The 72,089-nt window shown below is 42.5% G+C and overlaps 2 protein-coding genes and 1 pseudogene across 2 annotated transcripts; all 3 read left to right on the top strand.

Annotated features, from left to right (window-relative positions):
- Positions 1 to 13,323: 13,323 nt before the first annotated feature.
- Positions 13,324 to 19,295, top strand: LOC142265455 (putative serine/threonine-protein kinase SBK3; annotated as a pseudogene).
- Positions 19,296 to 25,511: 6,216 nt separating this feature from the next.
- LOC142265290 (serine/threonine-protein kinase SBK1-like) lies at positions 25,512 to 30,017 on the top strand. The gene is made up of 5 exons (XM_075332278.1): positions 25,512 to 25,752; positions 27,945 to 28,074; positions 28,303 to 28,478; positions 28,851 to 29,053; positions 29,457 to 30,017. The coding sequence occupies exons 1-5, from the start codon at positions 25,512 to 25,514 to the stop codon at positions 30,015 to 30,017; spliced, it is 1,311 nt and encodes a 436-aa protein (XP_075188393.1).
- Positions 30,018 to 45,389: 15,372 nt separating this feature from the next.
- LOC142265126 (serine/threonine-protein kinase SBK1-like) lies at positions 45,390 to 47,745 on the top strand. The gene is made up of 5 exons (XM_075332271.1): positions 45,390 to 45,501; positions 45,602 to 45,731; positions 45,960 to 46,135; positions 46,635 to 46,837; positions 47,185 to 47,745. The coding sequence occupies exons 1-5, from the start codon at positions 45,390 to 45,392 to the stop codon at positions 47,743 to 47,745; spliced, it is 1,182 nt and encodes a 393-aa protein (XP_075188386.1).
- Positions 47,746 to 72,089: the final 24,344 nt, after the last annotated feature.

The raw sequence follows: 72,089 nt of genomic DNA, 5'->3' as shown, positions 1-72,089 counted from the left end.
CTCCGAGAGATGCCTGACATGATTAATCTAGGACTTATTGGCAGCTATTGGCTGCCAATAACTCCTTATTACCCCGATTTGCCAACGCACCAGGGCAAATCGTGAAGAGCCGGGTACTGTCCCAGAACAGTCGCATCTAATGTATGCGGCCATTCTGGGCGGCTGCTGACTGATATTGTTAGGCTGGGGGGCTCCCCATAATGTGCAGCTCCCCATCCTGAGAATACCAGTCTTCAGCCGTATGGCATTATCTGGCTGGTATTAAGTTTGGGGGGAACCGCACGCCGTTTTTTTTAATTATTTATTTATTTCTATACTCCATAGTGACACGCCCACCGGCTGCTGTGATTGGGTGCAGTGAGACACTTGTCACTCAGCGTGGGGGCGTGTCTCACTGCAACCAATCATAGGCGCCGGTGGGCGGGGAAAACAGGGAATACGAGATTGTTTAATGAGCGGCCGGCTTTTTCAAATTAGAAAAAGCCGCCGGAGCAGTGTGAATGCCGTGCAGCGCCAGTGATCGGGGATCGGTGAGTATGAGAGAGGGGGGGACACTTCAGTCACTCGGGGGATTAGAGGTCACCGGTGAATCCTTCACAGGTGACCGCTAATCAGTACACGGCACACAAACAGAGCCGCGGCATGACAATGAAGTCGGGTGAAGTTCACCCGAGTTCATTCTCATCGCGCTACTCTGTGTTCCAACATGTAGTAACGACATTTTGCATCACACACGGACATTTCTCGGAAGATCAAATAACACGCACGTGTGCCTTAAAACATAAAAAAACATATGTGCACGTTTGGTCGTATCTCCGGTAGGTACGGAAACGGACCAAACACGCACGTTTTAAACGGATGTGTGTTGTAGGCATAAAGCAGCTGTTTGAAAGGGAAGTCACTAACGAAGTCATTGTAAAGTCCCCTTTACACACTGAGACTTTGCTGCACAGCAGGAAACAAAGGACCAAAGAATGGTCCTGAACGATTTGTAGCGATCAGCAACTTCACAGCAGGGGCCAGGTCGCTGATATGTTTCACACATTGCAATGTCGCTGGGGAGGTCGATATTACGTCACAAAACCGGTGACGTTACAGCGATGTCGTTTGCGATGTTGCAGTGTGTAAAGCCACCTTAACAGGAGCAAAATAATCATTCATCAGATAAGATTGTTCCTTAATAGTCTTATAATCATTGTTCTTGCCATTATATTGCCCTGTATCAATAGAGCTGAGTCTATGGAGAACAATTGCAGCCTATGCGTACTAGACGATCCATTACAAATAGTTTAGTGTGCATAATTTAAAGCTGTCTGCCAGTGTAAATAGTCTAATAAATGACCACCTATCAGTAAATATTGATAGAATAACATGTGATAATAAATGCATAGCCTGAGTCTGTGAAAGTATTGGCTGCTTTACATTTTGCCAGTCTACACGCTTCAGTGAGAGCTTTCAGCTCCGCTTCCTGTGCTGACATGTGAGGAGGTAATGAATCATCTTACATTACTTCATAGGAAGATAGAAAATAAGATAGTCAAATAAGGTTTGAAGATAGTGCAGAAAATCCCATACAGGTGGTATCTTGAGCCACTTACAGAAAGCTGAAAACCTGCATTAGGAATAGATTTTTTGTGTACATGCAAATAAAAACCTGCCATCTCTTGTGGCTGATCAGCTTTATGCTGTCATGTTTGTGCATAATAACAAAATATTACTGCTCATTTGCAAAAACTGTCACCAATCCTAATGTGGAGCAGATTGGATGAGACACTAAAACTAAAAATTTAAACGGCCATGGCGGACACAGGAATGAACTGTGCACAGAACTTGTCTCTTGCACTATTTTCAGTTTGGACACTGCAAAAAGAAACACAGGCTTGTGTCCATTACAATGTTTTATGTCTATTGCTCTAAAGACCGGTCTGTACTTCCTGCAGGTGTTACACATGCAACATGGTATTATGCCAGCCTGTGTCCTGTAGCCTATTTCTCTCATAAATGGGATGGGAGAAGAAAAAAGCCACATGACTTTTAGATCTGCTAACGAAGTCCAATATCTTCTAGGACTCTGTCATATTTAACAGACAAAAACCTAAGCTAGAAAAAAATAAACAAAATAAGCATATGCCCGGCTGTAAGTAAACGCTAAAAGAAAACATAAACAGCATAGGTCCTTAGTAAACACTGCTTTTGATAAAAAAAAAAAGCATAAAAGCCATCCCATGGTGACAAGTTGTATGGGAAATGGAATGGTCCTAGCTTCTAATATTTTCCTTGTCTGCTATATTGTCCTAAGGAAGGGGGCTGTGACCCCTGAAACGCATTGACTTGTATTAGCACATGAAATAAAGACTTGGATTACTAATTCCTGTCTTGAATTGGTGATAAGCGCAGCGGTGATACACGTTTTATCTTCTGAGAATTTCATCCTATTTCTTCGGGGCTGCAGCTGTCACCATCCATGACTATGCAGTTATAGATGTGATCTTTTCACAACCCTTATAGGTGAGTGCACCTTACTTTAATACCTATGTTCTTTATCTGGTAAGACCCTATGCGCCTTTATGTTTCACAGCTTTTGATTCCTCATCTGGAGGTCGTATAATAGCAGGACCGGATCCAGTTACTGAACCTCTGCCCCCCAATATGAACTGGATGTTACATGGATTGGTGGAGAAAAGTCCCTTGTATGTACAGAAAACAGAAGATTCTTTACAAATGCTTGACCAGCTGGTAAGGCAAGAAGTAGTCCAGCTGACGATTGATATTGAGAGCCTGTACACTGGCATCCTACAGGAGGGAAGTGCACCGGCTGTAAGACGACCAATGGAGAATTATTATACTGAGTGTGAACTATTAACATTTCCATGTAAATTCTTAGACTTTATTTTGTAACTTAAATCATTTCAATTTCAGAGGCACTGGTATATCCCGGCAGCTAGTGCCACAATGGGTACGCCGGTCAATCCAACTTATGCAAATATATTTTTAGGTGTTTTAAAACTGGAAAAAAAAATTATGTGACAAATTCTTTTTTTATGACATATGAAATTGCTTTTACAATCTACAGACAATATTTCCATAGCATGAGATGGTAAACCACAGGAATTTACTGATTTGTCAGCTTCTTACACCATAATCAAGTTAATATGATATTTTTAAGCAAAATTGTTGGGAACCTCAAAATAATACTGGATGGTGAAATCAAAATAGGGAAGAGTTAGATATTTAGATACATACATATCAATATCAGAAACCAGTGGCATTGTACTCACTCATGCATTTTGATAGTTATCATCCATATCATATTAAAAATCGATACCATGTGGTAAATTTTTGTAATAATCGGATCAAGAGTGGTGAGAAATACATTTTTAAAACAATCTTAGGAATCACATAAACAGTTGCAGGATCATTCATGTTTATCCAAAAGCAATTGTTAAAAATAGATTTGACAGCCCAATCACAGGAAAGGTCATTGGTACTACAAAGAACAAGCATGAGAAATTTGTCTTCTTATGTCAATGTAATCCTATGAGTGAAATTATAAAAAAGTAATTAGAAAAAATTAGTATATGATTGAAAGTGATTCTATACTGGCTCCAAAAGCAGCAAATTAACCAATGTCTGTTTAAGACATAAAGAAACTATATAAGATGTGCCTGTTACAGGACAAATCACACTAGAATTGCTTTCATAAAAAAAACTGGATTGAAGAGATATTACTTTGAGTTAATATTAAATGCAGACATTGCAGCTATTGCAGATATATGAATTGTAGCAATTTTCTTTAATTAGGTGAATTTAAGGTAAATAATAATTGTTTCACACATAAAGCTAAATATGAAATATATGGGATCATCTGTGAATATTATCAATTTTATATTGTAAAAACGATTTGCTCAGTTGCTAAATGCTTCAATTAACATATTGGTTCAATACAATCTGGAAAGTCCTCCCAGGCACAGGACACATATGAGGGAGCAACATAAAATTACTCCAAACTGCAAGTGTTTTATGTGTTTATATTTGAGACAAGTATCATGAGAAAGAGGGAAATATCACACAAAAACTCTTACAAAAGGATGTACAGTCAATTATTAAAATGGAGGCTTCAAGCGTCCTATGTCTGAATGATAGTAATAAACTCAGTATTTTTCATAAAAGATATCAGGACACTTACAAGCTTTGTGAAAATACTTACTATGAAACAAAAGAAAGGACAACATAAAATCTGTAGTAGCTTCATATACTGGCCTGTTGAATAAAGTATTTCAATATGTAAAGGACATTACTGGAGAAATGAAAAGGAGGGCATAGAGTTGTGATGTCAGAGACAAATGAAGAGTAATTCAGCCCAGTATGTGTCTCTTTATTCTATATTCCCATATGACTTTGGAATAAAAAAGCACAAAATAATGCGCCAGTGGTGAGGGACACTTATTTTTATTCTCTTCTTGTAATTTTTGAAAATACACTCATTATATTAAAATTAAATGTGCACAAACAAGTGTCCAGTCCGTACCCATAGCGGTGCCTTTTTACTTGTTGGAAAACATTTGTATTCAAATACAAATCATTTTGAGTCAAAACAAGTTATAATAATTATAAAAAGTGTTATGAGATCAAAATATTTTTCTTTTGTGTTCAAAAATCTTTTACTGCCTTGATTCCCAAATCATGTTACATTCTGTTATATATTTTATCATTGTATAGACTCACAAACATTGCTGTAGATGGCCAAGACTGCTCATTTCTTGTCAGAATATGGCTGGAAGAGGGTGGCAGTGACACAAAAGTATTGTATTTAGATGTATATGCATTGTTGTATGATATACACAGGTTTTATATTTGATCTCATCCTAATAAATATAAATGTTTTTCTCTCAATTAAAATAAAATCTACTTTTTTACATTTCATCACTTCATTTTTTAATGTATCCATTACAGAAACAGGTTTTGTATTGGATCTGTTACTAATATATGTAAAGTTTCTCTCAATTAAAAAATCTATTTTCCAACATTTCTAGTGAGATGTTAATGCATTTATCCATTGCAGAAACTTCTTGATTCTGTCTTCTGGTCAGAGTCCTTCACTTTTAAATAAATGTCCTTATCTAGTGTTTGCTCTTTCACCAGTCTCAGTATAAAGGCTATAGACACTTCTGTCACCACATATGAATGGAATATGGGTGTAAATAATAAAAGGTTAATTACATTAGGTATCAGACTGGTGCTACCAGCTATGGAGATGCTAACATACAGTAAGGCCCGTTTCACACGTCAGTGAAAAACACAGACGTTTTTCACTGGCGTGTAAAACACGCACATGTCCCTGCGTGTGCCGAAAATCACGGCACACGTGGGTTGTCTAAGTGCAATCCGGGCTCCGTTCTCCGTGGCCCGTGATTGCACTTAGAGATTCACTCACCTGTGCCCGCTCCCGCTGTCCGTGGTGCTGAATCCTCCCGCGACGCAGCATCCGGCCGGCGGTGACCCCTGCAGCAGCTGCTTCCGGGTCGGCTGTGTCGCGCATAATGAATATGCGTGACAGTAATCAGCCGGCACAGAAGGAGCAGGGAGAACGGGCTGCAGAGGACATCACTGGACGCCGGGTGAGTTAAAATGTTTATTATTTTAAAAGCACGTTTTTTTCTGGCACGTGTCCATGGACCACACCACTGCGTGGTCCGTGGAACATCAGTGATGCCAGAAAAAAATGGACATGTCTCCGTGCAGCAATCACGCACATGCGGGTACGCTGCACGGAGACACGTGCAGTGACAAATCACTGAAGTGTGAGCAGACCCATTCATTATAATGGGTCTGCGTATGTCAGTGATTCTGGTACGTTTAAAAAAAAGCACAAATGTACCAGAATCACTGACGTGTCAAAGGGGCCTAATTGTGAGGATTGTGGTCACTTGTCTTTAGTTATTTCTGAATTATTTCTTTATTATCTACATTAATCTATGTTGATATGAAGGTAACATGGCAGATTCATTTCTGCTAGATGTAGAAACTATAAATTATTGAAAATCAAAAAGTAAACAATCATCAGTTAGAAAAAGCTAACAAATTTAATACATATTTCAATATTATATAATTTAAGATGGGAAGGCAATGGGGGTGACATTCACCCCAGAAAAGGAAACTTGTATTTAGATCTACATTACAGTATGAATGTATAAACTGTTTTTTTTCTCTTTTTTTAAAAACCTATGTGTGCAAAGCAAAGCGGTAGTACCACCATTTATCTCTGCACACATAGGTTTTTTACCCCTGAAGTTCGTACCAATCCCTGCTGCTGCAGGTTGATACCATTTTTTCTCCCCTGAGGAACTCTCCTTATTAAGAGGGAAAGGCATCGGGAGGGCGTTTTTCTCTTTAATGAGGTTGTGGAGCAGACACTTACTAGGGTGCTGCCCTTGTCAGGGCGGACGTCCATTTACGGGGCACGACAGGGGCTGATTCATGTTAACCCGACTGCTGACCCTGGTTTTTCCAGCCTGTGATTCCTCATATCTGGATTGGGGTTTATTCTTACCTGTGGAGAAAGATCGGGTGAGATCTATCTGTTTTCTTGCCATCTGGTAAATTTTGTATAATGCACTTTATGTTATGTGATTTTATTGTTAGATTAAAAGTTAAGTTTTAGTCCCTGCTATTATACTTCTGATTTAGGACAATTGGACGTCATTTCTCTGCTTTGCAGATTTTGCTCTTGTTTTCCATAGACAATGCCAAAGTGTCCAATGCCTGAGCCCCACCCACTGGACCCATTCATATGTAATCACCCAGCTCCCTCCCTCCAGAGACTTATCAATGTCTGTTCTTATGTAAATGGGGACATTAAGTCCTGGCCAATGACAATGTCCCACTTATTTACAACCTCCCTGCTCTTCCCCAATATAACCTCATTCTCTCAGAGACATCTACTCCATCCAGTGGATGATCTCCAGTCAGTGTCGGCCTCTGAGGAGCAGCGTGTTGTAGGCTTGTTGCTTTACAGGAGGAGTTCATCTTTGACCATCGTCTCTTCCAGTAGCAGCGGACATCTTCAATCTTCATCTGTAAGGTGAATATGTGATAAGTACATAGCGTATAATATAGGAGATGATATGACTGCAGATCTCTGGGGAATGATACAATGCTGGGCATCCACACACTGACCAAAGAATATTATAAAATTGTGTGTTTATAGCCACAGTTTACATGTGCAGAATGTAATATGTTTTTATGGGTCTGTAAGAGGTTTTATGCAATATTCAGAAAAATATTCATGTTATAATTAATGTTATATGTCATCTAATTTTCTTTCAGCATGGCCACCCACATCAATGAGGTGAACAAGAACACGGCTAAACACCTTCTGCATCTGGTATCAGAGACTTCCAAGAACCTGAAGATGATGGAAGTGACCGACCGCTTTGAACTTTTGCTAGAACTTGGAACAGGATCTTATGGAAAGGTTTACATGGGAAAAGACAAAGCTTCAGGTGAGATGATGATGGATGATGACCATCATGATGTTTGTGCCATCAGGCTGGTTTTATCAATTGGTGATCATATAGACCATACAATTTGAAAGTCCTCTTTTGGATATCCATTTCTCTCATTTCATCTTCTAATGGTAAGATGAAAGTGTAGTCTCCCTTTACCCTAACATACTGCATTTGTCAGCCCTCTTTAAGTATGACCTTAGGTTTATCTTAGCTACATCACCTCATTAGTATTCAGTACCGCTATCGTCTAATATTGGGTATGCTCCTGTATAAGGTTACAGAGATGTTCAGCCTCACAAGTAATGCCCCTTTATGTCCCTATATATACAGACTCATATAACATCTCTGTACATAGGGCAACATACAAATGCTGTGTGGCCACTTCTCTTCCATAGTCTCATGCACATTAAATCAGGTTTGTTTGTTTGGTTTTAAAAGTGTCATGGAATATAATGGTTGTGCAAATTAACAGTTATAATGTCTTGTCAACAGGACAGATTAGGGCTATGAAAATTATGGCAAAGAAGAAGACTCCGGCAGACATTTTCCTCCTGGAATATTGCATTTCTCAAACCCTCAGCTGCCACCAGAACATCATCTTTACTTATGACGTCTTCTTCCAGACCAGTAGGGATTTTGTATTTGTTCAAGAAGTGGCACCGGCGGGAAATCTTCAGTCTATCCTTCAACCTAAAGTAAGATCTTATACATGTTGTTTTCCACTTTTATACTTACTAAGCATTTTTTACATTTTACTTGAAATGTTTGTGGTTCGAATGCAGATGTGATAGGAAACATCATTGTGTTCTCCCAAAGTTAATAAACTCATATCCCAGTATGCAGAAGCTTGGGACACTCCATAATTAGGTAGGTTTAGCATCCAGGAGAATGGGTGAGCTGGGTAATGTCCTCTATGAAAGCCATATTTATTTATTAGTTAAACTAACAAAATTGAATAAAACTGATGAAGAGCAGACTGGAACTGATGACTCCAGGAATTGTACCTGTTAGTAGTCGTTATCTACAAGTCTTCTCTCTGAGAATAATTCTCCTGTCTGCTTTCAGCTGTGTGATCTCCGGTGTTGTCTCTTTCTTAGGTCGGCATGCAGGAAGACATGGTGAAGCGTTGCATTTTTCAGATCACCAGCGCTCTGGACTTCATGCACCGCAGAGAAATGGTTCACCGAGATATTAAACCAAACAATATTCTTCTGATGGATGCTGACTGTCACTGGGTAAAACTGGCAGACTTTGGAGTCACCAGGCTCCAGGGCACATATGTTTCTTCTGTGTCCTGGTATAACCCCTTCATTGCTCCAGAGCTCTGCCGCTTAAGACCAGGAGACCAGCTTTTACTACTTCCAAGTCTTGATGTCTGGGCTTTTGGAGTTCTGATATATTTTATGTTATCAGGATTCCTTCCTTGGTATGGGGCAGTGCGCCATGATCACGAATACAAAGAGTTTGCCTGGTGGCAGATGAAAAAAGATATATGCAAAGCTCCAGAGAAGTGGAACAAAATATCAGTAGAGGGAAGAAAAATGTTTTGGGAACTGCTGGCAATAAACGCATGTAAGAGACGCTCTGCCATTGATGTTCTGAAGTATATGGACCTGCCGTGGAAAGCCGAGATATTTTTAGAGCCCATAATAACCTGATATTTAAAATCTATGATATCTAAACTGCAATATCAATTTATTTGTAATTTTTAAATATAATGTCTACTAAAAAAAATCTTTGAAATATTGTGAAGAATAAAACAAACTTATTGGAAACTGTGAATTTGTTGGGTCACTTTGTTTCAATGTAAATGCACCATATTATAAATGAACATTTGTAACAGGAGCAAAATAATCATTCATCAGATAAGATTGTTTCTTAATAGTCTTAAAAATCATTGTTCCTGGCACTAAATTGCCCTGTATCAATAGAGCTCAGTCTATGGAGAACAATTGCAGCCTACGCGTACTAGACAATTCATTACAAATAGTTCAGTGTGCATAATTTAGAGATGTCTGCCAGTGTAAATAGTGCAATAAATGACCACCTATCAGTAAATATTTATAGAATCACTTGATCCTAAATGCATAGCATGAGTCTGTGAAAGTATTGTCTGCTTTACATTTTGCCAGTCTACATGCTTCAGTGAGGGCTTTCAGCTCCGCTTCCTGTGCTGACATGTGAGGAGTTAATGGTTCATTTTACATTACCTCATTGGAAGATAGAAAATAAGATAGTCAAATAAGATTTGAAGATAGTGTAGAAAATCCCATACAGGTGGTATCTTGAGCCATTTACAGAAAGCTGAAATCTGCATTAGGAATAAAATTTTTGTGTACATGCAAAAAACCTGATGTCTCTTGTGGCTGATCAGCTTTATGCTGTTATGTTTGTGCATCATAACAAAATACTACTGCTAATTTGCTAAAACTGTCACCAATCCTAATGTGGAGCAGATTGGATGAGACACAAACTAAAAATTGAAATGGCCATGGCGGACACAGGAATGAACTGTGTACAGAACTTTTCCTACAATTTTTCTCCTTGTTTTTTTTCTAGTCTTGAGGCTGCAATTCACATGCTTGTAATGTTGCATGTTTATTGAACAATTGTTGCATCTCAGTTTTTTGGTGTTTTTTTGTCTGTTATCTTGCTTTAATGCAAGTTGGGGGTGCAGCCCTCCTGATATTGAGGCTGAACAATTACCTGCTTCTCACTTTTTGCTGTGTATTTAATCTGGGACCCAGCTAACCACTTTACCATCCATATTGAAGTTTTGACATGACACAAGTCAGGTACAGAATATGTTTTTAACTTTAGTAGGTTAGGGACTGTCTCAGATGGGTACACCATAACGAGGTGAGACAGCTTCTTACCTTTTTGCAAAAATGTATATACTAAGTACTCTGTTATTAAGCACTTGCAATTTATTTATTTATAGTCAGGGTATTTTTCCTACAATTTTTCTCCTTGGTTTTTTTCTAGTCTTGAGGCTGCAATTCACATGCTTGTAATGTTGCATGTTTATTGAACATTTGTTACAGCTCAGTTTTTTGGTGTTTTTTTGTGTACAGAACTTGTCACTTGCACTATTTTCAGTTTGGACACACCAAAAAGAAAAACAGGCTTGTGTCCATTACAACTTTTTATTTATATTGCCCTAAAGACAGTTCTGTACTTCCTGCAGGTGTTACACATGCAACATGGTATTATGCCAGCCTATGTCCTATAGCCTATTTGTCTCATAAATAGGATGGGAGAAGAAAAAAATGCACATGACTTTTGGATCTGCCCACGAAGTCCAATATCTTCTAGGACTCTGTCATATTTGACAAAAACCTAAGCTAGAAAAAAATAAACAAAATAAGCATATGCCCGGCTGTAAGTAAACACTAGAATAAAACATAAACAACATAGGTCCTTAGTAAACACTGTTTTTGATAAAAAATAAAAGCATAAAAGCCATCCCATGGTGACAAGTTATATGGGAAAGGGAATGGTCCTAGCTTCTAATACTTTCCTTGTCTGCTATATTGTCCTCAGGAAGGGGGCTGTGACCCCTGAAAAGCATTGACTTGTATTAGCACATGAAATAATGACTTGGATTTACTAATTCCTGGCTTGAATTTGTGATAAGCGCAGCGGTGATACCCGTTTTATCTTTTGAGAATTTCATCCTATTTCTTCGCAGATGCAGCTGTCTCCATCCATGATTATGCGGTTATAGGTGTTGTGATCTTTTCACAACCCCTATAGGTGAGTGCACCTTACTTTAATACCCATGTTCTTTATCTGGTAAGATCCTATGCGCCTTTTTGTTCCACAGCTTATGATTCCTCATCTGGAGGTCGTATAATAGCAAGACAGGATCCAGTTACTGAACCTCTGCCCCCCAATATGAACTGGATGTTACATGGATTGGTGGAGAAAAGTCCCTTGTATGTAAAGAAAACAGAAGATTCTTTACAAATGCTGGACCAGTTGGTAAGGCAAGAAGGAGTCCAGCTGACGATTGATGTCGAGGGCCTGAACACTGGCATCCTACAGGAGGGAAGTGCACCGGCTGTAAGACGACCAATGGAGAATTATTATACTGAGTGTGAACTATTAACATTTCCATGTAAATTCTTAGACTTTATTTTGGGATTTAAATCCTTTTAATTTCAGAGGCATTGGTATATCCCGACAGCTGGTGCCACAATGGGTACGCCGGTCACTCCAACATTTTTAAATATATTTTTAGGGTGTTTTAAACTGAAAATAAATTTTATGTAACAAATTCTTTTTTATCACATATCAAATTGCTTTTACAATTTATAGACAATATTTTCATAGCATGAGATAGAGGAATTTACTGAATTTGTTAGCTTCTTACACTATAATCAAGTTAATATGATATTTTTAAGCAAAATTGTTGGAAACCTCAAAATAATACTGGATGTTGAAATCATAATAGTGGAGAGTTAGATACTTAGATACATACATATCAATATCAGAAACAAACGGTGTGACAGGGTCCTGGTCCCATATCACACAATCAACAGAGCGAGAGATGGCTGTACAATCCAAAGAGTATTTATTCCAAGCAAATCAAATGGTCCATAACATAATCCACAAAACAGAGGGCAAAATTAGTCCAGAAATATGAATATAATCCAATAAGCGATAAATTGTCCTGGTCTCCCTGAGAAGTCCCAGCTTCTCTCAGAGGTTCAATCCTTCCTTTAAGTTCTCCAACAGACTGCCTGAATCAGGTAAACAGAGAGTTTACAGTAGGTGGTCTCTAGGCCCACCTCCCCCCACACCCCGGGACGGAAGCACCTCAAGAGGCTATAACCTTGCACTATAAGGGGTGATTACTTACAAACAGTACAATGTACACATAAGCAGTACAAATAATGGACAGTGAGCCAAGCTTAAAATAGGAATTTGTACAGCAAGATTCACCTCCCCCCATATCCCACCATCACAAACGGCATTGTACTCACTCATGCATTTTGATAATTATCATCCATATCACATTCAAAATCGTTACCATGTGGTAAATTTTTGTAATAATGTTGGATCAACAGTAGTGAGAAATCATTTTAAAACAATCTTAGGAATCACATAAACAGTTGCAGGATCATTCATGTTTATCCAAAAGCAATTGTTAAAAATAGTTTTGACAGCCCAATCACAGGAAAGGTCATTGGTACTACGGCATAAAAAGAACAAGGACAAGAAATTTGTCTTCTTATGCCAATGTAATCCTATAAGTGAAATTATAAAAAAGTAATTAGAAAAAATTGTATATAATTGAAAGTGATTCTATACTGGCTCCAAAAGCAGCAAATCAAACAATTGTTTATTTTAGACATAAATAAACTATATAAGATGTGCTAGTTATAGGACAAATCACACTAGAATTGCTTTAATAAAAAAAAAACAGATTGAAGAGATATTACTTTGAGTTAATAATAAATGCAGACATTGCAGCTATTGCAGATATAGGAATTGTAGCAATTTTCTTTAATTAGGTGACTTTAAGGTAAATAATAATTGTTTCACACATCAAGCTAAATAAGAAATATGAGATAATTTGTGAATATTATAATTTTTATATTGTAAAAACGATTTGCTCAGTTCCTAAATGCTTCACTTCACATATTGGTTCAATACAATCTGGAAAGTCCTCCCGGGCACAGGAAACATATGAGGGAGGAACATAGAAATACTCCAAACTGCAAGTGTTTATATTTGCAACAAGTATCATGAGAAATAGGGAACTATAGCACAAAAACTCTTACAAAAGGATGTACAGTCAATTATTAAAATGGAGACTTCAAGCGTCCTATGTCGGAATGATAGTAATAAACTCAGTATTTTTCATAAAAGATATCAGGACACTTACAAGCTTTGTGAAAATACTTACTATGAAACAAAAAGTAAAGACAACATAAAATCTGTAGTAGCTTCATATACTGGCTTGCTGAATAAAGTAATTCAATATGTAAAGGACATTTACTGGTGAAATTAAAAGGAGGGCATAGAGTTGTGATGTCAGAGACAAATGAAGAGTAATTCAGCCCAGTATGTGTCTCCTTATTCTATATTCCCATATGACTTTGGAATAAAAAAGCACAAAATAATGCGCCAGTGGTGGTGAGTGCCCAGTCCGTACCCATAGCGGTGCCTTTGTATTTGTTGGAAAACATTTGTATTCAAATTAAAATCATTTTGAGTCAACACAAGTTGTAATAATTATAAAAAGTGTTATGAGATCAAAATCTGTTTCTTTTGTGTTCAAAAATCTTTTACTGCCTTGATTCCCAAATCATATTACATTCTGTTATATAGTTTCTCAATGTATAGAGTCACAAACATTGCTGTAGATGGCCAGGACTGCTCATTTCTTGTCAGAATATGGCTAGGAGAGGGTGACTGACACAAAAGGAATGTATTTAGATGTATATGCATTGTTGTATGATATACACAGGTTTTATATTTGATCTCATCCTAATATATGTAAAGTTTCTCTCAATTAATAAAATCTACTTTCCAAAATGTCATCACTTCATTTTACCAACTAGTCAGATGTTAATGCATTTATCCATTACAGTAACTTCTTGATTATGTCTTCTGGTGAGAGTCTGACACTTTTAAATAAATGTCCTTATCTAGTTTTTGTTTTTTCAAAAGTCTCAGTATAAAGGCTATATAATATTGCTGTAACTATGTATGAATAGACTATGGGTGTAAAGAATAAAAGGTTAATTACATTAGGTATCAGACTGGTGCTACCAGCTATGGAGATGCTAACATACAGTAATTGTGAGGATTGTGGTTACTTGTCTTTAGTTATTTCTGAATTATTTCTTTATTATCTACATTAATATATGTTGATATGAAGGAAACATGGCAGATTCATTTCTGCTAGATGTAGAAACTATAAATTACTGAAAATCAAAAAGTAAACAATCATCAATCAGTTAGAAAAAGCTAACAGATTTAATACATATTTCAATATCATTTAATTTAAGATGGGAAGCCAATGGGGGTGACATTCACCCCAGAAAAAGAAAATTGTCTTTAGACCTTACCTTATAGTATGAATGTATAAACTGTTTTTTTTTCTCTTTTTTTAAAAAACCTATGTGTGCAGAGATAAACAGTAGTACCACCATTTATCTCTGCACACATAGGTTTTTTACCCCTAAAATTCGTACCAATCCCTGCCACTGCACGTTGTTACCATTTTTCTCCCCTGAGAAATGCTTCTTATTAAGAGGGAAAGGCGTCGGGAGGGCGTTTTTGTCAATAATGAGGTTGCGGAGCAGACACTTACTAGGGTGCTGCCCTTGTCAGGGCAGAAGTCCATTTACGGGGCACGACAGGGGCTGATTCATGTTAACCGCTGACCCTGGTGTTTCCAGCCTGTGATTCCTCATATCTGGATTGGTGTTTATTCTTACCGGTGGAGAAAGATCGGGTGAGATCTATCTATTTTCTTGACATCTGGCAAATTTTGTATAATGCACTGCACTTTATGTTATGTGATTTTATTGTTAGAGTAAAAGTTAGGTTTTAGTCCCTGCTATTATACTTATGATTTAGGACTATTGGATGTCATTTCTCTGCTTTGCAGATTTTGCTCTTGTTTTCCATAGACAATGCCAAAGTGTCCAATGCCTGAGCCCCACCCACTGGACCCATTCATATGTAATCACCCAGCTCCCTCCCTCCAGAGACTTATCAATGTCTGTTCTTATGTAAATGGGGACAGTAAATCTTGGCCAATGCCAATGTCCCACTTATTTACAACCTCCCTGCTCTTCCCCAATATAACCTCATTCTCTCAGTGACATCTACTCCATCCAGTGGATGATCTCCGGTCAGTGTCGGCCTCTGAGGAGCAGCGTGTTGTAGGCTTGTTAGTTTACAGGAGGAGATCATCTTTGACCATCGTCTCCTCCAGTAGCAGCGGACATCTTCAATCTTCATCTGTAAGGTAAATATGTGATAAGTACATAGCGTATGATATAGGAGATGATATGACTGCAGATCTCTGGGGAATGATACAATGCTGGGGATCCTCACACTGACCACAGACTATTATAAAATTGTGTGTTTATAGCCACAATTAACATGTGGAGAATGTAATATATTTTTATGGGTCTGTAAAATGTTTTATGCAATATTCAGAAAAATGTTCATGTTTTATTTAATGCCATATCTCATCTAATTTTGTTTTCAGCATGGCCACCCACATCAATGAGGTGAACAAGAACATGGCTAAACACCTTCTGCATCTGGTATCAGAGACTTCCAAGAACCTGAAGATGATGGAAGTGACCGACCACTTTGAACTTTTGCTAGAACTTGGAACAGGATCTTATGGAAAGGTTTACATGGGAAAACACAAAGCTTCAGGTGAGATGATGATGGATGATGACTATCATGATGTTTGTGCCATCAGGCTGGTTTTATCAATTGGTGATCATATAGACCATATATTTTGAAAGTCCTCTTTTGGATTTTCATTTCTCTCATTTCATCTTCGCTTCTAATGGTAAGATGAAAGTGTAGTCTCCCTTTACCCTAACATACTGCACTTGTCAGCCCTCTTTAAGTATGACCCTAGGTTTATCTTAGCTACATCACATCAATAGGATTCTGTACCTCTATCATCTAATGCTTCTGTACATAGTTATTAATCAGGTTTGTTTGTATTGTTTTGAAAGTGTCATGGAATATCATGGTTGTGCAAATTAAGAATTATAATGTCTTGTCAACAGGACAGATTAGTGCTATAAAAATGATGGCAAAGAAGAAGACTCCGGCTGACATCTTCCTCCTGGAATATTGCGTTTCTTAAACCCTCAGCTGCCACCAGAACATCATCTTTACTCATGATGTCTACTTCCAGACCAGTAGGGATTTTGTATTTGTTCAAGAAGTGGCACCGGCGGGAAATCTTCAGTCCATCCTTCAACCTAAAGTAAGATCTTATGCATGTTGTTTCCACTTTTATACATACTAAGCATTTTTTACATTTTACTTGAAAAGTTTATGATTTCTATTGCAGATGTGATAGGAAACATCATTGTGTTCTCCCAAAGTTAATAAACTCATATTCCAGTATGCAGAAGCTTGGGACACTCGATAATTGGGTAGGTTTAGCATCCAGGAGAATGGGTGAGCTGGGTAATCACCCCTATGAAAGCCATATTTATTTATTAGTTAAAGTAACAAAGTTGAATAAAACTAATGAAAAGCAGACTAGAACTGATGACTCCAGGAATTGTATATGTTCGTAGACGTTATCTACAAGTCTTCTCTCTGAGAATAATTCTCCTGTCTGCTTTCAGCTGTGTGATCTTCTATGTTGTCTCTTTCTTAGGTCGGCATGCAGGAAGATATGGTGAAGCGTTGCATTCTTCAGATCGCCAGCGCTCTGGACTTCATGCACCACAGAGGAATGGTTCACCGAGATATTAAACCAAACAATATTCTTCTGATGGATGCCGAGTGTCACTGGGTAAAACTGGCAGACTTTGGACTCACCAGGCTCCAGGGCACATACATTTCTTGTGTGTCTTGGTATAACCCCTTCATTGCTCCAGAGATCTGCAGCTTAAGACCAGGAGACCAGCTTTTACTTCTTCCTAGTCTTTATGTCTGGGCTTTTGGAGTTCTGATACATTTTATGTTATCAGGATTACTTCCTTGGTATGGGGCAGAGCGCCGTGATCACGAATTCAAAGAGTTTGCCTGGTGGCAGGTGAAGAAAGATATATACAAAGCTCCAGAGAAGTGGAAAAAAATATCAGAAAAATGTTTTGGGAACTGCTGGCAATAAACGCCTGTGAGAGACGCTCTGCCATTGACGTTCTGAAGTATATGGACCTGCCGTGGAAAGCCGAGATATTTTCAGAGCCCATAACAACCTGATATTTGGAATCTATGATATCTAAACTGTAATATCAATTTATTTGTAATTTTTAAATATAATGTCTACTAAAAAATCTTTGAAATATTGCTAAGAATAAAACAAACTTATTGGAAACTGAATTTGTTGGGTCACTTTGTTTCAATGTAAATGCACCATCTCATGAATGAACATTTGTAACAGGAGCAAAATAATCATTCATCAGATAAGATTGTTTCTTAATAGCCTTAAAATAATTGTTCCTGGCATTATATCGCCCTGTATCAATAGAGCTCAGTCTATGGAGAACAATTGCAGCCTATGCATACTAGACGATGCATTACAAATAGTTTAGTGCGCATAATTTAGAGCTGTCTGCCAGTGTAAATAGTCTAATAAATGACCACCTATCAGTAAATATTTATATGATCATGTCTGATCCTAAATGCATAGCATGAGTCTGTGAAAGTATTGACTGCTTTACATTTTGCCAGTCTACACGCTTCAGTGAGAGCTTTCAGCTCCGCTTCCTGTGCTGACGTGTGAGGAGGTAATGAATCATCTTACATTACTTCATAGGAAGATAGAAAATAATATAGTCAAATAAGGTTTGAAGATAGTGTAGAAAATCCCATACAGGTGGTATCTTGAGCCACTTACAGAAAGCTGAAAACCTGCATTAGGAATAGATTTTTTGTGTACATGCAAATAAAAACCTGCCGTCTCTTGTGGCTGATCAGCTTTATGCTGTCATGTTTGTGCATCATAACAAAATACTACTGCTCATTTGCTAAAACAGTCACCAAGCCTAATGTGGAGCAGATTGGATGAGACACTAAAACTAAAAACTGAAACGGCCACGGCGGACACAGGAATGAACTGTGCACAGAACTTGTCTCTTGCACTATTTTCAGTTTGGACACTGCAAAAAGAAACACAGGCTTGTGTCCATTACAATGTTTTATGTCTATTGCTCTAAAGACAGGTCTGTACTTCCTGCAGGTGTTACACATGCAACATGGTATTATGACAGCCTGTGTCCTGTAGCCTATTTCTCTCATAAATGGGATGGGAGAAGAAAAAAGCCACATGACTTTTGGTTCTGCCAACGAAGTTCAATATCTTCTAGGACTCTGTCATATTTTACAGCGAAAAACCTAAGCTAGAAAAAATAAACAAAATAAGCATATGCCCGGCTGTAAGTAAACGCTAAAATAAAACAAACAACATAGGTCCTTAGTAAACACTGTTTTTGATACAACTTGTCACCATGGGATGGCTTTTTTTTATGGGAAATGGAATGGTCCTAGCTTCTAATATTTTCCTTGTCTGCGATATTGTCCTGAGGAGGTGGGCTGTGACCCCTGAAACGCATTGACTTGTATTAGCACGTGAAATAAAGACTTGGATTACTAATTCCTGGCTTGAATTGGTAATAAGCGCAGCGGTGATACCCGTTTTATCTTCTGAGAATTTCATCCTATTTCTTCGGGGCTGCAGCTGTCTCCATCCACGATTATGCAGTTATAGTTGTGATCTTTTCACAACCCCTATAGGTGAGTGCACCTTACTTTAATACCCATGTTCTTTATCTGGTAAGATCCTATGCGCCTTTATGTTTCACAGCCTCTGATTCTTCATCTGGAGGTCGTATAATAGCAGGACAGGATTCAGTTACTGAACCTCTGCCCCCCAATATGAACTGGATGTTACATGGATTGGTGGAGAAAAGTCCCTTGTATGTACAGAAAACAGAAGATTCTTTACAAATGCTGCACCAGTTGGTAAGGCAAGAAGGAGTCCAGCTGACGATTGATGTAGAGAGCCTGAACACTGGCATCCTACAGGAGGGAAGTGCACCGGCTGTAAGACGTTGAATGGAGAATTATTATACTAAGTGTGAACTATTAAAATTTACATGAAAATTCTTAGACTTTATTTTGGGATTTAAATCCTTTTAATTTCAGAAGCACTGGTATATCCCGGCAGCTGGTGCCACAATGGGTACGCCGGTCACTCCAACTTTTCTAAATATATTTTTAGGGTGTTTTAAACTGAAAATAACTTTTATGTAACAAATTCTTTATCACATATCAAATTGCTATTACAATTTATAGACTATATTTTCATAGCATGAGATACAGGAATTTACTGAATTTGTTAGCTTCTTACACCACAATCAAGTTAATATGATATTTATAAGCAAAATTGTTGGAAACCACAAAGAAATATTGAATGGTGAAATCATAATAGTGGAGAGTTAGATACTTAGATACATACATATCAATATCAGAAACAAACGGTGTGACGGGGTCCTGGTCCCATATCACACAATCAACAGAGTGAGAGATGGCTGTACAATCCAAAGAGTATTTATTCCAAGCAAATCAAATGGTCCATAACATAATCCACAAAACAGATGGCAAAATTAGTCCAGAAATATGAATATAATCCAATAAGTGATAAATTGTCCTGGTCTCCCTGAGAAGTCCCAGCTTCTCTCAGAGGTTCAATCCTCCCTTCAAGTTCTCCAACAGACTGCCTGAATCTCTCAGGTAAACAGAGTTTACAGTAGGTGGACTCTAGGCACACCTCCCCCGACACCCCGGGACGGAAGCGCCTCAAGAGGCTATAACCTTGCACTATAGGGGTTGATTACTTACAAACAATACAATGTACACACAAGCAGTACAAATAATCGACAGTGAGCAAAGCTTAAAATAGGAATTTGTACAGCAAGATTCACCTCCCCCCATATCCCACCATCACAAACGGCATTGTATTCACAAATGCATTTTGATACTTATCATCCATATCACATTGAAAATCGTTACCATGTGGTAAATTTTTGTTAATAATGTTGGATCAACAGTAGTGAGAAATCATTTTTAAAGCAATCTTAGAAATCAAATAAACAGTTGCAAGATCATGTTTATCCAAAAGCAATTGTTAAAAATAGTTTTGATAGGCCAATCCCAGGAAAGGCCATTGGTACTACGGCATAAAAAGAACAAGGACAAGAAATTTGTCTTATTATGTCAATGTAATCCTATGAGTGAAATCATAAAAAAAAGTAATTAGAAAAAATTGTATATAATTGAAAGTGATTCTATACTGGCTCCAAAAGCAGCAAATCAGCCAATTGTCTGTTTAAGACGTAAATAAACTATATAAGATGTGCTAGTTATAGGACAAATCATACTAGAATTGCTTTAATAAAAAAATTGGATTGAAGAGATATTACTTTGAGTTAATATTAAATGCAGCTATTGCAGATATATGAATTGTAGCAATTATCTTTAATTAGGTGAATTTAAAGTAAATATTAATTGTTTCACACATAAAGCTAAATATGAAATATATGGGATCATTTGTGAATATTATCAATTTTATATTGTAAAAACCATTTGCTCAGTTCCTAAATGCTTCAATTAACTTACTGGTTCAATACAATCTGGAAAGTACTCCCGGGCACAGGAAACATATGAGGGAGGAACATAAAATTACTCCAAACTGTAAGTGTTTTATGTGTTTATATTTGAGACAAATACCACAAAGACTCTTACAAAAGGATGTACAGTCAATTACTAAAATGGAGGCTAAGTCTGAATGATCGTTATAAACTCAGCATTTTTTATAAAACATGTTAGGACACTTACAAGCTTTGTGAAAATACTTTCTATTTCGTCTTTTCTTTTTGTTTCATACTATCTGTAGTAGCTTCATATACTGGCCTGTTGAATAAAGTAATTCAATATGTAAAGGACATTACTGGAGAAATGAAAAGAGGGCATAAAGTTGTGATGTCAGAGACAAATGAAGAGTAATTCAGCCCAGTATGTGTCTCTTTATTCTATATTCCCATATGACCTTGGAATAAAAAAGCACAAAATAAAGTGCCAGTGGTGGTGAGTGCCCAGTCCGTACCCATAGCGGTGCCTTTTACTTGGTGAAAAACATGTGTATTCAAATAAAAATCATTTTAAGCAATACAAATTCTAATAATTAAAAAAAAGTGTTATGAGATTGAAATTGATTGTCCTTTGTGTTAAAAAAATATTTTACTTCATTGATTCCCAAATCATATTACATTCTGTTATATAGTTTCTCAATGTATAGAGTCACAAACATTGCTGTAGATGGCCAGGACTGCTCATTTCTTGTCAGAATATGGCTAGGAGAGGGTGACAGTGACACAAAGGGAATGTATTTAGATGTATATGCATTGTATGATATACACAGGTTTTGTATTGGATCTCATCCTAATATATATAAATGTTTTTCTCTCAATTAAAATAAAATCTACTTTTTTACATTTCATCACTTCATTTTACCAATTTATCCATTACAGAAACGTCTTGATTTTGGATTTTGTCTTCTGGTGAAAGTCAGACACTTACATACATACAAACATACAGTAATTTTGAGGATTGTGGACACTTGTTTCCATGCAAGGGTATTTAGTTATTTTTGAATTATATCTTTATTATCTAAATTTCAGGCTTATTATCATGCTTATTACTATGCTGACATGAAGGTAACATGGCAGATTCATTTCTACTAGATGTAGAATCTAGAATTACTGAAAATCACAAAGTAAACAATAATCAATCAGTTAGAAACAAAGCTAACAAATGTAATACTTATTTAAATATTTTATAGACTTAAATGGGATGGCAATGGGGGTGACATTCACCCCAGAAAAGGATTCAACACAATATTCCAGTGCATTTTTTTTATACATCCACTATTTTTGCTAAATGTAAAGAAGAAGAAATTGTATTTAGGCCTACATCACAGTATAAATGTATGAACTATTTATTTTTTTCTCCTTTTTTTTATAAATCTAAAGTTAAAAAAATACACAGATATAATAGCATTGTAAAGTAAATATTAGTGATGAGCGAGTATGCTTGTTACTACTCGGTACTCGCACGAGTATCACTGTACTCGGGCTACTCGGCGGGTACCGAGTAATTTCGTGATACTCGTGCTGTACTCGTGGTCTTCATCTTTGCATGTTGGCGCTCTTTTGAGAGCCAGCCCTCATGCAGAGATTGGCTGGCAGACCACTGCAATGCCACAGCCCTGTTAGTTGTGGAATTGCAGTGATTGGCCGGCCTGCACAGCGTGACCGAGCCTTTATACCGGCGGGCGCGCGTTGGTTGCAGTGAGACACGCCCCCACACTGAGTGACAGGTGTCTTACTGCACCCAATCACAGCAGCTGGTGGGCGTGTCTATATTGTGCAGTAAAATAAATAAATAATTAAAAAAACCAGCATGCGGTCCCCCAAATTTTAATACCAGCCAGATAAAGCCATACGGCTGAAGGCTGGTATTCTCAGGATGGGGAGCCCCACATTATGGGGAGCCCCCCACCCTAACAATATCAGTCAGCAGCCGCCCAGAATTGCCGCATACATTAGATGCGACAGTTCTGGGACTGTACCCGGCTCTTCCCGATTTACCCTAGTGCGTTGGCAAATCGGGGTAATAAGGAGTTAATGGCAGCCCATAGCTGCCACTAAATCCTAGATTAATCATGTCAGGCGTCTCCCCGAGATTCCTTCCATGATTAATCTGTAAATTACAGTTAAAAAACACACACACCCGAAAAAATCCTTTATTAGAAATAAAAAACAATAACTAAGTCCCTCATCACCAATTTATTAACCCCGACAAACCCTCCATGTCCGGCGTACTCCACAGTCCTCCAGCGTCACGTCCAGCTCTGCTACATTCAGGTGACAGGAGCTGCAGAATACACCGCCGCTTCTGTCAGCTTCACACAGCAACTGAGGTGAGTAGCGCGATCAGCTGCTGTCAGTCAGGTAACTCACGGCCACCGCTGGATCCAGCGGTGCCGCGATTAACCTCAGTGACAGCAGCTGATCGCTATACTCACCTCAGTTGCTGCATGGAGCTGACCGGAGCGGCGGTGAGTAGCGCGATCAGCTGAGCTGTCACTGAGGTTACCCGCGGCCACCGCTGGATCCAGGTAACCTCAGTGACAGCTCAGCTGATCGCGCTACTCACCTCAGTTGCTGTGTGAAGCTGACCGAAGCGGCGGTGTATTCTGCAGCTCCTGTCACCTTCATGCAGCACAGCTGGACGCGACGCTGGAGGTCCGTGGATTACGCCGGACATGGAGGGTTTGTCGGGGTTAATAAATTGGTGATGAGGGACTTTGCTAGCGTTTTTTATTTCTAATAAAGGATTTTTCGGGTGTGTGTGTTTTTTAACTGTAATTTACAGATTAATCATGGAAGGAATCTCGGGGAGACGCCTGACATGATTAATCTAGGATTTAGTGGCAGCTATGGGCTGCCATTAACTCCTTATTACCCCGATTTGCCAACGCACTAGGGTAAATCGGGAAGAGCCGGGTACAGTCCCAGAACTGTCGCATATAATGTATGCGGCAATTCTGGGCGGCTGCTGACTGATATTGTTAGGCTGGGGGGCTCCCCATAACGTGGAGCTCCCCATCCTGAGAATACCAGCCTTCAGCCGTATGGCTTTATCTGGCTGGTATTAAAATTGGGGGGACCGCACGCCGGTTTTTTTAATTATTTAATTATTTATTTCACTGCACAGTATACACACACCCACCGGCTGCTGTGTTTGGGTGCAGTGAGACACCCGTCACTCAGCGTGGGGGCGTGTCTCACTGTAACCAATCATAGGTGCCAGTGGGCGGGGAAAGCAGGGAATACAAGATTGTTTAATGAGCGGCCGGCTTTTTCAAAAGAGGAAAAGCCGCCGGAGTTTAGTGAACAGCTGTGCAGCGCCGCGACAGTGATCGGGGAACGGTAAGTAAGAGAGAGGGGGGAGACTGACCGACAGACTGTGAGAGGGGGACAGACAAGACAGAGACCGACAGAGCGAGACCGACCGACGGGAGATAGAATGGAAAAAAAAAAAAAAATGACCGACATCGCTAGTAAAAAGCACAAAACGTGCGTTTTGGACATCGGAGTGCCACACAATGTTTTACGTAAAATCTTTCATGTATTAATCTCAAAAAGTAACATACACCAGCTCTATCTCACTATTAGGTATGTGCCCTTAACATTTCCGCCATGAAAATTCATTTTGGTGTCATTTTGGAAGGTTTTCTGGTGAGTCCGTAAAAATGGCGTAAAACGCGGACAAAATTGTTCACAGCTGTAACTTTTGAGTGATAAATGCTTCAAGGGGTCTTCCCCATGCTGTTGCCATGTCATTTGAGCACTCTTCTGAGACTTTTGTGACATTTTTAGGGTTTCTACATGCTGCCGGGGGTCATTTCACAAAAATACTCGGGTCTCCCATAGGATAACATTGGGCTCGGTGCTCGGGCCGAGTACACGAGTATCTTGGGAGGCTCGGCCCGAGCCTCGAGCACCCGAGCTTTTTAGTACTCGCTCATCACTAGTAAATATTTCAACAAAATATGTGAATAATATGGATAACTTCACTGATTAGAGTGGATTGTGCTGTGTGCAATTTTTCATGGTTTCCCAGTTAAACCTATTCAATTCATTTAAATATTATTGTGAAATCTTTGTAGTAAAAAAAATCCTTCTTTAGTTGTTAAGTAGCAATGGAGCATTCATACAAGTGATGGCATCTTTATCATAAGGGTGGACACGGAATCCACCTAAATAAGAGCTTCAAAAGTGTCCCGTGAAATATAATACAGAGCAATGTTAACTCCAGAATTTTTTCTAAATGTGTCAATGAAAAATTCTGCTGGATTTTAAGATCTCGGGTGTCACTTATTAACATTAAACTCAGCAGCCGGAAACCAGAGCTATGATCATTTCAGATTTAATATTGGGATTCTTGTACAATTTAGAGGATTTGTCTTCTGACATCAGAAATCTTTCATGAAACTAAAGATGTAAGTAAAACATTTCTGACTTCAGTTTACCTTGTTACCAGCACATTGGTGGATATCACAGGGGGCAGCAGCACAATGGCGGATGATATCACAGAGGGCAGCAGCACAATGGCGGATGGTATCACAGGGGGCAGCAGCACAATGGCGGATGGTATCATATGGGGTGGAAGCGTAATGGCGGATGATATCACAGGGGCAGCATCACAATGGTGGATGATATCACAGGAAGCGGCAGCACAATGGTGGATGATATCACAGGGGGCAGCAGCAGAATGGCGGATGATATCACAGGGGGCGGCAGCATAATGGTGGATGATATCCCAGGGGGTGGAAGCAGAATGGCGGATAGTATCACAGGGGGCGGCAGTACAATGGTGGATGATATCACAGGGGGAAGCAACACAATGGTGGATGGTATCACAGGGGGCGGCAGCACAATGGCGGATGGTATCATAGGGGGCGGCAGCACAATGGCGGATGGTATCACAGGCGGCGGCAGCACAAAGGCGGATGGTATCACAGGGGGTGGCAGCACAATGGCGGATGGTATCACAGGGGGTGGCAGCACAAAGGCGGATGGTATCACAGGGGGTGGCAGCACAATGGCGGATGGTATCACAGGGGGTGGCAGCACAATGGCGGATGGTATCACAGGGGGCGGCAGCACAATGGCGGATGGTATCACAGGGGGTGGTGGGAAGTTTCCCTCCTTAATATGTCTTATTAACTTTATAAATCTCCAGTGCTGTTTCCATTGTCTCCAAGCCCAGCTTTACAAAGAGGCCTCTATTTATCTCATTGAGCTGCCATATACAGCTGAGTAGAAAACTCAACTGTACAAATAACCTTATATCAGACAGTTCTCTCATATATTGTGGATTAAAAAAACACTAAATTTGCAAACGTCATTGACAGATCAGTCCAGGTCCATTACAATTCTCCGCGCTGTGATACTCCAGTGTTGTGCTATCTGCACGCTTTTACCATGGCTACATCTATATATGTTCACAATGTTCATTTTGACATGCATCAGAGCTGAATGTGTTATATCATACTGTCACGCTCCCGGTCTGACCGCGCCGCCCACCACCCGTCGCTCCAACTACTGGGGTCCCCGCTCCACACAGAGCCCGTTCTCCTACTACCCCGTTTATACCTTTTCCCCACGGTTCCTGCTCCACGCCTCACACTCACTGCAGCCACCTGCGCTCCAGCGTCCTGCCTCTCCTCCTGTGGTCTCAGCTGTGACTTCTGGGTTGCGGTCCTCACACATGCACTCTAGAGGCCATGCACGTGCACTCACCTAGACTTAAAGGGCCAGCAGAGCTGTCCGGGATTTGACTACTCATTAACCTTGGGTACTTCCTATTCCCCATGGCCAGTGCTTGTTCAAAGCGTCCCTGTAGCTTGTCTCTTGTACCAATTGTTCAGGTCCTCTATGCCTGTGCTTTGTGTAACAATGTCTCTGCTTGCAGATCCTGAGTACCGTTCTGAGCACACACTTCAGCCTGATCCCATTAACCTGCACCAGTCTCAGCTCCTGGACTACAGCCTAATCCCTGTGACCTGCACCAGTCTTCGGTTCTGGACTTCTGCCTGATCCCGTTAACCTGTACCTGGTTCAGATTGGATCCTGTATCTATAAGACTCTATCCAGTGACTCCTGCTGATCCCGGCTTCTGTGCATCTAGGCCCTCTGTGGTTACGCCCGACAGTCCCTGTATAGGGTTTCGCTCGAAGCGGCATCGCAGGGGAGTCCGGTGCACAGTCCAGTGAGTCCACTCCCAGGACTATCTTTACACATAGTTTATTATGTGCACCATGATAACTCAGTGATAATTCTGTGTATTTACCAGAAGTCATATGTGACCACTGAGCACATATTGTGATATCACAGAGTCTAGTTATAAGAGAACCGGCAAAGGTTGCAAATACCCGAGGACCTCCACGATCGTATCTGCATTATCCACAAACTGTACACAAGATAATAATAAACTTTGTGAAGCACCTACAAATTCTATACAAGCTGCTTTCTTCTATCAAAACTATTATGTATCAGCCTAAAGATATTTCTCACACCCGGTCACACCTCCTATATGACTGATTCAAGAATTAGCTCTTATCTCTTTGATATTAATACAAGTCTGATGAAATTGTGATCTTCTTGTTATGACTTAATGTACATGACTATGGCAGAGAATTTGCCACACAACCTTTGGATGTTGTCCTGTGTACAGAGATGTTCAGCCTTACAAGCATTGCCCCTTTATACCTCTATATATACAGACTCATATAACATTTATTCTGTATCACTGATGTAAGAAAACCCCCCATAATCCTCTGTATGAGATCAGAGACAATTCCCATACAGAGGGTACATCTTTCATTCTGTTCTAGGATCTGGTGCAGATTTTCCAGAGTTCTCCATAGACAATGCCAGTGTCCAATGCCTGAGCCCCACCCACTGGACCCATTCATATGTAATCACCCAGCTCCCTCCCTCCAGAGACTTATCAATGTCTGTTCTTATGTAAATGGAGACAGTAAGTCTCGGCCAATGCCAATGTCCCATTTATTGACAACCTCCCTGCTCTTCCCCAATATAACCTCATTCTCTCAGAGACATCTACTCCATCCAGTGGATGATCTCCGGTCAGTGTCGGCCTCTGAGGAGCAGTGTGTTGTAGGCTTGTTGGTTTACAGGAGGAGTTCATCTTTGACCATCGTCTCCTCCAGTAGCAGCGGACATCTTCAATCTTCATCTGTAAGGTAAATGTGATAGATACATAGCGTATGATATAGGAGATGATATGACTGCAGATCTCTGGGGAATGATACAATGCTGGGGATCCTCACACTGACCACAGACTATTATAAAATTGAGAAGACATGTGGAGAATGTAATATGTTTTTATAGGAATGTAAGATGTTTTATGCAATATTCAGATAAATGTTCATGGCATATTTAATGTCATTTCTCATCTATTTTTTTTTCAGCATGGCCACCCACATCAATGAGGTGAACAAGAACATGGCTAAACACCTTCTGCATCTGGTATCAGAGACTTCCAAGAACCTGAAGATGATGGAAGTGACCGACCACTTTGAACTTTTGCTAGAGCTTGGAACAGGATCTTATGGAAAGGTTTACATGGGAAAACACAAACCTTCAGGTGAGATGATGATGGATGATGGCTATCATGATGTTTGTGCCATCAGGCTGGTTTTATCAATTGGTGATCATATAGACCATATGTTTTCAAACTCCTCTTTTGGATCTTAATTTTTCTCATTTCATCTCAGCTTCTAATGGTAAGATGAAAGTGTAGCCTCCCTTTACCCTAACATACTGCACTTGTCAGCCCTCTAAGTATGACCCTAGGTTTATCTTAGCCACATGACGTCAATAGTATTCTGTACCTCTATCATCTAATATTGGGTGTGCTCCTGTATATAGTTATTAATCAGGTTTGTTTGTATGGTTTTGAAAGTGTCACGGAATATGATGGTTGTGCAAATCAACAGTTATAATGTCTTGTCAACAGGACAGATTAGGGCTGCAAAAATTATGGCGAAGAAGACGACTCCGGCAGACATCTTCCTCCTGGAATATTGCATTTCTCAAACCCTCAGCTGCCACCAGAACATCATCTTTACTCATGACGTCTTCTTCCAGACCAGTAGGGATTTTGTATTTGTTCAAGAAGTGGCACCGGCGGGAAATCTTCAGTCCATCCTTCAACCTAAAGTAAGATCTTATGCATGTTGTTTTCCACTTTTATACATACTAAGCATTTTTTACATTTTACTTGAAAAGTTTATGATTTCTATTGCAGATGTGATAGGAAACATCATTGTGTTCTCCCAAAGTTAATAAACTCATATTCCAGTATGCAGAAGCTTGGGACACTCCATAATTAGGTAGGTTTAGCATCCAGGAGAATGGGTGAGCTGGGTAACGTCCTCTATGAAAGCCATATTTATTTATTAGTTAAACTAACAAAGTTGAATAAAACTGATGAAGAGCAGACTAGAACTGATGACTCCAGGAATTGTATATGTTAGTAGAAGGCATCTACAAGTCTTCTCCCTGAGAATAATTCTCCTGTCTGCTTTCAGCTGTGTGATCTCCGGTGTTGTCTCTTTCTTAGGTCGGCATGCAGGAAGACATGGTGAAGCGTTGCATTCTTCAGATCGCCAGCGCTCTGGACTTCATGCACAACAGAGGAATGGTTCACCGAGATATTAAACCAAATAATATTCTTCTGATGGATGCCGAGTGTCACTGGGTAAAACTGGCAGACTTTGGACTCACCAGGCTCCAGGGCACATCTGTTTCTTCTGTGTCCTGGTATAAACCCTACACCGCTCCAGAGCTCTGCTGCTTAAGACCAGGAGATCAGCTTTTACTTCTTCCTAGTCTTGATGTCTGGGCTTTCGGAGTTCTGATATATTTCATGTTATCTGGATTCTTCCCTTGGCATGGGGCAGTGCGCCGTGATCACGAATACAAAGAGTTTGCCTGGTGGCAGGTGAAAAAAGATATATACAAAGCTCCAGAGAAGTGGAACAAAATATCGGTAGAGGCAAGAAAAATGTTTTGGGAACTGCTGACAATAAACGCCTGTGAGAGACGCTCTGCCATGGACGTTCTGAAATATATGGACCTGCCGTGGAAAGCCGAGATATTTTCAGAGCCCATAATAACCTGATATTTAGAATCTATGATATCTAAACTGCAATATCAATTTATTTGTGATTTTTAAATTAATTTATACTTGAAAAATCTTTTAAATATTGTTAAGAATAAAGTAAACTTATTGGAACCTGTGAATTTGTTGGGTCACTTTGTTTCAATGTAAATGCACCATATCATGAATGAATATTTGTAACAGGAGCAAAATAATCATTCATCAGATAAGATTGTTTCTTAATAGTCTTAAAATCATTGTTCCTGGCATTATATTGCCCTGTATCAATAGAGCTCAGTCTATCGAGAACAATTGCAGCCTATGCGTACTAGACGATGCATTACAAATCGTTTAGTGCACATAATTTAGAGCTGTCTGCCAGTGTAAATAGGATAATAAATGACCACCTAACAGTAAATATTTATAGAATCACTTGATCCTAAATGAATAGCATGAGTTTGTGAAAGTATTGACTGCTTTACATTTTGCCAGTCTACACGCTTCAGTGAGCGCTTTCAGCTCCGCTTCCTGTGCGGACATGTGAGGAGGGAATGAATCATCTTTCATTACCTCATTTGAAGATAGTACCACATATCGAGTGTAGAAAATCCCATACAGGTAGGATCTGGAGCCATGTATTATAGCCTATTTCTCTCATAAATGGGATGGGAGAAGAAAAAGCCTCATGACTTTTGGATCTGCCCTCAATGTCCAATATCTTCTAGGACTCTGTCATATTTAACAGACAAAAACGTAAGCTAGAAAATAAAAACAAAATCAACATATGCCCGGCTGTAAGTAAACACTAAAAGTACATATAAATAACATAGGGTCCTTAGTAAACACCGTTTTTGATAAAAAAAAAAAAAATGTATAAAACCCATACCATGGTGATAAGTTGTATGGCAAACGGAACGGCCCTATCTTCTAATATTAAAACCTCATCTTGTGTCAGATTACCTTAATGTAGATTGGGGCAGAGGCCGGAATGTAAGAAACACCCATCCATGGTAGGCTATAAATCAGTTGCCTAACTCAAAACAGAGGCCATGCCCCAGATTGTACAAAGTACCAGAAACTAAAGCAAAATCAAAGAAACTAGCTGGAATATAGTTTGGTATACATTCAACTTATAGGATCATGTTCACATTATTTCCATTTAACTGACTAAATGTTAGATGTAAATATAATGAGCATACACCATGCTGTAAGAAAATTAAAAGTAATAGTACATATAGATTACAAAGTACTGAGAAAACACTATGTTTTATCAAAAAAGCGTAAAGCCATCCCATTGTAACAAGGGAGATTTCTTTGATTTTGCTTTAGTTTCTCACACTTTCTACAAACACGAGCGTGGCCCCCATTGTTATCAGCTAGGCATCTCATTTATATAATATTTTAGCGCTGAATGTCTATAAAATCGGACAGTGGCCCTGCTCTACCCCAGGCTGTACATTGAGGTCGTCTGGCAAAAGGTGAAGTTTTCATATTAGAAGGTAGGACTGGACCAATTGAAGGGCACATTGTATATCACATTTTTTGAAAAAAATATAGATAGCATATCTTAAAAACCATACTGGTACTTTGTTCCAAAATCTATAAATATACAGACAGTCCATGTAGATGTCCTATAATAGCAGGACAGGATTCAGTTACTGAACCTCTGCCCCCCAATATGAACTGGATGATACATGGATTGGTAGAGAAAAGTCCCTTGTATGTACAGAAAACAGAAGATTCTTTACAAATGCTGGACCAGTTGGTAAAGCAAAAAGGAGTCCAGCTGACGATTGATATTGAGAGCCTGTACACTGGCATCCTACAGGAGGGAAGTGCAGCGGCTGTAAGACGCTGGAGAATTATTATACTGAGTAATAACTAATCAAATTTACATGTAAATTCTTAGACTTTATTTTGGAACTTAAATCCTTTCGATTTCAGAGGCACTGGTATATCCCGGCAGCTGGTGCCACAATGGGTACGCCGGTCACTCCAACTTTTCAAAAAATATTTTCTGGTGTTTTAAAACTGAAAATAAATGTTATGTGACAAATTATTTTTGTCACTTATCAAATTGTTTTTACAATCTACAGACAATATTTCCATAGCATGAGATGGTAAACCACAGGAATTTACTGACTCTTTCAGCTTCTTACACCATAATCAAGTTAATATCACAGTTACAAGCAAAATTGTTGGGAACCAAAAAGAAATATTGGATGTGAAATGAAAATAGTGGAGGGTTAGATACATACATATCGATATCATAAACCAACAGCATTGAATTCACACATACATTTTGATAGTTATCATCCATATCACATTAAAGATCATTACCATATAGTCAATTATTGTGATAACGTCGTATCAAGAGTAGTGAGAAATCATTTTTATAAAACAATATTAGGTATTAAACAGTTGCAGGATCATGCTTATCCAAAAGCAATTGTTAAAACTAGTTTTGATAGCCCAATCACAGGAAAGGTCATTGATACTACGGCATAAAAAGAACAAGCACGAGAAATGTGTCTAGTTGTGATGTCGATGTAATCCTATGAGGGAAATTATAAAAAAAGTAATTGGAAAAAATTGGTATATGATTGAAAGTGATTCTATACTGGCTCCAAAAGAATCAAATATGACATGTCCTTTACTATTATAAGTTCCCATGACATACATGCACCTTTTTAGGTGCACCAAATCCAAATACACATCAAGATTGATTGATTACTCTCAGTGAGATAACCAAAATTAAAATGTTGTAGCTGTGATACCTTTTAATGGCTAACTAAAATAAAATATAATGATGTTACAAAGCAAGCTTTCCAGACTTCTCAGGTCTCTTCATCAGGCATGGTATGACAAAATATCTGAAGAAACACAAATATATGCACAGAGCAGACGGATGCATTATAAAAGGACATTTAAATAAACAAACACTGAGCTTAGAGAGGGAATCCTTAATTAGCTTTGATTAGTGGTGTGAGAGTTTTATTGTCCCAATATCCATGTAGGATCAGAGGCCTGGTGCCCTCAGTCTCTGGAGCAGACTCCTCAGATTTTGTAGTGGGGCATAAATGCTCCTGACAGGATGAATCCTGTGTGAACACAGTTAAACAAAATCTGAGGAGTCTGCTGTTTAAGTCTGTTCACACAGGAATTACTATTGCACCACAGGTCTTACTATTGCACCAACAGTTGTCTACTTCTCACCCAGCGTCTTACTTATGGTTTTGTATCCCATTGCAGCCTTGTGCAGGTCTATGATCTTTTCCCTGACATCCTTAGAAAGCTCCTTGGTCGCCCATGTTGTAGAGGTTAGAGTCTGACTGATTAATGGAGTCTTAAACAAAACAAAGAATTTGTCCGGCTCACCTTCTCATCAAGGAAACTGCTCATCCAGGACCATGCAAGGAAACTAAGGTGGCAAGGCTTGGTATAACAAAAAATCCAGCAGTCCAGTCCACGGAAAATTTCTTTCTTAAAATGTCAAAATTTTATTCATAAATTCATATTAAAAAAGTCCTTGACAGGGTCAAACATGCCCAAAAAATAGGACGCGTTTAGAACGTACAAGTTCTTAATCTGTCTCTAACCCTTCTGAGAAAATGGACTCATTAAAAAAGGGCTGAGACCCGGACATGAGATCACAAACCAGAGAGAGGGGAAAAAAAAAAAAAAAAGTGCAGCAAAAAACCTCCATTGACCCCATATAATCAGCACATTGAAACACACTTAATTTTTATAACAAGAAAAAAACATCTTATCATAGCAAAAAAGCTATATGAAACCCAACATTTCAATTTCAAATTTCCCAATAAACTACAAAAAACATTAATGCATATAATTAAATCAATAAGCATATAACACATCATTTTTTCTATTTAGACCCATAGGAGACCTAGTTCCCATTAAAAAATGATTAATGGAGTCTGTGGACAGGAGTCTTTATACAGGGGACAATGTAAGAGCCGTCTGTAATGTAGGGAACGAGGGGATTAGGAGCATCTAAGTGTCTGTAGGAGCCAGAACTCAATGTTTGGGATGGGATCAAATACTTATTTCTCTGTGAAAAATGCAAATAAAATTATATAATATGATTTTCTGGATTTTTTTTGGATATTCTATCTTTCAGTGTTAATATTTACCTACCCTTAAAATTATAGACTGTTCATGTGTTTGTCACTGGCAAACTTACAAAATTATCAAGGGATCAAATAAATATCTCCTTCACTGTAAACTTTTAACAAAATATATAAAATTTAATTATATTAAAATACAGAAAGGTGCCTCACAAAGGAGGGACCTGGACAGCAGTTATATAAATAAGTTAAGTTGCCAGGCATAGCATTATATATACAGATCAATAGGTATCCACCTCACACAAAGTGCAAGGTGCAAGTAGAGGAGCAAACTAATAACATATAGCAATTAACTAATTGCAATTGGGTTGTTAGTAAACAGCTGCTACAATTAAAACAATTAGAATGTGGAATCCAACAAATGAACAGGTTTTAAGCTGGGTTTACACACTGCAACATCGCAAAGGACATCGCTGTAACGTCACCGGTTTGGTGACGCAATAGCGACCTCCCTAAGTCTCTGCTAAGTCTCTGGTGAGCGTTCAACCCGGCAAACCTGGCCAACAACTTACCAGCGATCCGGACCTGCAGAGCGACCTAGCTGGTTGTTGGGGACGTTGATAAGCAGCCTTTTGAAAGGGAAGTTGCTAACAAAGTCGCTGAAAAGGATTCACACACTGAAACTTCATGCTGCACAGCGGGAAACAAAGGACCTAGGAATGGTCCTGAACGACGTGTAGTGATCAGCAACTTCCAGCAACTTCACAGCAGGGGCCAGGTCGCTGATAGGTTTCACACACTGCAACATCGCAAACAACATCGCTATTGCGTCACAAAACCGGTGACGTTACAGCGATGTCGTTTGAGATGTTGCAGTGTGTAAACCCAGCTTTACAGGATTGCCTTCATCTTACAGACTGGGATGTGTTGCTTGGGACAATGGACGAGTATGCAAATGTTAATGAAGTGGTTGGTAGAGTGACTGACTACATCAACTCCTGCACTGATATGTTGGTGCCTGTTAAAAAGATTAGGTGTTTTGCAAATAACAAGACAAGGATAACAAAAGAATTGAAGCATTTGCTCAACAGGAAAAAAAAAGGCATTTAAATTAGGTGACAAAGAGGAAATTATAATGATACAGCATGAATTGAAGTATAAAATAAAGGAGGCCCAGGAAGTCTTCAGAATTAAATTTGAAAAGAAACTGTCCCACAATAAATCCAGGGAGGTTTGGTCAGGAATGAAATTACTGACTGGGCTTAAGGTGAGGTCTGAGCATGGGGGAGGAAAACTGGACAAGGCTAATGAGATGAATGAGTATTTCAATAGATTTAGCAATACATGTGTAACACCAACTGACAGAGGATGTGAATCTGGTGCAAATTCTGCAACATTGATATTGGAGGATGAGCAGACTAATTTCAGAGTCTCCGAAAATGATGTGAGGAGGCAGTTTAAGTCACTTAACATTGGTGAAGCTGCAGGGCCAGATGGACTCAGTCCACGTGTCCTTAAAGTGTGTGCAGACCAGCTGTGTACGGTCTTTACACACCTATTTAATGCAAGTCTACAAACACAGAGGGTACCAGTGTTATGGAAAACTTCCTGTCTGGTTCAGGTACCCAAGACTACTTCTCCTGCAACCCTAAATGACTATCGTCCTGTAGCCTTAACATCTCATGCTATGAAGGCCTTGGAAAGATTAGTGCTTGCTCACTTGAGTCCGAGGGTGAGGGCTTTTATTCATCCCCTACAGTTTGCTTACCGGCATAGATTGGGGGTGGACGATGCTATTCTCTGTTACATACTGTACATTCATTTTTGGAGAAGGATGAAACCACTGTGCGAGCGATGTTCTTTGATTTCTCAAGCGCATCTAACACCCTGCAGTCACTCTTACTACACAAAAAGATGACTGATATGAAGGTGGAGGAGGGGATGAGAAATTGGATAACTGACTACCTATCAGATCGGCCACAGTGTGTACAGATGGGAGCAGTTGTGTCTAGCAGATTATTGAGCGGTGTAGGTGCCCCTCAGGGAAAGGTGCTAGCGCCCTTCCTATTCACACTGTATACATCAGACTTTCAGTATAAATCTGATTTTTACCACCTTCAAAAATTCTCGCATGACTCCGTGGTTGTTTGATGTATTAGGGGGGACCAGGGGGATGAGGAATAAAGAAGGGTGGTGTCGAATTTTGTGGATTGGTGCCATGGTAACTATCTACAACTAAATGTTAAGAAAACTAAAGAGTTGGTGGCCAACTATAGCAGGAGAAAGATGGAATGTACCCATCACTATTGCTGGTCAGGAGGGGAGCAGGTGGAGAGTTACAAATATTTGGGGGTCCACCTGGATAGCAAACTGGACTGGAGATGCCACTCAGAGAGGGTCTACAAGAAGGGGATGAGCAGATTGTATTTCCTAAGGAAACTGAGGTCTTCTAATGTGTGCAGCAAAATGTTAGAAATGTTCTACCAGTCTGTAGTGGCCAGTGCCATCTTTTTTGTACTCATATGCTGGGGTGGTAGTGTGCGGGTCTCTGATGCTGGGGTGGTAGTGTGCGGGTCTCTGATGCTGGGGTGGTAGTGTGCGGGTCTCTGATGCTGGGGTGGTAGTGTGCGGGTCTCTGATGCTGGGGTGGTAGTGTGCGGGTCTCTGATGCTGGGGTGGTAGTGTGCGGGTCTCTGATGCTGGGGTGGTAGTGTGTGGGTCTCTGATGCTGGGGTAGTAGTGTGCGGGTCTCTGATGCTGGGGTAGTAGTGTGCGGGTCTCTGATGCTGGGGTAGTAGTGTGCGGGTCTCTGATGCTGGGGTAGTAGTGTGCGGGTCTCTGATGCTGGGGTAGTAGTGTGCGGGTCTCTGATGCTGGGGTAGTAGTGTGCGGGTCTCTGATGCTGGGGTAGTAGTGTGCGGGTCTCTGGTGCTGGGGTAGTAGTGTGCGGGTCTCTGGTGCTGGGGTAGTAGTGTGCGGGTCTCTGATGCTGGGGTAGTAGTGTGCGGGGGTCTGATGCTGGGGTGGTAGTGTGCGGGTCTCTGATGCTGGGGTAGTAGTGTGCGGGTCTCTGATGCTGGGGTGGTAGTGTGCGGGTCTCTGATGCTGGGGTGGTAGTGTGCGGGTCTCTGATGCTGGGGTGGTAGTGTGCGGGTCTCTGATGCTGGGGTGGTAGTGTGCGGGTCTCTGATGCTGGGGTGGTAGTGTGCGGGTCTCTGATGCTGGGGTGGTAGTGTGCGGGTCTCTGATGCTGGGGTGGTAGTGTGCGGGTCTCTGATGCTGGGGTAGTAGTGTGCGGGTCTCTGATGCTGGGGTAGTAGTGTGCGGGTCTCTGATGCTGGGGTAGTAGTGTGCGGGTCTCTGATGCTGGGGTAGTAGTGTGCGGGTCTCTGATGCTGGGGTAGTAGTGTGCGGGTCTCTGATGCTGGGGGAGTAGTGTGCGGGTCTCTGATGCTGGGGGAGTAGTGGGCGGGTCTCTGATGCTGGGGTAGTAGTGGGCGGGTCTCTGATGCTGGGGTAGTAGTGTGCGGGTCTCTGATGCTGGGGTAGTAGTGTGCGGGTCTGATGCTGGGGTAGTAGTGTGCGGGTCTGATGCTGGGGTAGTAGTGTGCGGGTCTCTGATGCTGGGGTAGTAGTGTGCGGGTCTCTGATGCTGGGGTAGTAGTGTGCGGGTCTCTGATGCTGGGGTAGTAGTGTGCGGGTCTCTGATGCTGGGGTAGTAGTGTGCGGGTCTCTGATGCTGGGGTAGTAGTGTGCGGGTCTCTGATGCTGGGGTAGTAGTGTGCGGGTCTCTGATGCTGGGGTAGTAGTGTGCGGGTCTCTGATGCTGGGGTAGTAGTGTGCGGGTCTCTGATGCTGGGGTAGTAGTGTGCGGGTCTCTGATGCTGGGGTAGTAGTGTGCGGGTCTCTGATGCTGGGGTAGTAGTGTGCGGGTGTCTGATGCTGGGGTAGTAGTGGTCGGGTGTCTGATGCTGGGGTAGTAGTGTGCCGGTGTCTGATGCTGGGGTAGTAGTGTGCGGGTCTCTGATGCTGGGGTGGTAGCTCCGCTGTTGGCTGTAATCTGGACTCTGGAGGAGGTCGTGGAGAGAAGAACTCTGAAAAAGTGTACGGCGATTCTGAATAATAATGCACATCCATTATATGAGCTTCTCATGAGACAGAAGAGACCTTCAGTAACCGGCGAATCCTTATGAGGTGTAAGAAGGAAACATATAGGAAATCATTTGTGCCAACTGCTCTGGGAATGTACAACAATAACATTAGTGTTACATCATCAGGGGAATGTCTACTTTATTTCTTCTACTTTCAGTTCCCCGCTGTGTATGTCCTAATCTAATGTATAATGTTCTTCTGTCACCTCCACTGTCTTGTCAATTATGCAATTCATGTTATGATGTAAGTTGTGCTGCTGACACCAGAATTTCCCATGGAATCAATAAAGTGTATCGTATCGTAATTACCTGTAGTTGTATTGGTGTCCAGCATGCCGTCACCCCAACGCATGTTTTGTAAAACTTCCTCAGTGAGTATGTCAGGGAGGGGGGAACATGTCCTAAAACATGTGCCACTGACCAATAGTAAGCTTGTAAGTTTGAGAGCATGTCATGTGGTAATGATGTTGATTACTGTGTGTCCTGGGTGTATGACACGTGCTAATTAAATTCTATTGTGTAGCACTTGCTAATTTACTATTTACAGTATAAACACATGCTAGTGTATTGTGTGCTGATAGTCTCTAGTGCGAGGTGGATACCTATTGATCTGAATATATAATGCTATACTGGCAACTTAACTTATTTATATATCTTCCTGCTTTCCAGGTCCCTCTTTTGCAGGCTCCTTTCTGTATTTTATTCTCATCTTATTAAATTTTAGATATTTTGTTAATAAAAATATTACATTACTATTTATTGTTTGTGTTCACCTGCTGTTTCCAATCTTGGTGTATTTGGATTTGGTGCACCCTTTTTGATTTTCACAGCTCCAAAAGCAGTAAATTCACCAGTCGTCTGTCTCAGACATAATAGAAGTATAAAAGATGGACTAGTTAAGGGACAACTCACACTAGAATTGCTGGAATAAGAAAAAAACTTGGCTTGAAGAGATATTACTTTGAGTTAATATTAAATGCAGACATTGCAATTATTGCAGATATAGCAAATGCAGCAATTTTCTTTAGGTGAATTGAAGGTTAATAATAATTGTTTTATACATCAAGTTAAATATGAAATATATGGGATCATTTGTGAATATTATCACTTGTATATTGTAAAAACCATTTGCTCAGTTGCTAAATGCTTCACTTAACTTATTGGTTCAATACAATCTGGGGAAAGTCCTCCCGGGCACAGGACACATATGAGGGAGGAACATAAAATTACTCCAAACTGCAAGTGTTTTATGTGTTTATATTTGCAACAAGTATCATGAGAAAGAGGAAAATATCACACAAAAACTGTTACAAAATAGTGTACAGTCAATTATTAAAATGGAGGCTTTACGTCTCCTAAGTCTGAATGATAGTAATAGACTCAGCATTTGTTTTATAAAACATGTTAGGACACTTACAAGTTTTATGAAAATACTTTCCATGTTGTCTTTTCTTTATGTTTCATACTATCTGTAGTCGCTTCATATACTGCCCTGTTGAATAAAGTAATTCAATATGTAAAGCACATTACTGGTGAAATTAAAAGGAGGGCATAGAGTTGTGATGTCAGAGACAAATGAAGAGTAATTCAGCCCAGTATGTGTCTCCTTATTCTATATTCCTATATGACTTTGGAATAAAAAGCACAAATTAAAGTGCCAGTGGTGGGGGACACTTATTTTTATTAACTTCTTGTAGCTTTTGAAAATATTCTCATTGCACTAAAAATAATTGTGCACAAACAGGTGCCCAGTCCGTACCCATAGCGGTGCCTTTTACTTGGTGGAAAATATGCAATTCAAATTAAATTTATTTTGAGTCAACGCAAATTGTAATATTTAAAAAAAGTGTTATGAGATTGAAATTGATTGTCCTTTGTGTTCAAAAAATATTTTACTGCCTTGATTCCCAAATCATATTACATTCTGTTACATAATTTCTCAATGTATAGTCACAAACATTGTTGTAGATGGCCAGGACTGCTCAATCTACTTTCCTACATTTCATCACTTCATTTTACCAACTAGTCAGATGTTAATGCATTTATCCATTACAGAAACTTCTTGATTCTGTCTTCTGGTGAGAGTCTGACACTTGTAAATAAATGTCCTTATCTAGTGTTTGCTCTTTCACCAGTCTCAGTATAAAGGCTATAGACACTTCTGTAACTACAGATGAATAGACTATGGATGTAAAGAATAGAAGGTTAATTACATTAGGTATCAGACTGATGCCACCAGCTATGGAGATGCCGTCATAAAGTAATTAAGTACACGAAAAAGAGAGAGGAGCGCATGTGAAGGATTGCAGGGAAAGGATAGTAGAAAGGGTATTTTAACCCCTCACCTGGAGAGGTTGTGCAGCCTTGAGGATTGAGAGTGGACACCTCCCCACTTGGATCACTAACATGCCATATGGCCAATACTGGAGGGTTAGGAAAAATTGCACCAGTGATGATGACTTCCTACAGGAATCATTCTCTTACGCAAGAGATTTATACAAAAGGGTTACCCATCAAAATTGTTGAAAAATGCTTTTAAGAAGACTGTCAATTTTTCTCAGGATTCTTGTATCAACAAGATTAATAGTAATCAAAGCATTGATGAAAAAAAACAAAAAAACTAATTCGGGATTTAGTAAATGGAGCCTAATCACCACTTTTTGTCACTCCAGAGTTTAAATCCATGACCTGTTGAAAAAGTATTGGTTTCTTTTTCAAGGAGATCCTCTGTTTCATGATCGTATTCCCCCTAAGCCATCTATTATTTATCACAGGAACATCAGTCTACGCAATTTGGGAGCCCCAAGCAACCCGTTTTCTAACACTTTACCTGTTGCTACAATTACTCCAGTAGGCATGGGGTGTTTCTGTTGTAATATCCCTTGATGTCTGTGTTATGAAGTAATTGGGGACAATGCCCCTTCCTTCACATACTGCACGACAGGCCTGTCTTATTCAATCAAACTCAAATTGACTTGCCAAAGCACTTATGTAGTCTACCTGCTGGAGTGCACATGCGGCCTACAGTATGTGGGATGCACTATGCAAACCATGCATGCTAGACTGAATAAACACAGATCCAATATACGGAATAGATACCAACAATGTAGTTTATCCAGACAATTTAGTACCACGCATCAAAAGGACCCCAAACAACTAAGATTAATTATCATCGATCATGTGGTGAATTCTGGCTCTGATCGATTTGAGAAATTAATAAAACGTGAGAGCTATTGGATATATAATTTAGGGACCCTGCACCCCGAGGGTTTGAATTTGACCATTGAAAATGTTGCCAAGCACTGAGAATAAGGTAATATTGGGAAAAGGAGAGGAATGAAGGCGGGAAAGAAGAAGGAGGGAGGAGAGGGAAAGAGAAAAAAATTCCCTTTAAATCAGTCTGCAATTTGTATTTATCTGTGGGGAGCCCGTGGTTGGCCACTCTGCGGTGCACCAATACTACCACTATTATCGTGATTCTGTTTGTGTGCTATTCCTTCACTGCAATTCATTTGCATATTATTATTATTATTTCATATTAATGTGCATATTTTATAATATTTTTTTTTGTTTTACATTGACTTACATCTCCTTGTTGTTTTTAGACATCTGTTTTTATGCTATTCATACCAAGGATTTTTAATCTTTTTATAATAGGGATTAATTGTTTGTTAAGTAAGGGTTAACCTTTGTTAGCCCACATGCTAATTGTAACAACCAATAGGAAGTTACCAACCCCTTTATATGTCATTTCCCGTATTTTAATAATTATCCACCTGATGAAGATATTACATTGATATCGAAATACGTTGTGGTATGAATAAACAAATTCAAGCAAGAAACCATCTGTCTCCTCCTTAGCGCTCCCCAGGACCGTGCAATTACTCGGCCTATCATAAAGTAATTGTGAGGATTGTGGTCACTTGTTTCCATGCAAGGGTCTTTAGGTATTTCTGAATTATTTCTTTATTATCTAAATTTCAGGCTTATTATCATGCTTATTACTGTGCTGATATGAAGGTAACATGGCAGATTCATTTCTACCAAATGTATAAACTATAAATGACTGAAAATCACAAAGTAAACAAACGTCAATCAGTTAGAAAAAGCTAACACGTTTAATACATATTTCAATACTTTATAGACTTAGATGGGATGGCAATGGGGGTGACATTCACCCCGGAAAAGGATCCAACCCAATATCCCAGTGCAATTTTTGTACAGCCACTATTTTTGCTAATTGTAAAGAAGGAACATTGTATTTAGGCCTTCATTACAGTATAACTATATAAACAGTTTTTTTTCTCTTTTCTAATAAATTTTAAGTACAAAATAGACAGATTTAATAGCATTGTAAAATAAATAAAATATGTAAATGTAATATGTAAATAATATCGATAATTTCACTGATTGCAGTGGATTGTGCTAGTGTGTTATTTTCCATGGTTTCCCAGTTAAAACTATTCAATTCATTTATATATCACTGTCAAATCTTTGGATTAAAAAAAATCTTTAATTGTTAAGCAGCAATGCAGCATTCATAAAAGCGATGGCATCTTCAGCATAAGTGGCACTGGATACTAAACAAATTTGGAATCCCATTAGTTACCGTATGTTTCGGACTACAAGACACATTTTATTCCCCCAAAAGTTTTGGGAAAAGTGGGGTGTGTGTCCTATAGTCTGATGGCTGTGGTGCGGTTGTGGTGGAGGAGGTGAAAAGGGTTCGGTGGTGGTGGAGCGGGTCATCGACGGCATAAGCAAGCTGTAGCAGTGCCTACCGTGACCACGTGGGCCCACTCATTAGCCTCAGTTCATATGCATGCCCATCCTCCCGCCCATCATCTCTCAGTCCTGAAGCCGGCACTGACATGATGGTCAGGATGATGAGCGGGGGTTGCATGCATAGTAAAGAGCTGGCCCAAGTGATCATCCCTGACTCCTACAACCTGGAGTGATCATGTGCGCTGTATTCACTTCCCCAGTGCATCATCATCAGCGTGGGGGGCAGTGAATAAGTACGGTGTGCTCACTGATCCCTGTAGCATCGCGATGTCCTCCTTTCTGCTAGCCCGCTAATGTTTGTGGAGAGCGGTGAGCACAGCGATGACGTCATCGCTGTACACATGGCTCCACACAGGTCAGCGGCGCTGCAGCTGACACAGACAGGAGGAGGAGTGATGCTGCATTGGATGAGGAAAGGTGAGTATACAGTGGCAGTCCTCCACTTGTGACCACATATCAGGCCGCGGCTGAAGTGAGCCACAAAGGATCAGCAGTGGATTCAGTCAGCTGATGTGCGGGGACAGCGGTAGTCAACACTTATCCCATGCGGCTCACTTCACTTGCGGCCTGACCCTCACAGAGAGCGGTCATGCTCTATGGCTGCTCTTTGTGATTGTCAGATGTAGCAGAGCTGGATGCATCGTGGGACCTTGTGTGGATTATGCCGGACCTGGAGGGGTGTTTTAGTGATTAAGAAAGTAGTGATAGAGTGGGCTTTTTGTGTGTTTTATTTTAAATAAAGGATTTTTTGGGTGATTGTGTTTATTTACTTTTACTTACAGCTTAGTGATGAGGGGGTGTCTCACAGATGCCTGCCATCACTAAGCTGGGACTTAGTGGCAGCTCTGGGTTGCTGCCATTAACTCCTTATTACCCCGATTGCCACTGCACGAAGGCAATCGGGATGAGCTGGGAAAAGTCCAAGAACTGTCACATCTAATGGATGCGGCAATTCTGGGCGGCTGCTGGCTGATATTTTTAGGCTTGGGGGGCTCCCAATAGCGTGGGTTTCCCCAGCCTGAGAATACCAACCAGCAGCTGTGAGATTTTATCTTGGCTGGTTATCAAAATTGGGGGGACCGCCCGCCATTTTGTTTTTTTTAATTATTTATTTAATTTACTGTACGATATAGACCCGCCCACCAAGGTCTGTGATTAGCTGTAGTCAGACAGCTGTCACTCAGCGTGGGGGCGGGTCTGCCTGCAACCAATCACAGCCACCGGTGAGCAGGAAAGGAGTGAATATGTTATGATCCTAACATGCAGACAGTAAAAATGAAATGTCAGACTTTGCTAGGGAAGGAAATTCATGCGGTTTTGAGATCAAAACTGCACCCAAAAACCGTGCAAAAATGCGGTAAAAAACTCAGTGTGTGCACATAGCCAAAACGTTTCTTTTTATGTGATGGGGGACATATATACAAGGATGTGGATAATATACAAGGCAGAGGGATCATTGCCAGGCTGGGGTATCTTAGTAGAGAATTTGGGGACATTACCCCCATAACAGTGTAAGCAGAAGATCCTCGCCCCATAACAGTGTGTCATGACCACATTTTTTGCTTAAGATTTTATTTTCCTATTTTCCTCCTCTAAAACCAGGGTGCGTCTTATAGTCCGACAAATACGGTATGTTGTTATGGAATCCACCTAAATAAGAGCTTCAACAGTGTCCCGTGAAATATAATACAGAGCAATGTTAAATCGACATTGTTTACTAAATGTGTCACTGCAAAATTCTGCTGGATTTTAAGATCTCGGGTGTCACATATTAACATTAAACTCAGCAGCCGGAAACCAGCGCTATGATCATTTCAGATTTAATATTGGGATTCTTGTAAAATTTAGAGGATTTGTCTTCTGACATCAGGAATTCTCTCATGAAACTAAAAACATAAGTAAAATATATCCGACTTCAGTTTACCTTGTTACCAGCACAATGGCGGATGGTATCATAGGGGGCGGCAGCACAATGGTGGAGGGTATCACAGGGGGAGGCAGCACAATGGCGGATGGTATCATAGGGGGCGGCAGCACAATGGCGGATGGTATCAAAGGGGGAGGCAGCACAATGGCGGATGGTATCATAGGGGGCGGCAGCACAATGGCGGATGGTATCATAGGGGACGGCAGCACAATGGCGGAGGGTTTCACAGGGGGAGGCAGCACAATGGCGGAGGGTATTACAGGGGAAGTTTCCCTCCCTAATTATATCTCATTAACATTATACATCTCCAGTGCTGTTTCCATTGTCTCCAAGCTCAGCTTTACAAAGAGGGCTCGATTTATCTTTATCTTACATGTATTTATCTATTAAATGTAAGTAAAACATTTAGGATCTGGTGCACATTTTCCAGGGTTCTCCATAGACAATGCCAAAGTGTCCAATGCCTGAGCCCCACCCACTGGACCCATTCATATGTAATCACCCAGCTTCCTCCCTCCAGAGACTTATCAATGTCTCTTCTTATGTAAATGGAGACAGTAAGTCTTGGCCAATGACAATGTCCCACTTATTTACAACCTCCCTGCTCTTCCCCAATATAACCTGCTTCATTCTCTCAGTGACATCTACTCCATCCAGTGGATGATCTCCGGTCAGTGTCGGCCTCTGAGGAGCAGCGTGTTGTAGGCTTGTTGGTTTACAGGAGGAGTTCATCTTTGACCATCGTCTCCTCCAGTAGCAGCGGACATCTTCAATCTTTATCTGTAAGGTAAATATGTGATAAGTACATAGCATATGATATAGAAGATGATATGACTGCAGATCCTGGGGAATGATACAATGCTGGGGATCCTCACACTGACCACAGACTATTATAAAATTGAGAAGACATGTGGAGAATGTAATATGTTTTTATTGGTCAGGATGATGTTTTATGCAATATTCAGATAAATGTTCATGTTATATTTAATGATATTTCTCATCTATTTTTTTTCAGCATGGCCACCCACATCAATGAGGTGAACAAGAACATGGCGAAACACCTTCTGCATCTGGTATCAGAGACTTCCAAAAACCTGAAGATGATGGAAGTGACTGACCACTTTGAACTTTTGTTAGAACTTGGAACAGGATCTTATGGAAAGGTTTACATGGGAAAACACAAACCTTCAGGTGAGATGATGATGGATGATGACTATCATAATGTTTGTGCCATCAGGCTGGTTTTATCAATTGGTGATCATATAGACCATATAATTTTAAAGTCCTCTTTTGGATCTTCCTTTCTCTCATTTCATCTCAGCTTCTAATAGTAAGATGAAAGTGTAGTCTCCCTTTACCCTAACATACTGCACTTGTCAGCCCTCTTTAAGTATGACCCTAGGTTTATCTTAGCTACATCACGTCATTAGTATTCTGTACCTCTATCGTCTAATATTGGGTGTGCTCCTGTATAATGTTACAGAGATGTTCAGCCTTACAAGTAATGCCCCTTTATGTCCCTATATATACAGACTCATATAACATCTCTGTACATAGGGCAATATCCAAATGCTGTGTGGCAAATTCTCTGCCATAGTCTCATGCACATTAAATCAGGTTTGTATGGTTTTGAAAGTGTCATAGAATATGATGGTTGTGCAAATTAACAGTTATAATGTCTTGTCAGCAGGACAGATTAGGGCTATAAAAATGATGGCGAAGAAGAAGACTCCGGCAGACATCTTCCTCCTGGAATATTGCATTTCTCAAACCCTCAGCTGCCACCAGAACATCATCTTTACTCATGACGTCTTCTTCCATACCAGTAGGGATTTTGTATTTGTTCAAGAAGTGGCACCGGCGGGAAATCTTCAGTCCATCCTTCAGCCTAAAGTAAGATCTTATGCATGTTGTTTTCCACTTTTATACATACTAAGCATTTTTTACATTTTACTTGAAAAGTTTATGACTTCTATTGCAGATGTGATAGGAAACATCATTGTGTTCTCCCAAAGTTATTAAACTCATATTCCAGTATGCAGAAGCTTGGGACACTCGATAATTGGGTAGGTTTAGCATCCAGGAGAATGGGTGAGCTGGGTAACATCCTCTATGAAAGCCATATTTATTATATATTATTAGGAATTGTATCTGTTAGTAGACGTTATCTACAAGTCTTCTCCCTGAGAATAATTCTCCTGTCTGCTTTCAGCTGTGTAATCTCCAGTGTTGTCTCTTAGGTCGGCATGCAGGAAGACATGGTGAAGCGTTGCATTTTTCAGATCGCAAATGCTCTAGACTTTATGCACCACAGAGGAATGGTTCATCGAGATATTAAACCAAACAATATTCTTCTGATGGATGCCGAGTGTCACTGGGTAAAACTGGCAGACTTTGGACTCACCAGGCTCCAGGGCACATCTGTTTCTTCTGTGTCCTGGTATAAACCCTTCACTGCTCCAGAGCTCTGCTGCTTAAGACCAGGAGACCAGCTCTTATTACATCCGAGTCTTGATGTCTGGGCTTTCGGAGTTCTGATATATTTCATGTTATCTGGATTCTTCCCTTGGCATGCGGCAGTGCGCCGTGATCATGAATACAAAGAGTTTGCCTGGTGGCAGGTGAAAAAAGATATATACAAAGCTCCAGAGAAGTGGAACAAAATATCAGTAGAGGCAAGAAAAATGTTTTGGGAACTGCTGGCAATAAACGCCTGTGAGAGACGCTCTACCATTGACGTTCTGAAATATATGGACCTGCCGTGGAAAGCCGAGATATTTTCAGAGCCCATAACAACCTGATATTTAAAATCTATGATATTTAAACTTCAATATCAATGTATTTGTAATTTTTAAATATACTGTCTACTTGAAAAATCTTTGAAATATTGTTAAGAATAAAACAAACTTATTGGAACCTGTGAATTTGTTGGGTCACTTTGTTTCAATGTAAATGCATCATATGATGAATGAACATTTGTAACAGGAGCAAAATAATCATTCATCAGATAAGATTGTTCCTTAATAGTCTTAAAATCATTGTTCTTGGCATTATATTGCCCTGTATCAATAGAGCTCAGTCTATCGAGAACAATTGCAGCCTATGCGTACTAGACGATCCATTACAAATAGTTTAGTGCGCATAATTTAGAGCTGTCTGCCAGTGTAAATAGTCTAATAAATGACCACCTATCAGTAAATATTTATAGAATCACTTGTTCCTAAACGTATAGCAGGAGCCTGTGAAAGTATTGACTGCTTTACATTTTGCCAGTCTACACGCTTCAGTGAGAGCTTTCAGCTCCGCTTCCTGTGCTGACATGTGAGGAGTTAAGGGTTCATCTTATATTACCTCCTTTTAATATAGTACCACATATCTAGTGTGGAAAATCCCATACAGGTGGCATCTTGAGCCATGTATTATAGCCTATTTCCCTCATAAATGGGATGGGAGAAGAAAAAAGCCTCATGCCTTTTGGATCTGCCCTCAAAGTCCAATATCTGCAAGGACAAAAGCCTAAGCTAAAAAATTAAAACAAAATCAGCATATGCCCGGCTGTAAGTAAACGCTAGAAGTAAATAAAAATAACAGTGTCCTTGGTAAACACTGTTTTTGATAATAATAAAAAAAAGCATAAAAGCCATCCCATGGTGACATGTTGTAAGGCAAACGGAACGGCCCTATCTTGTAATATTAAACCTCATCTTGTGTCAGATTACCTTAATGTAGATTGGGGCAGAGGTCTAAATGTAAGAGACACCCATCCATGGGAGGCTATAAATGAGTTGCCTAACTCAAAACAGAGGCCATGCCCCAGATTATACAAAGTACCAGAAACAAAAGCAAAATCAAAGAAACTGGCTGAAATATAGTTTGGTATACATTCAACTTATAGGAGCATATTCACATTATTGCCATTTAACTGACAAAATGTTAGATGTAAACATAATGAGCATATACCATGCTTTAAGTAAATCAAAAGTAATAGTACATATAGATTACAAAGTACTTAGAAACACTATGTTTTATCGTAAAGCCATCCCATTGTGACAATGGACATATCTTTGATTTTGCTTTAGTTTGCTTTAGTTTTTCACACTTTGTACAAACATGAGCGTGGCCCCCATTGTTATCAGCTAGGCATCTCATTTATATAACTTTTTCGCGCTGAATATCTATAACATCGAACAGTGGCCCTGTGGCGCCCTGGGCAAGCCAGGACGTCACAAGCACTACACCAACACACCCCACACTCCCGGTCAGGCACACCTAAGTCAGACAAAAACCCTTGTTGCCTCCCTCCAGGGGCTGATGTTCACACCAGGGGGTGGGCCAGGCGGTTGGTCCCACCCACCGAGGAGTACACAGTCCTGGAGGCGGGAAAAGAGGACAGTGGAGTTTTTGGAAGTGAAGGAGGGAGGAGAGTGAAGTGGTAGAGGAGCAGACAGAAGGTGGTCCAGGTGTGTGGCCCGGACGGAACAGCAAGGTTGGCAGCCGGTGGTGACCGTCTGCAGGAGAGGCCTATTGGAGCTAGCCGTAAGGACCGTGGACGGGCGGTGGCCCGGCGGTACCGGACCGGTACGCAAAGAGAAGCCAGCACCATCCGGCAGGGGCTTACGGACCCCGGCAAGGCTAGGAGTCGCCGTGCAATTTGCCAAATCCGTTAGCGAAGGTATACTCCTGGGTTTCCCAGCAGCCAAGTCCCGACAGAAGGCAACAGTCCAACCGAAAGAGGGAAACACATTCACCGCCAAGGCTAAAGTTCCCAGGGCCAGAGCCTGTGGGGAAAAGGGGCTCCTTCAGCAACCTTCAAGCTGGGGAGCGGGATACCGGTGGGAACCCATTGGAACCGTTTACACTACAAAGGTGCAGGGAAAGGCAGTCACCATCAACCTGCCAGGAGAAACAACACCGCAGCCGTCTGTGGGACCCGTCCATCCAGCCGTTTGTTTTACCGGAGACTCTGTGCACATCATTGGCTGAGTAAGTACCAACGTGCCGTGCGGCACAGCGCTGCCCCCGCGACCCTGCACCTCCCCAGGCCCCGTAACCCGCCTGCCATCCATCCCTACCCCATCACCGGGCCCCAGGACCACCAACCCCCCTACCCACGGAGGGGAGAACTAACATCCAGGCTGATCCCTGTCATCGCTCCCGGGATCCCCGTCCAGAGCAGCGGTGGTGTCACCAAGCTCACCACAACCGTGGGTGGCGTCACGGACAATATCAACTCCCCACAATCAATCCCCCCTTTTCACTCACGGGCGAGGAACGCCGCTCGAGTCCCCGGGATCCGGCCCACCGCTCGAGCCACCACCGAGCAGCAGCAGTAGCTGGACCCGAGCAGTGGGAGAGCGCAGCGTCCCTTCCTCCGCCCGCGACAACTTGGCATCACGAACAGGATCCTGCCGCTCTGCCGTCTGGTTGAGGTGCGCCTTGTTACCGCCGGAGGTGTCCGGTCGGTAAATTTGAGAAGCCGCCATCTTTGGCGCGAAAGATTCCCGCTCGAGCGTCTCCTCGAGCAGAGGAGGAGCCGGAAAGAGACTAAGGGGGACTGATGAGGTCTGGCCGCATGTAGCCCGCGGCTATAAAAGCAGGGACGCCAGGACCCTGCGGCCATCTTGTTGCTGGTTCCTGGAAGAGGCCGCCAGAGCCATGTTCATGCCGTCCCGCAGCACCGTAGCCCCCGCGCCTGGAACTGCGGCGTGGGTGGAGGTCCGGACCGCTCAGCTCCAACAACGGCTGCAGGTCAAGATGCAGCTCCTCCTGGAGGAGTGGGAGGCCGACATGGCGGAGGTTGTAGCGACCGTGCGGAGACGCAAGGAAGAGGGAGCTTCGGAAGGGAGGGTGAGTGACCCACGCCCCTGTACCCCTAGTGGGTCGGTCATCGTGGCCGAGGGACCCGATCTATGCCCGCTCACCCTGCTACCTCCCCCGCTACCCGTACTGGCCGCCGCGGCCCCGCCACTAGGCCCGCTACCCCCGCAACCGGTAGCGGTACCCCGCATGTCCACCCAGGCGGATCGGCCTGTAGCCGGAGCCCGTGACCGACCAGAATTGCTACCCTGGAAGGTGCAGAAGCCTGAAATGGAGGCATCTACAGAAACTTTCCCCGAGCAGGAGCCGACAGGCCGCTCCGTGCAGGAGGCCCGGCGGAAGAAGACCCCTGCGCCCATCCCCCACAACTCGGCTGAGGTTGCGCCGGGTTGCCGCTGCAGGGCAGCACCACAGGCCAAGTCCCCGCGGGACCTTCCACCCAGATTGCCAGTGGTGGGCAGTGTCCAGAAGGTCTCGCGGGGCCCGACCCGTGCTCCGGAGCTTGCATCAGCCCCGTATTGGGACAGGGAGCCGATACCACTGGGCCCGGAGATCGCGGAAAGGGAGAGGAAGAAAGCCGAGTTGGTGGCCCGTACAATCCGGGAAAAAGAAAACCTCCGGCAAGCAACCTTCCGTGTCCGGGGCCCCCTGTATGAAGGGCAGGTGAGTCGGTTTGATGTCCGCCGGGGCTATGGCTTTATTTACGAGCCGGGCCTGGAGGCCGAAGTCTTTGTAGCCCGGCGGGATGTCAACGCCCACCTGCCGGAGGAGCACCCTGGCCGTAACTTCATGCCGGGAGACCTGGTCCAGTATACCCGGCACTGCGGGGAGAGGGGGTGGTTCACATTGGATGCAAAGCTGAGGGGCAGCCAAGAGGCCCGAGTGTCCACCGCGCCACCTCCCCCAACCGACACCGATGAGTCGGAGTAAGGGCAGCGGAGTCCCGTTGCAAGTTGTCCCCGTTGGGACCACCAGGACTGTGTGTGTTGAAAGTACCGTTTTAAAAGTTTGAAAGAATGATAAGTAAATGATTACCGAGAAGTTACCTGATTGACAAAACCGTGATTGAAACCGGTCGTTGCCGGCACCGTTGTCCCCGTGGGGACTGTTTTATAAGTTTTGCATAGAGACTACTACGGACAAGCCCGAGAACTGGCAGGGCAACCACGAACTTGTGGTTTGTAAATAAAAATATGTTTTATGGCTTTACCGTGACTGCCTCCGGAGAGGCAGATTGGAGGAAGGGCCCGCAGTGGAGTAGGCTGGGGCCCAGCCACCACCGGAACCGGTGGCGATCCTCTGGGGGTTTCAGGGGTTCCCCATGGACGTGGGTCCCCTGAAAAGGACAGAACCCGCTCGGGCAACTTGTGCTGGACTGGGGTCAAGGGGTGCTGCCCGTTTGCTTAGGGGCAGCATCAGGGCCAGGTTGCTTGGGTGGGAGAGAGCGGAAGCCAAAACCGTTTAGTAACGTTAAGAATGTGCCTCCCGATGTGGGAAGAAGTTATTATACTTGTAACATGTTTTACCGTTTATCTTTTCAGTTGTGAAAATAAAACCGGTGATGGACGGGCAGCCCGCGGACGGTCTGCATTTTATTAAGGGGGACTATGGCGCCCTGGGCAAGCCAGGACGTCACAAGCACTACACCAACACACCCCACACTCCCGGTCAGGCACACCTAAGTCAGACAAAAACCCTTGTTGCCTCCCTCCAGGGGCTGATGTTCACACCAGGGGGTGGGCCAGGCGGTTGGTCCCGCCCACCGAGGAGTACACAGTCCTGGAGGCGGGAAAAGAAAACAGTGGAGTTTTTGGAAGTGAAGGAGGGAGGAGAGTGAAGTGGTAGAGGAGCAGACAGAAGGTGGTCCGGGTGTGTGGCCCGGACGGAACAGCAAGGTTGGCAGACGGTGGTGACCGTCTGCAGGAGAGGCCTATTGGAGCTAGCCATAAGGACCGTGGATGGGCGGTGGCCCGGCGGTACCGGACCGGTACGCAAAGAGAAGCCAGCACCATCCGGCAGGGGCTTACGGACCCCGGCAAGGCTAGGAGTCGCCATGCAATTTGCCAAATCCGTTAGCGAAGGAAACCTCCTGGGTTTCCCAGCAGCCAAGTCCCGACAGAGCTCTCATCCAAGGGTTCTATCTGCGCACGCGCTGACTCCCAGAGCGGCATGTGTGTAGATGTAGATCTCATCCAAGAGCTCCATCTGCGCATGCACTGACACCCGGCGCATCATTTGAAACCGGGACTGCGGGCACATTGGGACACCCGCCGCACAGTCACCGCAGTCCGCACAGCCGCACGTACAGGGTGGCAGCCAGTCACGTGTTTTTGTAGTTGATGATGAGGTTTGATGTCAGGAGGATTTTGCTACTCTCCTCTTTGAAAATCATCTCTAAATCATTAAGATTTTGAGGTTATCACTTCACAACTCAGAACTTCAGCTCCTCCATAAGTTTTCTATGGAATTAAGGTCTGGGGACTGGCTACGCCACTCCATGACCTTCATTAGTGTGATGACTATTTTAAAAATTTTGCAAAACGAAAATTAAACCCCTTACATTCGAGGAACAATTGAATTCAAATGACAATAGTATCATCAAATTTGTAAAATATTCAAAAAAGTTCCACCTCTTTTTCATTTAAAAATTTTGAAAAAAACGATTTTTCGTGTTTTAATTTTTTGAAGATTCTGGAATGATTTAGAATATTCAGGAATAATTTAGAACATCTAGAATAAGAATAATCTAGTGAAAAAATGACAATTTTAATTGTTACCCATTAAAAATTTATATTTAACGTTTTCTTTAAAAGTTCGATCTAGCCTTACAAACGTGCTATAAGAAGAGCTGAAAGATTGGATACTAGAAAGTGAATTTTACTGTGAATAAGTTTTTTAATCTAAAAAGTGTATATGAAGTGAATAAGTGATAAAATTATCGTAATAAATAAATAGTGTAAATATTTATAGATTTCTAAGTAATATTGGGAAAGAAAATAAGGTAAATGTTGATATGAAAGAGTGCGTACAGGGGTAGGTCTGGTAGTTCAGTGAAAGATATAAAAAGAAAGTGAGACAAATAATATAATTTGTTTGAGGAATTTAATACGATATTTTGACCATAATAGTTTCTTCAAGTAAAGATCAATCAAAGGTAAAACATAGAGATTATATTGATTCAAATATTCATTAATATTTTAATCAATATAAAAATCTTAATTTAATATTGTTTTTGATCTATAAAGAAAATATCTTTCTAAGTTGTAACAAAAAGTGGTATTTTATTCACATCTAGAACATTTTGGAATATTTTAAAATATTTTGTAATTTAGTATTATCTTTTCATTTTCTGTGCAAAGCTTCAAGTTTTACGATCAAGAAGTGCAGGTCATTCAGAAAATGTCTTCTAGAAATTCCAGCAACAGTGTAAAGGCAAACAGGTCTATCTGGACGAGGAATCTGTAATCCTATTCTCAACAGAAAAGGGATCCAAGTATTCCATAAGTTGAAAAGCTCTCCAATCTCACGCAGATGCCAACGAACTGCCAAATTCTTGGAAACTTCAGTTTTCTGTTCAACAGCGAGAAACGGCGACTGGATCAAATAAAAAATATGATAATGGATATAGAATTGCTCTGGAGGGAAACTCTAGGCTTCCCATTTTTATCCAGTGCACTCATCAGAAAGAAACTCAATCGTCTGATTGATCTAAATGACAAAAACAAAAAGAAACCTTCTGATAAATTCACTGCAACACTTTCTCAGTTATTTGATGTCACCAACGTTAACGGAGAATGGAAAAACTCGGAGGATAAAGAGCTCTACCTGAGGCAAGTTGAGAGTGGAGGCAAGGTTGGTTATTCGACGCTCAAACAAGCTCCTTTGGAATCAATCCATCCAAGAAAACGAATCCGATCAATACTTCAAGCTCAAGCCAGCACTTCTCAATCGCAAACCACACATGATACTGCTATGAATGGGCAAATGCCTGGTTCCAGTCGCAACACTACAACAAAGCGTCCTTCAATGAACTGTTAACCTCACTCACCGAGACAAAGTGCAAGAAGGCAATTAAGTGTTTGAAGGCGCACTGGTTGGTCGAGGAGTCATTAATTGACATTCCCAGATCTAACCAAAATGCTGAACGTGCTGTAAAACTGATGGAGGAACTACATGCGAAATCGAAAAAAATTGAATTTTTGAATCTAAAATTCATAGGAAAAAAATAATTTTTAAACACTTCTTTTTTACATATTGTATATATATATATATACCGTATTTGTTTAAAAAACGAATAATAAAAGTTGCTTAGTTATTAGTGATGAGCGAGTACTAAAAAGCTCGGGTGCTCAAGGCTCGGGCCGAGCATCCCAAGATACTCGTGTACTTGGCCCGAGCACCGAGCCCAATGTTATCCTATGGGAGACCCGAGTATTTTTGTGAAATTACCCCCGGCAGCATGTAGAAACCCTAAAAATGGCACAAAAGTCTCAGAAGAGTGCTCAAATGGCATGGCAACAGCATGGGGAAGACCCCTTGAAGCATTTATCACTGAAAAGTCAAAGTTGTGAACAATTTTGTTCGCGTTTTACGCCATTTTTACGGACTCACCAGAAAACCTTCCAAAATGACACCAAAATGAATTTTCATGGCGGAAATGTTAAGGGCACATACCCAATAGTGAGATAGAGCTGGTGTATGTTACTTTTTGAGATTAATACATGAAAGATTTTACGTAAAACATTGTGTGGCACTCCGATGTCCCTGAGAAGAGACGTACATAAAGGCCTCTGAGTCTAATGTGCCCATTTTGAGGAAGTGAGTCTTTGTAGTTTTCCTATTTTTCTTCTTTCTATTTTCCTTTGCCAGGGCAGTCCAAAATTGTGAGGTTCACCAATGCCCCTGCATACAGACGTGCATGAGGGCCTGTAAACCTGAAGTGCCCATTGTAAGGAAGTGGGTCTATTGTAGTATAGCCCTTAGGCAGGGCAGCCAAAAATTGGGAGGCTCCACGTTGTCCCTGGATAGAGACGTGCATGAGGGCCTGTAAACCTGAAGTGCCCATTGTAAGGAAGTGGGTCTATTGTAGTATAGCCCTTAGGCAGGGCAGCCAAAAATTGGGAGGCTCCACGTTGTCCCTGGATAGAGACGTGCATGAGGGCCTGTAAACCTGAAGTGCCCATTGTAAGGAAGTGGGTCTATTATAGTATAGCCCTTTGGCAGGGCAGCCAAAAATTGGGAGGCTCCACGTTGTCCCTGGATAGAGACCTGTTAGGTTCTTAGTGCCTCCGTGCTTGCATTTAAAAACCGCACGTGTGTGCCTGTTGGTGGCAGCTTTCCGCTGCACTTGTGTGCGTTTTGCAAAAACTTGGATATAACGCACAAGTCTAGTGAATACACATCAGCACAGCATTGCAAAATGCGCAAGGGCGTTGTCAACGAACAAGGAAGTGGACGTGATGGTGGTGCAGGCAGAGACCGAGGTCGTGTGCAAGCTCTAATTTCGCCACAACAAAGGGCCACATCTACTCGCTCGCACGTCCTGTCCCAAATTCTTGGGGACCGCAGCAGTACACCGCTCTTGAACCAAGACCAGTGTCAACAGGTTGTTAGTTGGATAGCGGATAATGCTTCCAGTCAGATTGGCACCACCACAAACACTCTGTCTTCCCCACGGTCAAGTGTCAGTAGCCGTGATACTGCACCGCACATTTCAGAACCTGATCCTCCTTCCTACCACCAGACTGAGTACACGTCCACGGACATTACTGATCCCACACTTGGACACTCGGAAGAGCTGTTCGTTCACGTTTCCATTCACACATTCTGGCCTCTCGCCAGCTCCTGTTGAAGTGGGCCATGACGAGATTGTATGTACAGATGCCCAAATATTTGAGCAGCCACGTTCTCACGAAGTTGGCAACGTGTCTCAACAAGGGGTGGACGATGATGAGACACAATTGTCAGGAAGTCAGGAGGAGCAGGGTGCGGAAGAGGAAGACGACGTGGTGGATGATCCAGTAACTGACCCAACCTGGCAGGAGGATATGCAGAGCGAGGACAGCAGTGCACAGGGGGAGGGAGGCGTAGCATCCCAACAGGCAGTAAGAAGCAGGGTGGTGGCCCCAGGCAGACGTCAGGCAACTGTTCCCCGGAACAACACGACACAAGGTGCCTGTACAAATGTTAGGTCTTCCCGAGTCTGGCAGTTTTTTAAGTTGGCTCCAGATGATTCTAAAAAGGCCATTTGCAACACCTGCCGTGCCAGCATCAGCAGGGGTACCAAAACAAGCAGCCTGACCACCACCAGCATGATCAGGCACATGTCAGCAAAGCACCCGACTTTGTGGGAAGTACAACAGAGTCGAGGAGCAGTGCTTGCTGATGTCACTGCTACGTCTTCGCTTGTTGTGCATGCGAGCCAATCCCCTGTCCATGCTGCCCGCGAACAAGCCTCCTCCGGCCCTGCACCTGCAGTTGCCCACGCATAAATAACACCATCATCAAGCACGTCCTTGTCCCAGCGCAGCGTTCAGTTATCCATTCAGCAAACCTTTGAACGCAGGCGCAAATACACTGCCAACGCCCCACATGCCACACTTCTAAATGCTAACATTTCGCAACTGCTTGCGCTGGAAATGTTGCCTTTTAGGCTGGTTGAGACAGAAGCATTCCGCGACCTGATGGTGGCAGCTGTCCCACGTTACTCGGTCCCCAGCCGCCAATATTTCTCCCGGTGTGCCGTCCCCGCATTGCATAACCACGTGTCACAAAACATCACACGTGCCCTGAACAACGCTGTTTCAGCCAAAGTCCACCTAACCACAGACACGTGGACAAGTGCATGTGGGCAAGGCCGCTACATCTCGTTGACGCCACACTGGGTTAAGATTGTGGAAGCTGGGACCCAGTCTGAGCGAGGGACGGAACATGTCCTTCACACACCAAGTTTTGCAGGCCCTACCTCAGTCAGGGTTTCACCCACACTCTACAGCTCCGGAATGTCATGCTCCTCAGCCTCCTCCTCCTCCTGCGCATCCTCATCCACTTTACCCTCCACACCAGTCCCAAGCTGGAAGTGTCACGGGCGGAGGAGGGGACGCTGCGCTCTCCCACTGCTCGGGTCTGGCTGCTGCTGCTCTACGGCTGCTGCTACTCGGTGGCTCGAGCGATGGCCGGATCCCGGGGACTCGAGCGGCGCTCATCGCCCGTGAGTGAAAAGGGGTCGTTTGGGTTTTGGGGATATTGTCCGTGACGCCACCCACGGTTGTGGTGATTGTGTGGACACCACCGCTGCTCTGGACGGGGATCCCGGGAGCCTGTGACAGGGAGCAGCTTTGTTGTTATTTCTCCCCTCCATGGGTAGGGGGGTTGGTTGTCCCGGGGCCCGGTGATGGGGTAGAGATGGATGACAGGCGGGTTGCGGGGCCTGATGAGTTGCAGGGTCGCAGGGGCAGCGCTGTGCCGCACGGCACGGAGGTACTCACTCAGCCCAATGATGATGACACAGTTCACGGTAAAACAAGTGGCTGGATGGACGGGTCCCTCGGACGGCTGCGGTTGTTCCTCCCTGCAGGTTAGTGATGACTGTCTCTCCCTGCACCTAAGTTCAGTGTTGGTAGTGATGGTTTCCCACCGGTAACCCGCTCCCCGACCTGGATATGGGCCGGAGGAGCCCCTTTTGCCCACAGGCGCTGGCCCTGGGAGACGGTTGCCCTTGGCGGTGGCGGTGTCTCCCCTTCACGGTTGGACGGTTGCCTTCTATCGTGACTTGGCTGTTTGGAAACCCTGAGGTCCCCTTCACTAATGGATTTGGCAAATTCACGGCAACACCAAGCCTTGCCGGGATCCGAAAGGCCCCTGCCAATGGTGCTGGATTCTCTTTGTATACCGGTCCGGTACGGCCGGGTCACCACCCGTCCATGGTCCTTACGGCAGACTCCATCGGCCTCCACTGCAGACGGTCACCACATCCTGCCAACCTTGCTGTCCTGTCCGGGCCACACACCCGGACCAACTTCAGGCTCTTTGCTGTCACTTTTCTCCTCTTTACTACTTTCCTCCTTCCACTTCCTTAGCTTAACTCTCACTGCCTGTGTTTTCCCTCCTCCTTGGTGGGTGGAGACCAACCGCCTGGCTCCACCCCCTGGTGTGGACAACAGCCCCTGGGGAAGGCAACAAGGATTTTGTGTTTTGACTATGATATGCCTGCAGGGAGTGTGGGGTGTGTAAGTGTTGTGCTCTGTAGCCCCTGGCTTGTCCAGGGCGACACAGAAGTACTGCAGCACTGCCTCGGCGAAGCGGCAACAGGCTGTGCTGAAGCTAATCTGCATAGGTGACAAACCCCACAATGCAGAAGAGGTGTGGACAGCTCTGAAACAGCAGGCAGATCACTGGCTCACACCTCTGAACCTAAAGCCAGGAAAGGTCGTGTGTGACAATGGCCGGAACCTGGTGGCGGCTTTGAGGCGAGGCCAGCTGACACATGTTCCATGCGTGGCCCATGTGCTCAACCTCGTGGTTCAGCGGTTTCTAAAGTCATACCCAGAGCTGTCTGATCTGCTGGTAAAAGTTCGCCGCCTGTCTGCACATTTTCGAAAGTCACCTACTGCTTCAGCCGGCCTTGCCGGCTTTCAGCGCCATTTGCATCTTCCGGCTCACAGACTGGTGTGTGATGTCCCCACGCGTTGGAATTCAACTCTGCACATGTTGGTCAGGATATGTGAGCAGAAGAGGGCAGTTGTTGAGTACCTGCATCACCTAAGCCGTCGGGAAATGGGTCAAACTCCACACATAACACCTGAGGAGTGGAGATGGATGTCCGACCTATGTACCATCCTCCAAAACTTTGAGGACTCCACCAAGATGGTGAGCGGCGATGACGACATTATTAGCGTCACCATACCGCTTCTCTGCCTTCTAAAATGGTCTCTGCTAAAAAAAAAACCATGATGCATTGCAGGCGGAGCGCGATGAGTTTGAGCAAGAAACAGTAGTGGGTGTGGGTGATAACACACAGCCCAGCCTCGTCTCATCACAACGTGCAGTGGAGGACTATGACGAGGAGGAGGATGAAGACATGGAGCAACTCTCCGGCCAAATTGAGGATATGACATGCAGTCATATCCTCGGTTCAGCGTGGCTGGCCAGAGGACAGGGTAGATGATGAGGAGGAGGAGGAGGAGGACAGCATGTTCAGTCATCGTGTTGGTCAGGATACTGACGTGATGGCTGTTAAGAGTCTGGCACACATGGCTGACTTTATGGTAAGCTGCCTGTCTCGTGACCCTCGCGTTAAGAACATCTTGGCCGACAATCATTACTGGTTGGTAACACTGTTAGACCCACGCTAAAAGGAGAACTTTATGTCTCTTATTCCCGAGGCGGAGAGGTCAGGCAAAATGCAGCAGTTCCAGAAGGCCATAGTCACGGAAGTAGGCAAAGCATTCCCCTCACAAAACGCTAGCGGCATAGGTCAGGAATCAGTGGACAACCAAGGCGTACAGCCGAGAGGCGCACAAGTCCAATCCGCCAGAGGTAGGGGAACAGTCTTTAAGATGTGGGACAGTTTTCTCAGCCCCTCACATACCACAGCCCCTGAGGTGCGGGGTAGTGCTACAAGAAATCCTAAGTTTGCCCAGATGCTCAAGGAGTACCTTGCAGATCGAACAACTGTACTCCGACATTCCTCTGTGCCTTACAATTAATGGGTATCCAAGCTGGACACGTGGCATGAATTGGCTCTCTACGCCTTAGAAGTCCTGGCCTGCCCTGCCGCTAGCGTTTTGTCAGAGCGTGTTTTTAGTGCCGCAGGTGGAATCATTACAGATAAACGCACCCGCTTGTCAACTGAAAATGCTGACAGGCTGACTCTGATAAAGATGAACAAGGGTTGGATTGGGCCAGACTTCACCACACCACCAGCAAATGACAGTGGAATTTAAAGTTTGTAACGGGAATTTGCCATGTACCTCCACTCACCCATGGTAACACACTTCTGGACTTTGGCTAATCGCTGGACTGCTCCTCCTTCTCCTCATGCGCCATCATGATGACCGTTACAATAGTTAGGCCGTTGTTTCAGGTATACCCCCAGTGGTAAATTTTTCGCCCATTCTTTCAGAATGGGCATTACAACGACAGGAGACCTGCTCCTTTGCAATGGGAACAATGTTTTGAGGCCCTCATGCACATTTCTATCCAGGGACAATGTGGAGCCTCCAAATTTTTGGCTGCCCTGCCTAAGGGCTATACTACAATAGACCCACTTCCTTACAATGGGCACTTCAGGTTTACAGGCCATCATGCATGTCTCTCTCCAGGGACAATAGGGAGCCTGACGCTGCCACCGACTGCCACACACGTGCGGTTTTTAAATGCAAGCACGGACGCAATAGGAACCTAACAGGTTTTTAGGAGCGACAATTACTGAGAAGTCTGACACTATCAGACACTGCTGACTGACGTGTATTATTCACTAGACTTGTGCGTTATATAATAGTTTGTGAAAAACGCACACAAGTGCACCTGTACGCTGCCACCGACAGGCACACACGTGCGGTTTTTAAATGCAAGCACGGACGCACTAAGAACCTAACAGGTTTTTAGGAGAAAAAATTACTGAGAAGTCTGACACTATCTGGACTGTTTTAGACTGTGTACACCAGCCATAGATATGATGAAGGCTCGTATACGGTCAACACTAGGAATGGCTATATACCCTGCCTGCCTGCCTGCCTGTATACTGCTACAATAGTCCTGACAAGGACTCTTCTGGTCACTAGCCTGTATTCCGACCTGGCTATACCCTGCCTGTATACAGCAACAATAGTCCTGAGAAGGATTCTGCTACTGTACTCCGACCTGGCTATACCCTGCCTGCCTGTATACAACTAGAATAGTCCTGAGAAGGACTTCTGGTCACACTGTTTGCAGCCCTGCTACGGAAATAGCTATAAAGGGCCGCAAACCTTTCCCTGAAGCAGCGACACTCTCCCTGCACTGACTGTCTGGATGGCTGTGAGCAGAGCACAGCGCGCCCGCCGGTATAAAGGCTCGGTCACGCTGTGCGGGCCGGCCAATCACTGCAATTCCACAACTAACAGGGCTGTGGCATTGCAGTGGTCTGCCAGCCAATCCCTGCATGAGGGCTGGCTCTCAAAAGAGCGCCAACATGCAGGGATGAAGACCACGAGTACAGCACGAGTATCGCGAGATTACTCGGTCCCCGCCGAGTAGCCCGAGTACAGTGATACTCGTGCGAGTACCAAGTAGTAACAAGCATACTCGCTCATCACTATTAGTTATTACTATTATCGTTTCAATAATGCAAAATTGCATGTCCTTTTTTGGAGGGAAAAAATAATTTTTGCCTTATTTCATTTGAATGAAAGGGGGAACTTTTTAAAGAAACAAAAAAAGGAATACTTATTCTTAAATTACCCATAAAAGTTCCTCGATTGCACATGGTTTCATAAAAAAATGTTTTTGTCATTACACTAACCTTCATGTGTTTCTTTTTGAGACACTCCTTTTTTGCCTTGGCTGTATGTTTTGGGTCATTGTGATGGTGGAAGACCCAGATATGACCCATTTTTAATGTCCTGGTGGAGGGAAGGAGGTTGTCACTCAGGATTTTACGGTACATGGCTCCATCCATTGTCCCATTGATGCAGTGAAGTAGTCCTGTGCCCTTAGTAGAGAAACACCCCCAAAACATAATGTTTCCACCTCCATGCTTGACAGTGGGGATGGTGTTTTTTGGGTCATAGACAGCATTTCTCTTCCACCAAACATGGTGAGTTGAGTTAAGGGCAAAGAGCTGAATGTTGTTTGTTTGATCTGACCACAGCATCTTCTCCCAATCACTTTCAGAATCCTCCAGGTGTTCATTGGCAATCTTAATACGGGACGGCTGCACATGTGCCTTTTCAGATGGGCTGGCCGCACATGGGCCTTCTTCAGATGGGCCAGCTGCACATGGGCCTTTTTCAGATGGGCCGGCCGCACATGGGCCTTCTTCAGATGGGCTGGCCGCATGTGGGCCTTCTTCAGATGGGCGAGCCGCACATGGGCCTTCTTCAGATGGGCCGGCCTCACATGGGCCTTCTTCAGATGGGCCGGCCTCACATGGGCCTTCTTCAAACGAGATGGCCGCATGTGGGCCTTCTTCAGATGGGCCAGCTGCACATGGGCCTTCTTCAGACGGACCGGCCGAACATGGGCCTTCTTCAGATGGGCCGGCTGCATATCGGCCTTCTTCAGATGGGCTGGCTGCACTTGGGCCTTCTTGAGCAGTGGAACTTTGAGGGCATTGCAGGATGTAAAGTCATTATGGTGTAATGTGTTACCAATTATTTTTTTGGTGACCGTGGCACCAGCTGCCTTGAGATCAGTAACAAGTTATCCCTGTGTAGTTTTCGGCTGATCACTCACCTTCCTCATAATCCTGGATACCCCACGAGGTGAGATTTTTGCCCCAGATCGATGTCCCTTGACACTCATTTTGTATTTCATCCATTTTCTTACTATTGCACCAGCAGTTCCTTCTCCTCACTCAACGTCTTACTTATGGTTTTGTAGCCCATTCCAGCCTTGTGCAGATCTATGGTCTTCTCCATTTCAGCCTTGTGCAGGTCTATGGTGTCAGAGCTGGGTCCTCTTTCCTCTCAGGTAGCTGTGGTGGATCGGCCGTTTCTGAGTGTGACGCTTCAACACATTAAGACAGAGACGTCTGTAATCTGTTAAAAATCGATCTAACACTGTTTATTAGCCAAAATGGGGAAGGTTTTATACCCTTTAAGCTGATTACATAATACGAGACATGTGATATAATTGCACAATTTTAGATGGATACCAAATATCATAGGTCAAGGTTAATCTTTGTTATACTTCTGAGAAATAAACAAAGAACAGCCAATATTATGTTCCCAGGAAGTATATGCCAGAAACCTGTCAGGAAGGTATGTGAGGGAGTACAGATTTCAAGGGTACGAAGGAATAGTCGGATATAATTATAATAGAAATGAATAGCATTGAGCCAAGAGGATACAAGGGCTTTAAAGAATGTGATAAGAAGTATTATGCCAAATCTCATTTAACAATAAGACATATTTTGGGAAAAGAGACAGAATAAGTCAGATTTTGGGAGCCAGACAGCCTATTCCAAGAAAAGTACATATTTGTAAGAGAACATATTCTAGGAAATAAGTTAAGCAAAATAGCAGATGTTGTTTTCATGAATAGTTCTAGATAGACTATGATTATATCATCAATTATATCATCTTATATAAGAGCAGACAATATGGTGTACAATGGTATACAAGAAGACAAAATGGCTTCTCTAACAATTCCCCTCTTTTGATTAATTATGTTCTGTCTTAACTACCTGTCCCTTCCTATAGGGTAGACCGCAGAGGCTTGTCCTACTTCACAATACACAAGGCTTTCCCTATGCACATCATGGGGGTCCTGCCATTCAAACGTGCTCTGTGGGATCGGCCTACGTTTTCCCTATACCCATCCTATCTACTGATCCTAGAGGGGAATATATGTATTCATGGCTATATAATATTGTATATGTATATTACCAGTTTTATTCATTTTATAAATGTGATATATGTTTGTGTAATCCGTGTAGTGTGTTTATATGTCACACACTGTATGGTGTTTTGTTTTTTTTTCCAAAACTTTTTATTGATTTTCCAATTTTTTATAAACATAACAAGATATTCAAGGTTACACAAGGAAAAACATTTGTCTGACAATATGTGACATAATAGGGTGCGATGCCCCAACTTGATATTTTAAACTGTTTATCTGATTGATATGGTCTCTATTAAACCAAGGCAAAAGTACTAAGAAATAACAGACGTGATACAAGTCAATTAGAATCATTAAGCCCCTGAGCCAAAACCGAATGCTTCCAAATTTTCTGGCACGTCTTGTTGCTACCTTAGCGTCTCGTCTCCCCTTCCCTCCGCAACCCACACCTACGTGATTTTCAATTTACCCAGGTTGTCCTGGCTATCATTCAGAAGGTACCATTCCGATTGTACAAAAGATGTCATCAGATTATCTATTTCTCCCTAAGTAAATTGACTTTCAATGAAGTTTCTCCATTTCCCAAAGAACTTGGGTGTCAGTGTCAACCTGTCTTTGTCCCTTTCCGCTTCCCCTTTCTCCAGCCTCAATAAATTATGTAATTCACCGATGACCTCTTTTATGGATGGTCCCTCCCTTTGTATCCAATGCTTTAAGATGGACCGTTTGGCTATCATGGCTATGTCATGTACTATTGTATATTTCTTCTTTCCCGGCATGTCCGATCCCCCTCTTACTCTTCCCTCAAAGGAATGAAAAATCCACACCATTAGCTCTAGATTTCCAGAAATTCCCCATGTTGCCTGGACAAATAATCTAACTTGATTCCAGAACCTGTGAATTTCCTTACACTCCCATAGTCCATGTAGCATATCTGTTTTTTCTCTTTGACATTTAGGACACCGCATATCTCTTCCCGGAATGTTGAAGCCCATAATAGCCCTGTGTAAAATTCTAAATTGGGTGTCTCTCCATCTCTCATTGGTAACATGTTTCCGCATCTGTACCCATCCCTTCAATATATCCCCTACAACTTCCTGCCCTTTCAATTGTTTCCCCCACGCTGTTAGAGTACGGCTATCCTCCCCAGATATAAGCATTCCCCGAAATGTTCGGTAAATTTGGGAAACATTTACACTTGCTACATCACTTTCCATAAGCTCATCAATCAAACTCTTATTCAATTCCTTTCCAAGCTCCCCCAAATCTACAAATATTCCATGCTTCAGTTGTTCATATTGGATGATATGTGAGCTATTAAGGTCATACTTGTCAAGCACTTCCCGTCCTGTCAGCCACCTTCTCTCCTCCACATTCATGACATCCTTCATTCTCTCGACGCCCTTCTCTTTCAATCTAGTAAATAGCTTATTTTCCCATCCCATGGGAAAGTTCGGAGATGCCCAGGGATTTAAGTACTTAGATACTTTCCATGACAGTCCCAATTTCTTTCTTACCAGTTTCCATGTTAGCATAGTGTCTCGGAATAAGATTGAGTTCCTTATATGCCCATCCGCCCTGGACAATGGGGAGTGTAAAATGGACGCCAAATCCCACGGTGATGCATACTTGGCTTCCATGCCATAGTCTGAGTGCCTGCTCGTTCCTCTCATCCAATCAAACACATGTCTCATTATACACACCAGGTTATAACCCCGAACATCTGGGAAACTGAGACCTCCTTCCTCCGTTGACTTCATCAGTGATCGTAACTTTATTCTAGGTTTCCTCCCCCTCCATATAAAATCCACATACGCTGAGTTGAGCCTATTTACATCCCTCAGTTTTAGCAATATCGGGATCGTCTGGAATGGGTACAGCAGTCTAGGAAAGCTCATCATTTTTATCAGGTGGCACCTTGCCAGTAGTGGTAGAGGCAGACCCTTCCATCCCTTTAGTTGTGCTATAATTTTCCTAATTAATGGGTCATAATTCATCTCGTAAATTGATTCCACCGTTCTTCCTATATGAATTCCCAGGTATTTAAGTGATGTCTGTGCTATAGGAATGCCACATATACGACCATCTCTTACATTCCCCCCTTTTAGGAACAGGATCTCACACTTTTTTTTATTCAATTTAAATCCTGAGACTAATCCAAATTTTTCAATTAGGGCTAGAGTCTGTGGCAAATCCACGTTAGGGTACCTTAATCCCTTTAAAACTATTCGGGCCCTGCAGTATTCTTGACAATGGTTCAATGGCCAAGTTGAATAGAAGGGGAGATAACGGGCAGCCTTGTCTTGTTCCCTTCATCAAAGGGAACACGTCTGATAGAAAACCTGGAGTGTGTATCCTAGCTCCCGAGTTAGCGTAAAGATTCCTAATGTAAAGCCTCATTTGCCTACAATCCCTGTGGCCTCTAGTACTTTGTCCAGCCAGCTCCAATTTACATTGTCAAACGCTTTTTCTGCGTCGAGTGTAACTACAGCGGGTCTTGTCCCCCTCTCTATCTGTTCCAATCTCACCGCATCCACCACTAGTATTGTCTTCCGGATATTAGTGACAGCATTTCTCCCTTTAATAAACCCTACCTGGTGCTCTGTAATGATCCTTGGAAGAATCATGGCCGATCTATTAGCCATAATCTTAGATATTATTTTTAAATCCTGGTTTATAAGTGATATGGGTCTATAACTAGAGGGATCATCCAGGTCTTTAGTTCCCTTAGGGAGTAATTTAATTTGATATATGCTACGTTTGAATTTTTAGGAATTTCCTCTCCTTCCAAAAATGCATTAAATACAGCAGTTAAATCCAGCGAGATCAGATCTCTCATAGCCTTATAAAACTCGCTGTTAAAACCGTCGGGGCCTGGTGCCTTATTGGTGTTAAGCTCCCTGATTGTTCTAGTCACCTCCTCAACTGTGATATCTGCATTTAGGTCACTCAGATCTTCCTCTGTTACGCTAGGCAAGTGCGCTTGTCTTAACCACTCTGCCTCGTCAGTCATGTCATTGTTTCCTGGCCCATATAGTTTTCTATAAAAATGTCCCAGCAATTTATTAATTTCCTTAGGATCTGTGGTCACCTCCCCCCCCTTTCTTTTTAGTTTGGAAATCACAGTCATTTTCCTGCTACCCCTTGCCAAATTTGCCAGCATCCTCCCCACCTTGTTGCCAAATCTATGTAACTCTGCTTCCCTGTGCGACCAAAATAATTGTTCCTTTTTTTTGGCCCATTCATCGAACCCCCTTTTCGCCTCCAACCATCTGTCTTTTGTCGTGGGAGATCTATTAGCCAAATACTTTGTGTATGCTACCCGCACTGCTTCACTCTGGGCATTATAATTCTCATTGGTTTTCCTTTTGATCATGGCCGCATATCCAATCAGGCGACCCCTCAAGACCGCTTTTGCCGTTTCCCAGTACAGCACTGGGTTCCCTTTGTGTTCCTTGTTTTCCTCTGTGAATTCTCCCCACCACTCTCGTAATACCCTGTGGAAATTATCTTGTCTGAGAAGAAACGATGGGAATCTCCATATGATATCTGTACCTCTCTTGAACTTCTCTCTGATACCCAATCTCACCGGACTATGATCAGATATCACCATGTTTTCTATCACACATTCTTGTGCCCCATAAACTAGGCCTTGAGAAATCCAAAATTGATCAATACGCGACCAGCTATCATGAGGATGTGAGAAGTGTGTATATTCTCTATCATGCGGGTAAGCTAATCTCCAGATGTCCTTCAAACCCACGTCTTCTAATGTTACATCCCTATGGTCCGGCCTTCTGTCCACATCCTCTGTCCTCTCCTTCCCCCTCCTCCTGTCTTTAGCTGAGTCTGGAACTGTGTTAAAATCACCTCCCACTATGATGTTGGTCTCCCCATCTGCTAGTATGTTGGCCTTTATGCCATCATGAAATATGCTCTGTTGGGAGTTTGGACCGTAAACATTGTAGATACTTAATTTACCCACTGGACTAATGATTGTTAAATGTTGCCACCGTCCCTGGTCGTCTGCCTCGTGTGTCACTACTTCATGGCTGAGCTGTTTATGTATTAGAATCATTGTCCCCGCTTTCCTACCTTGTGCCTCTGCCCCATATACAGTACCTACCCAGTATTTCTTCATGCGGAAAAAGTCCTCCTTCCTCAAATGCGTTTCCTGTAATAATGCAATATCTGTTTTTAGTCTTTTCAGATGTCTTAGTATCCTTGCTCGTTTGTTAGGAGATCTCAAGCCTTTAACATTTCATGTAGTTATTTGTACCATATTTGCCTTTGTATTTTGCTTTTACTACTTCCTCCCCTGTGGGCCTTGAACTCACAAGAGACGAGACAATTATTACCAGGTATAGAATTTGCCCCCCAGGCTTGACATATCTTTTCCCCACCTTGTAGGTATAACAAATATAACAATAAACAAGTAACTGTAGAACAAGTTTTCCCTTCTGGGAAATTTTTGGCTCTTTTCGCCATGCTGATGACTTCCCCTTTTCCTAGCCAAACTGTTGAACTCCCTAGTCACCCCCCTTAGAGTATACGTTCTAGCCCCGGATTCACATGAGTCACATGAATGAGCCTTAAATAATATGTCGAAAATAGTACAGTATGACAAAACCTCTATAAGAACTTCAAGTCCAACTTAGCTCTACTTTCTGGTGGCCGTCCCAGCACTCAGAGCAGACAGATCCACTTCATTTACGCCTGGAAGTCGTTCCTGGACAAAGGCGAGTGAAAGTGAGAGTGAAAGTGAATCTGGAAGTGAAACTGAAAGTAAGCGTGAGACTGAATATGCGAGAGAAAAAGAGTGAGACAAAGCGTGTGTGGGACTGAAAGTGAGCGTGAGACTGAAAATGAAACTGAGTATGGGAGTGAGTGTGAAACTGAAAGTAAGCGTGAAACTGAAAATGAGACTGAATATGGGAGGGGGGAAAGAAAAGAAAAGAAAGAAAGAAAAGAAAAGAAAGAAAGAAAAAAAAAAAAAAAAGGTGTGGGACTGAGAGTGAGTGTGGGACTGAACGTTAGTGTGAGAATGAAAGTGAAACCGAATATGGGAGTAAGACTGAAAGTGAAACTGAATATGGAAGTGAGTGTGAAACTGAAAGTAAGTGGGAAACGGAAAATGAGACTGCATATGTGTGAGACAAAGTGGGTGTGGGACTGAAAGTAAGTGTGGGACTGAAAATTAAACTGAATATGGGAGTGAATGTGAAACTGAAAGTAAGCGTGAAACTGAAAATGAGACTGAATATGTGAGGGGGAAAAATGTGGGACTGAAAGTGAGTGTGGGACTGAACGTGAGTGTGAGGATGAAAGTGGAACTGAATATAGGAGTAAGACTGAAAGTGAAACTGAAAGTAAGCGTGAAAGCGAAACTGAACATGAGAGAGTGAAATCAAGAGAGCGAGAGAGTGCGAGAACAGGACCAGCAATATCTAGTTCAGTTCAGTTATCATGAACCATTCCCAACAGTTAGGGCGGCTTTGCACGTTGCGACATTGCACGTGCGATGTCGATGGGGTCAAATCGAAAGTGACGCACATCCGGCGTCGCAGTCAATATCGCAACGTGTAAAACCTTTTTGATACGATGAACGACCGCAAAAGCGTCGTTATCGTATCATCGCTGCAGCCTCTGACATTTCCATAATGCCGGTGCAGCGACAGGTGCGATGTTGTTCCTCGCTCCTGCGGCAGCACACATCGCTGTGTGTGAAGCCGCAGGAGCGAGGATCATCACCTACCTGCCTCCCGGCTGCAATGAGAAGGACGGAGGTGGATGGGATGTTTACATCCTGCTCATCTCCGCCCCTCCGCTTCAATTGGCCGCCTGCCGTGTGACGTCGCTGTGACGCCACACGACCCGCCCCCTTAGGAAGGAGGCGGCTCGCCGGCCAGAGGGACGTCGCACGGCAGGTGAGTGCATGTGAAGCTGCTGTAGCGATAATAATCGCTACGGCAGCTTTCACTAGATATCGCACGTGCGACGGGGGCGGGACTATCGCTGCAGCATCGGTAACACATTGTTACCGATGTCGCAGCGTGCAAAGCCCGCCTTAGTCTCTGTGTTCCGAGCGAGGATTATTTTGTTGTATTGGGCTCAATCTCCTTTCCTCTCTACTCTCCACCCGCGATTGCTCCTCAAAGCTTCTCGGGTCTTTCCCTGGGCCTCTTGGAGATCCTCCTCTGCTGGTCCCTTCTCCATTATTTCCTCTTTTTTGTCCATCAGCCCGATTCTTATCCTGTTCTGCCATGAGAGTACGCTCTGCTTCTTTAAAGTCTTTGTAATATGCAAACGAGCCATTAAGATTTCTGACTTTCAGTGTGGCAGGGTATAGCAGTTGGCACTTGACTTTTTTGTTATACAGGAATGAACATACTTTGCTGAATTCTTTTCTCTTTCTGGAGACTTCTGCTGAATAATCGCCGAAAATTAGCAGTCTGTTGCCTTGGTAATGCAATGGTCGCTGTCTGTCTCTAAAGGCCCTCAGTATTTCCTCTTTATGTTTATAATCAAGATATTTGACTATCACTTGTCTAGCTCTCAGCGGGGCTTTCTTGTTTGGGTTTGGATCCTCTCCCCTAATCGCTTCTTGTTGTCTCAGTGGTCCCACTCTGTGAGCTCTTTCCACTCTGAATTTAGCCTTAATGCCCAGGGCCTGAGGTAACTCGTGTTCACATATGTTATCCAAGTGTCCCAAAGATACCGATTCTGGCAGCCCCACAATGCGCAAATTATTTTGCCTTGATCGGTTCTCCAAATCTTCCGCTTTATCTCTCAAATAATCGTTAGATTTCACTAGAGCTGCTATTTGCTCTTGCATAGCCATTATTTTCTCCTCTGAGTCAGATATTCTCTGCTCTGTTTCTGCCAGTCTTGATGCGTGTCCACTAATCTGCTTTTGCATAGCTGCTAGGGATGATTGTATGGCTGTTTCAATGGCCACTTTACTCTCTTTTGACAGATGTGATGTCACTTCGGCAGCCAATTTTTTATAATCAACATTGAGCTCTTGTGCATGCTTGTCTTGGCCTGCAGGTGGTGCTGGTTTCTTAGTTCTCATAGGCTAGGTTCGCACACTGCGTCTTTTTGACGCTGCGTTTTTGTGCGTTTTTGGCCGCTAAAAACGCACAAAAACGCACCTGCGTCGAAAAAAGGGGGGTGCGTTTTTGCCACGATTTGGTGCGTTTTTGGCTGCGTTTTTGATCTCTGCGTTTTGCTGCGTTTTTCAAATGCATTGCATGGGCGGAAAACGCAGAAAAACGCAGGAAAGAACTGACATGTCCATTTTTTTTTTTTAACTCAAAAACGCAGGTAAAAAAAACAGATGTGTGCGGACAGCAAAAATGAAAACTCATAGACTTTGCTGGGGAAGCAAAGTCCTGCAGTTTTGAGGCCAAAAACGCACCCGAAAAACGCGCAAAAACGCAGCGAAAAACGCACTGTGCGCACATAGCCTTATTCTGTGCTGGGGATTTTCCACCCTCCCCCATTTGTTTACAGGATTTAGATAATGGTGTGGCCGGCTGTTTCTTCTTTACTTTAGAAGGATTGTTAGGCTATGTGCGCACAGTGCGTTTTTCGCGGCGTTTTTGCGCGTTTTTTTATGCGTTTTTTCGACGCAGGTGCGTTTTTGTGCGTTTTTAGCGGCCAAAAACGCACAAAAACGCAGCGTCAAAAAGACGCAGTGTGCGAACCTAGCCTTACTGTTTCTGACATGCAGCTTCTGCTGGCGTTGATCATGATTAGACAGCTTACACTGCGTGTCTGAGTG

This window comes from Anomaloglossus baeobatrachus, chromosome 1, assembly GCF_048569485.1.
Source record: "Anomaloglossus baeobatrachus isolate aAnoBae1 chromosome 1, aAnoBae1.hap1, whole genome shotgun sequence".
Lineage (NCBI taxonomy): Eukaryota > Metazoa > Chordata > Amphibia > Anura > Aromobatidae > Anomaloglossus > Anomaloglossus baeobatrachus.
Note: the sequence above shows the minus strand (reverse complement) of the source record. Positions and strands in the feature narration are given on the sequence as shown.

Coding starts and splice junctions, on each gene's coding strand:
- LOC142265290 (XM_075332278.1), top strand. CDS start 25,512: ATGGTGGATGATATCACAGGAAGCGGCAGCACAATGGTGGATGATATC. Junction 25,753..27,944: donor CGGCAGCACAATGGCGGATG/GTATCATAGGGG, acceptor TACTCCATCCAG/TGGATGATCTCCGGTCAGTG. Junction 29,054..29,456: donor AGTCCATCCTTCAACCTAAA/GTAAGATCTTAT, acceptor TCTCTTTCTTAG/GTCGGCATGCAGGAAGACAT.
- LOC142265126 (XM_075332271.1), top strand. CDS start 45,390: ATGCCAAAGTGTCCAATGCCTGAGCCCCACCCACTGGACCCATTCATA. Junction 45,502..45,601: donor TTCTTATGTAAATGGAGACA/GTAAGTCTTGGC, acceptor TACTCCATCCAG/TGGATGATCTCCGGTCAGTG. Junction 46,838..47,184: donor AGTCCATCCTTCAGCCTAAA/GTAAGATCTTAT, acceptor GTTGTCTCTTAG/GTCGGCATGCAGGAAGACAT.